This window comes from Python bivittatus, unplaced genomic scaffold (genome assembly GCF_059951505.1).
Source record: "Python bivittatus isolate LINGU-HERP-01145 unplaced genomic scaffold, Pbiv_v1 ctg000960_np1212, whole genome shotgun sequence".
NCBI lineage: Eukaryota > Metazoa > Chordata > Lepidosauria > Squamata > Pythonidae > Python > Python bivittatus.
The window spans coordinates 6,326,124-6,398,212 of NW_028277124.1; the positions used below are offsets into that span (position 1 = coordinate 6,326,124).

The window sequence follows — 72,089 nt, forward strand, 5'->3', positions numbered from 1 at the left end:
TCAAATGCCCATTCCTTTAATAATCTATTAGAGGCTCAATCAGTTTCCACCTTCTAAGTCTCGAGAGCCCCAGCTATGCTCAATCCTACTTAAACTGCTTTTGCAGAAGCCTTTCCTTTTCTTTTTCACTTACATAAAAACAGTAATTCTCTTCCCTCTTTGTGTTAAAGAACTTGAAAACCATGGTGCTGATCCACATGTTCTTTTAACAGTCTCAGGCCTTTTCTTTTCTACTCTGAAATGGCCATTCTAATTTGGATTCCACGTTAACAAAAAACCTCAGAGCTGGTACTTAAGACATCAGCTTGTCCAGTTTTCAAGCATGAATTTCAGACAAATTTTGACTAGACAGATTTTGGAGGAGTAATGCCAGTCTCTTGTTTGTTAAAGCCATGTACTTACAGATTGATAAGAGCTGGAAAAAGATAGCTGGCAAACTGGGTAATAATGGATGCTATAAATGCTTCTCTTAAATATATTTATGTTCCAATTGAATTGAGGAACTTCTGGTCTGCAAGCTAAGTCTGCCCTACCAGTCCAGCTGTCTAGCCTGAGATCAAGTCTCCTTTGTCATTAAAGGAAAAATGCATGGGGGTGGACAAAGCTGGTTCTCATGAAGCTGGTTCTTGAAGGTACCCTGAGATAGAAATACTTTTAGGCTTACTGGTACTTCTCTGTCTCCTTTTTGAGAATGTTACATGACAGATAAGTCAGCTGCCAGGAAGAAACCAGTTCAAGCTTCTCCTGATGTGTTGAAGTGACTTCTCTTGGGAAGGGGAAATGCTGTGTCCACAACTCAATGACTCTAGGGAAGGTGCTCAAGAAGATGGTGACTGCACAGCTTTGAGTGTTCTTGGAAGATATGGATTTTCCTGGATCCCTTCCAATCTAAATTCAGGTTTTGTTATGAGACTGAAACAGCCGTGGGTGTTTGATTATGGGACTGAATCAGCATGCTGTTTGATTACATTTACAAAGAGAAAGACAAGGAAGTGTGATCTGTTATTTCTATTACCTCTGTAAGCTAAGATATCAGATACTGCTTGATACTGTTGACTCTAGTGTCATTTTGTACTGATATTGTGGGTTGAAAGTTAATTTGCTAGTCAGAAAAGGTGCTACAAGACTCCTGATTTTTTTTACCAGCACAGACTAACACAACTCTCCTCCTTACAAAATCTATAATAAGAAGCACCAAGTCCTCATTGGAAAAAGTTGCATTGGTTACCCTTTTGCTACTCAGTTAAGTTCAGGATGCTTGCGATGAAATACAAAAACGATACACTTCAAAATGTCTGATAGAAGACCTCTTTCCTATGTATTTGCCTAAATATTAGCATCCAGCAGCGATGCTTCCTTGAAGATACCACATTTGCCAGTGATTTCTTCTACCACAATATGACGACTGGCATTCACAATAGAACCACCCCAATTGTGGAGTCTCCTTGTTGTGCTATTATATTTCCACTACCTTCTGGATAGTGAGGGTTTGCTTTCAGTTGTTGTCTGGTTTTCACCATCTCTCATTCCTTGTTTTTATTAATGTATTGTTTTATTGTTTTTTGTGTTTTTATTTGTGAAGCACCCAGAGTTGTTGGGAGTTGGGTGGTCTAAGATTTAATAAATAAAATATACTTAGTACTAAAACTTGTAAGTTTTGGGGGCCAGCTGAAGGTGGATCTGTTTACTCACATCTCTGGTTGATTTCTGCTGTTGAAATTCCTTTTTTGTTATTGATATTCTGGTTGAACCATCCTGTGCTATGAGATTTTAAGTTACTCTGTTATTATATATTATATATCATCATTTTTAAGAACTGAACACTTTTTTAAAACTATGTTTTGTAAATGTATTGGAACTATTTTTATTTATCTGTAAAACACAGATAACAACCCACATTTATAAATAACAATACATTATATAATAATGCATAATATTAGTATTATAAAGAATATTAGGAAGGAAGGAAGGAAGGAAGGAAGGAAGGAAGGAAGGAAGGAAGGAAGGAAGGAAGGAAGGAAGGAAGGAAGGAAGGAAGGAAGGAAGGAAGGAAGGAAGGAAGGGGCTTTACACTGTGTTCAGGTAACTAGCCTAGTGTATCTTGATTACAAGATTCCATATGTGCACAATTTAGTAATGTGGGAAACAAATCATTTGGGCTTAAAGTAAATCAGAGGCAGTCCAGTTTAACTTGGAACCCAAGATAGAAGTGAACTTCATACATCCAGACCCTCATGCCTCTCATTAACTAACATGGAAAACCCATACTGGCTGTAACTAATATAATATAGGATGATTTGTACGCACTAGAAACCCTTCTGAGAGAATGAAGACTTTAGAATTTCAGAAAAATAAAGTGTAGGAGTTTAAAACTAGACAACTGTTCATATAATGGGGACAGGTTGTGTGTGGAAATAAGAAAGAAAGAAAATGTACTTTTAATATTCCCACTTTCTGCAGGATTATTGTAGACAAATTTTTCAAGTAACCCTGATTAGAATCCTCTAATTCATTCACTTGCATTCATTTGAGTACAACATACTTACGTGAGTAGAACCAAGCCCATCAAAGGTATCTAAAGATAGATATTTAAAGGCCAAAAGCACATAGAAAGTTTATGCATTCAGGAAGTGATGTGCTCCAAAAGAAAACTTGCATTTCTGAGCATACTGTCCTCGTGGTAGAAGAGAAAAAGAAAAAGGGAAGAAGTGCTCTGTTTTTCCTGTAGGAGTTAAGCTGAAAGAGACAGCCTAATGGCTCTTCATCATGGCTGCCTCCATGTGATACCCCCTAGTCCCTGACTCAGCAGAATTGTGCACTAGGCATAAATGTCCTGATTGCCCAACCCTTATTCTGTGTCAGGAGCAAGTGGAATTTTTATGTGGGATAAGTTAAATAAAATGATTGTTGAATTTCCTGCTATTTTCAAGTTGCCCTAGTGACAGGCTGCAGACATGGAGGCCTGTGACCTGTAAGAAGAGTATTGCTAAACACATGTTTAGCATTCTCTGAAAGAGTGCTAAGCCCATTTTAAAAGGGGGCCTGGCTGACAGATCCCTGGCATGGAAGAAGGGCAGAAGGGAGTTCTCCCAACACACCTGCCTCTCTCTTTTTCTCTCCCACAATCGTTTGTTCTTTCTCTCACACTTTCTCTCTCTCTTGCTCATGTAAGATCTAACAAGTACCTTTGAAAGCTCCAGTCAGACTTTAGTGGGCAGCTACCTCCACAGAAACCAGGCATCTCGTCTCTCCTGCACCTGGAACCAAAATTGTCATGGGGGGCTGTTCCCTGCAATAGGAACAGGGCATATCTTCATCCTTGAGTGCATCTTCAACCACATTGTTGATCAAGCCTCCTAGATCATGTTGATAGTACAGACTGTGATAGGAGAAGAAGGAAAGCACTACTCTAAAACTAATAATGATTAAGCTACCCCCAAGGTGGAAGGAGGTTGAAACAAATGCAATGTCCTGAAGACGTTGCATAAAAACAGTTAATGGGGTATGTCTATGCCATAGTTAGAAGGAACTGAGGTTTAGCCCAAAAAGGAGGAATAAAGAGGTTGGTTGGTTGCTTGCTATCTCTGCTCCTAATGTTCTGGTGGTCAATAGGATAAAAAGCGCAAAAGAGACAATGCTTCTGAAGCTACATATTTAACAAGTACAGTGGTACCTCGGTTCACGAACTTAATTCGTTCCGTGACTCTGGTCGCGAACCAAATTGGTCATGAACCGAATCAAATTTTCCCATAAGGTTCAATGTAAATACGGTTAATCCGTTCTGACCCCTCCGAATTTGGTCACCAACCGATTTTTGATCGTGTCCCGAATCAAATTTCCCCATAAGGTTCAATGTAATTATGGTTAATCCGTTCTGAACCGTATGGTGTTTTTTTTAAACCGCAAAAATATGACACAAAGTACAGCACGAAGAGAGAGAAAGCTAACCTTGCTCGACGTGACTTCTGGCGTGGAGGACAGGAAGGCGGGTGGGGAGGCGGATATTGCTTGGAGGGAGAGTCCCCCTCCCTACAGGAAGCTGCGACCACGTGTCACGGGAGGGAAAATGGCCGTGGATTCTGTTCGTAACCTGATCCGGCGTTCGCGAACGGAGGCAAAATTTTGCGAACGGAGCTGTTCGTGAACCGAATTGTTCGTGAACAGAAGCGTTCGTGAACCGAGGTACCACTGTAACTCACATCTGCGGGCAATATATACCTGGTGACAGGATCGATTTGTAGTTTCCTGATTCAGGAAACTTTACAGCATTCTAAGCTATGCCAAATCTCCAGACTTTATTCAGAACTTCGTTTGCAGCCTATCAAGCTGTAGAATTATTTACACAGGAGTTTGGCTTACAATCAGGTCTCTGTTAACTTATTTTTTCTGTCCAGCCTCATTTCTCTCATTTCAGGGAACAAGACAAAAAACTGAATGAAAATTGCAGATTGGGGATAATTGTTGGGAGGGGCAACATATAACTGTGGGAGTTGGTGGACTCTTCTTTATTGGAGATATTTGAGAAGATGCTGCAAAACAATCTGTCATGATAGATCATTTTATATTACACGCTCTTCCAGTTCTATGATTCTGTTATCTTCCAAGAGTTTCCTTTCTATCTTGCTCATTTTATGCTTAATTAATTACAGCAGATGACAAGAAACTATTGCTATTATTCCAAAAAGCGGCTGTTACAATTTTATGTTATTTTTACCCAATTTCTGAATGTGATGACACCTTCCCAACATACACAAACACACACACATTCAGAAGTATTTCTGGGAATTATTATCTGCTGAGCATTCTATTAGAATTAAACCTTACCCTGCTCCTCACGGACTTGTAGTTGTAGTTCTCAAAGCTTACTGTTGAAGTAGACAGTATGGTATCTAACAACTCCAATGAGCTTATAAACACCTACCAGGCTAGCTTACCCATCTGACTTTCTAAGAGTCTTTTAATTAAAAATTAAATGGGAAGCTGACATGCTATGTGAAGCAAAGAATCTGCCTCCAGCACCATCTTTATTTTCAAGAATATCTCATGGACCCTCCTAGATTCCATAGGAGCCTGCAGTTTTTCATGTCTGTGTACATTTTTTATTTTTTTATTTTTTTTATCCTGCCTTTATTATTTTTATAAATAACTCAAGGTGGTGAACATACCTAACACTCCTTCCTCCTCCTATTTTGCTTATGTTTAACTGTTATCTTCTCTGAAAGTATTTTTATAGTATATAGAATGTGCAGGATAGATATTAACTGAATTAATATGTTAAATAAGTAGACTAGTCACAAAGCATTTTTTCTTTACCCTATACATGCACTCATGGATTCAGTTTGTTTGGCCTTGGACTTAATAAAAGGAAAATTCTGCAGCTGTGCCTTTAATGATGGCTTGACCTGCAGCACTTAGCAGGCAATGATGTTTATTTCTATGCCATGAAAAGCTTCACCTGCTAATTGCTAAAGATCAAGCCATTGTTAAGTCGGCCAACCTAATCCAAACATTCTTTCATATTTTCATACTTTATGCAATGGTTTTGTTCGTGTCAGAATTCCTTTGGGAAAAATATCTCGTGTTGGACTGAGGTATCTGAGATCTTGTGTCTAAGCAAGGGTTAAAAGAAATGCAAATATTTGCAGGAGAGAAACAATCCCCCTTCCCCACATCATTAAAAGTGTAGAGAAATTAAACTGTAAAGAAGCAGAACATTCATTCACTAGGTTTAAAGCTTACCTTTCCTCCAGGGGCAGAAGGTGGCAAACACAGTTTTCCATGCTACAATTTTCCCCCAAGACAGCACTGTGAGGTATGTCAGGCTAAGAGATTCAGATGGGTCTCTATCACCCAGTCAGTTTCAGAGGTGGAAAGTGGACTTGAACTTGGATCTCTCTGGTCTGGGTCCAGCCCCTTAATTATTTGCTGCATCACACTGCTTAATTGGTAAACATTTCTAGGGATAGTGAATGTGACAGGAAAACTCTGTTTATCACAGATATTACATTTCTAATTCCTGTTCATTTCATAAGATCTTCAGAAAGGGTGTGTCCCTGCCAGTCACATCTATTGTGTATTCCACTGGACCACTTTCACTGGCCCCTAAAATGTATCACTTGAAGAAGTCACCTCCATTTGTCTGAGCTGCCCCTCCCATAGGATGAAAAAGACCTTCCTGTCGCTGCGTTTGTCAGCACCACCACTTTGTACCCTGAGTCTGTTTATTGTTGTCACTAGATTCCACCCGTACATCCAGAATCAGAGTGGAGAAACCTAACATGTGCCCAAATCATTCCATTTTCAGCAATTTATTCTGTCCTTAAAATATTTATAAATTGCTTTTCTGCCTAACTGGGCAACAGAATCAACAGAATCTTTAAAACAAACCACATTTATAATAAAGCAAGCTGTTTTTCCATTCCCACTCAACATAATATTACTTTAAAATTAATGAAAAGCCAGTCAATACAAAGCAGCCTTTATGGCATGACCTAAAGTGGGGAAGATAGCCCATGGTTACATGCAGCAATCCACCCACCTCAAAAAAAAATCTCATTTGCAGCCCTTCAGGGCTTCCCAGGTTATACTGTTGAAATAGCCAATAGCTGTTTGCCTTCCCAGAGCCTCCTGCTTCCATTCTTGCCCTATAATCCCCTCCTCAAGTGTCAAATTTCATTCCAACCTTCCAATGATAGAAAATCAGTACTTTCTGGAACGGCACAGATATTTTTGTGGGCCTCTGGAAGATCAGGATGTTAAGATGTGGCCCCCAACCTTCACTTATGAGAGCCAGTTTGGTGTAGTGGTGAAGATGCTGGCCTAGGAACCAGGAGCCTGAGAGTTCTAGGCCTCCCTTAGGCATGAAAGCCAGCTGGGTGACTTTGGGACAGTCACTCTCCCTCACCCCAACCCACCTCACAGGTTTGTTCTTGTGGGGAAAATAGGAGGCAGGAGTATTAGGTAAGTTCACCAACTTAAGTTATATATATAAAAAAACAGAATAAAAATCTAATGATAATAATAAAGGGAAAGCTAGTTAAAAAATACCTTTGATCAAAAGATGAGCATCTATGGCTATTCTTCAATGGGAGTTTTCTTTATTTTTTGGTCTTCCACCGTAGGAGAAATTTGTAGCATCTAACAAGATTTGAGTGGGCACTTCAGAATCTGCTGCTAGGGTTCTCTGAAACATGGAAGGCTTCTTTGTACCATGGGTCCATGGCACACTCATCCAAAATCAACTGAGACATACTTTTGCATATTATTCATGTGTTGTGAATTACTGAAACCATAATCATGTCAGTTACCAAATATTGCCAAACCTCAGATATCAAATAATGGCATTAAATATAATGTAGTATAACACCTTTGTTATCAGAATGTCATTGTGAGAAGTAAAAAGGATGCTTACAGTTAGAAGGGATTCCAATTCATGATGTTATACTATCTATTAACTAGTATGTTTTGGTAGGCATATAGAATATGAACTAATATAGAATATGAACTACTTTCTGCCACTTGATAGTTCTTCTGTTAGCTTTGCAGGACTCATTGCACAATGTACAGGAAACATGTATATTGTATTGGAAACCTTGGCTTGCTCATTGTGTGCTGCCATTTAGTACAATAACAATGTTAAAATGTTTACTCACTTGACATTCATCACCTCACTTATGTACTTTTCAAAAGAATTTACGAATATATTTAAGGCTTCTCAGTTCAATATTTTTTTAAGAAAAAACAACCTGTTTGTATATGTTAATGAAATACTGCAGTTGCCAGATATTACGACTCCTCCAACACCTTCACTCCTTTATGGATTTACAGACACGCACAGGATTTATTCCCTGTTAGAATAAAAAATTACCCTTGGCTGTCCTTCAGAAAATAACGTAGGGCTTTTGAGTGACAAAAGGAAGTTCAAGGGAACTATCTAAGGTGCCAGGAAATGAGCAAGTAATCAGAGATTTTTCCTAAGTTTTCTTTTCTGCCAGTAATTACATATGTAAATAAACCTATATGGTTGTAATTGTGATTGTGTATCTTCAACAGTGCTAGGAATGAGAAGGCTTCTGCCAGCTTTAGCATCTGCAGATGAGTGAAGACCAATCCACAGCATTTTTTGCAGCAAAGTAAAAAGTTTCAGAACAAAAAAATGAAGAAATAGATATCCATTTCACAGGAAACCTGGCAAGCTGGCCACCACTATCTATTAGAATGATGAGCAACAAGGATGCCTCTGGAAATGAAAGGATGTCAGCAGCTAAGTATACTTCCTTTGCCTGGCCTTCCCCATCTCAATGACTTCCAAAAATGATGGACTACAGTTTCCATCCTCCCTACAGAAAACATTGAGTGATACCTGATTCTGAAAGGGTGCAGTCTATAGGTGGATGTTTCCTCTATGGTCTGCTAGTGAGAGGCAATCTTTCAATACTGGATTTTAATTAGGATCGTAGAATTAATTTACAGTTCTATACCCCAGTGAAGAACTCTGTGACAATGGATGTTCTGAACACCCTGAAATGTTTGGACAGTGGAATATGTTCAAAAAAGGTACTTTAAGGAACAGGATTCCTCCCTCTGGCTTGTTTCTCTGAAATATCTTCCCCAAATTACAGAATTGGTATTGCTATTCCTGGTGATGTCTGGAGTCCTGAAGGTGGCTGTAGAATATCTGAAAACACCATGGACATAATTTGGCCCTTTTGCATTGATGGTGTTCAATGTAGGTAAAGACTATACAGGTAGTCCTTGACTTACGACCTCAACTGGGACTGAAATTTCCATCACTAAGCAATGCGGTTGTAAAGTGCAATGTCACATGACCGCATTGTTTAGCAATGGTAATCCTGGGCAGTCCAGTTGCTGTTGTAACCCCAAAATGCACAGGACATTAAGCCAGAAGAGCTAGGAGTCCCGGGTAAGGAGCACAGGGGTGCCATGCATGAGTTGGGGGATGGGGATGCTGCAGTGCAGCCCAAGCTCAGGAAGGCCGGGGAAAGAATATGCTGCAATTCAGGGGCTTCTTGGTGCACTGCTGCTCTGGGGCTGCAAGTTTTTTGCCATGCTTCAAAAAGCCCCTTTGCGCCATGCTGCAGGGCCTGGCTGAGGCTGGGTTTTGCGCAGCACAAAGGGGCTTCCTGGCACACCACAGCTCTGGGGCCTTTTGCTTTTTGCTGGGGCTGGGCTTCGTGTGGTGCAAAGGGCTTCCTCCCAGGAAGCCCCAACAGTGCAGTGCAAAGCCACTGCACCCCAGGAAGCCCCAGCCACCCCAGCCTAATCCCAGCCACAGTTGCCCTTGCCGCTCTGCATTCTGAGCCCTCTGCCGCCCTGCACTCCACCACCCCAGCTGACCTTCACCATCTTCTTGCTCCTGCTGCTGACAAGGCACGCCTGGCCTGTCCCTTCACAAATTGCTGGCCACCCGAAGCCATCTTCCCCAGGTCTCTCAAGGAAACTGCTCTGCACAACCTGGGGAAGCAAGCCTCATGCGGCCAGCAGCTGCCTCACAAAGGGCCAGGCCAAGCATGCTTGGTCAGCAGTGGGAGCAAGAAGACAGCGAAGGTCAGTTAGGGCAGCAAGGGCGACAGATTGCAGGGGGTCAAAAGGCATAGATGGGAGGAAGATAGGTGTGGGGGAGTTGAAGCACCCCTGCAGTCATATGTGTGGGTGGGCTGCCAAATGCCTAAATTTTGATCATGTGACTGCAGGGGCACTTCAGAGGCCCTAACTTCAGGGATTGGTTGTAAGTCCCTTTGTTCAGCACCGTCATAACTTTGAACAGTCTCTGAAAGAATGTTCATAAGTCAAGGACTACCTGTATCACATAAATGTACAAGATCATATAGCTTTGGATCACTGCCACAAGATAGCAGCCCTATTCTGCTTATCAGGTGTAATATGAAAAAGAGATCAATCTTTGAACAAACTGATTTCATCCCTTGTGAGAACCAGCAGAAAAAAATAAATCAATATCCACAAATACAGAAATGGTCTACTTGGAATGACATTTAAATTATATGAAGGCAACTGGTCAGGGTTACTCAACAGGTTTATACAAATTGATTGACACCCAAGAGGTTTAGCCTTGTACTCTGAGTGTGTTGTGTGTAAATAGTGATTTACACCATAATTAAGGGTCTACAGTTTTCCATTCTAAATAAAATCTAGAGTAATATATAGTTAACTGAATATAATAGAATGGAGCAATCACCCAACTCATAACCCAATAGACTAAGGGTCTCAAGCTCAAATCATTACAAGGGCCACATGAGGACTCATTCATTAGTCTAAGGACCATAAAAGTGAAGCCTTTTCATACATGGATACAAAAGACTTTAATGAGCCCCAAACAAAGAAAATGAAGGGTATCAAAGTATGCCACTAAACATACATTTATTAAATTAAAAGAACACACTTCACTGCAAAACAGAGGTATTTGCAAAGCAGTCCTGTGAAACAGAGCCATTTTGCTTTGGCCACTTAGCTGGCAGCATTTTTTCCTAACTAGAACATCAGGATGTGCTTTTTTCACTGGGTTGATAGGTAATGTTTTTCAAGATTAAATCCAGGATGATATAATCTAGGAAACCTAAGAGAGGCCCAAATCTTTTTTTTCCTCCCTTCTTCCCTTCCTTTCTTGTTCGAGAAACAAGAAAGATCTTGTTTGCTCACTATCTTTCTCACTCCTCCCCCATCAGACAGACATTCATGGCGGGCAACTAGACCTAGCCCTCCTCCTTGACTACCTCCTTTCCTCCCTTGGGCAGCCTCCAGCCCTTCTTCCCTGTTCAGGCCTTACCTTGCCAGCCTTGCAAGATAGTCCAGACAGGAAGCACACCCAGATGAACAAATTGTACTTTATTGTAAGGTTACATTAACAGAATCTTGCAAGTCTGAAAGTACATTCCTCGTCACCCTTATAGCCCAAGAAACTAGAGAGGGTCCCTTCTGAGATGTTTGCCAGAGCCACATTCCAGCTTTGGGCTAAGATGCCTCTTATCTGACTGTTCCCCTGGCTGTGGCTCTTCCCCTGTCTCTCAAGGTCACTCCTATGTACTACTACATACCTTCGCAATGCCCCAACTGGGAGATCCTAAGCAGTATCTGAAAAGCAGCACCCATCAAAGAATGCAAGGGTGGACTGGAGTTCCCAAAGGGTAGTACTGAACAGCACAAGAGGCACTGAAGTACCAAATGGGTGACTCCTGTTGTTGGCAGACCTTCCAGGTTGGGGCCAAGTTGTGAGTGTATCATCACCAGGCCATTCCTCTTCCTGGAGTGTTTCCCATGCCTACATGTCTACATGTATACCCAGCATTCAGAGCTCTGGCCTATTGGGGAGCATCCTAAGTACCCAGAGAATCCTGCTGAAGGCTGCAGAAAATAACTTGGAGGACTACATTTGGCCAACAGACCATACTTTTTAGATCTCTGCTATAGAAAAGACCAAACATGCACCTCAAATTAAGGACTAATAGATAGAAGGCATTAATTTTTAACTGAAGTATCATTTGATTCCTAAATTTTAAAAAAAGTTATTTGGTTTTAGTTTTTGGATTTTATCTGTTTGAAAGAGTAGGAAATACACATCCACATTTCTTGTGGATACCATATGTAATATTCTTATTCCGAATATATATGCTCCATAATGTCAACCCTTTGTTTGATAACCCCAGTGTTGCTGCAGAATAAGTATCCACACCCTTTTTGATAGTTGGGGATCTCATTTCTTATCAAATTTAGAACCTAAATTTGATAAGAGCGAGTTTAAGCAATTCAACGTAATGATTATTCCCCATGTATTTAATAATTTCCCCTTTTTAAGACCTAAAAATTGCAGTTGTTCAACACAGTTGTTGGGCCACACCCAAGGCTTTGGGGTAATGTATGCAACTGGATCCAGCAAGTCATATACAACAAGAAAGCTCCTGACCATTGTCTGCCATTACTGGGGACAGAAGAATGTAGAATGAAGTGACAATTTATGTTATCAACATATTGCCTAATGCCACTGCTAACACAAACATTTCTAGGATGTCAATAACACATTCAGATTACAGTAATCAGGTATTAAGTGCAATCTGAATCAAGTGGATGTGAGTGGGCATGCGGGTGGGTTGATGTGTAGGTAAACCAGCTAGATAATTAAATTGCATAAGATTAGTTATATTAGGATCAGCTTTTAATCTTTTAGAAATAGCTGAATTTCTCTACAGCACCACTAACAAGAAGGGTAGAATAATGCAGTAAGAAGATGCAACATATATAAAAGATGTGCATTTTGGAGAATACTTTCTTTTTCACCAAATACAATTTAACTATCATTATTTATCTGTCCATACCTAAATACTTTCAGATCACAATTATTTCAGCCCTGTATTGTAATTCTTCTTTTGAAATAAAATAGATTTCAAAGTGTTTAACCTGATGAGATTGTGACCTCACTAGGAGCACACTATATTCTTCCATGGAGCACAGTCCATGTGAAGGTTACCTCATTTTCTTCTCACAACAAGCAAACAAAGGAGGAAGGTCAAGAGCCAATATGGCCTCAAGGTCACCCAAGGAAGTTCTTGATTTACCAGAAATCAGAACCTACACTAACACACAACCCTTTCAGAAACAACAATGTTGGCTTCCTCTATTATAATATATTTGCAGTGGTTTAGACTCAAGCTGCCTCTTATCGCCAACGTGTTCCAGTTATGTATCAATATATGTATTTAATATTAATTTGTATGATGTTTAACAGGCTTCCTATACTTTATTCCTTTGCTATACAGTGGAGCAAAAGTAAGAAATTTATTATCAATTTAATTTACAATAACTGTATTTATGTAAGCTATGCTTTTTGCCTGAATGTTAAAATATAAAGATGTCCTTGTTTCCTTATTGATATGATTTACCCCTTCCTCCATTGTCAACATCATTGTTGATCCTGAAATTACAGTGTAAGGAAAGTTATCTGCCAGAGATGTTGCAAATAAGATGAGTTTGAGAAAATAACTCCAACAAAAGCATTCAAATAAACATAGAGATTATAAAGGGAAAAATACAAATAATTTTCAGGGACTCAATTGGCTTCATCTAACTGGAAGAAGTGCAAGAAAAACAAAATCTAAACATCAGAGGTATGATTAGATATTTTTCCACATGCATCTATTCTTCTTCCCCTCCCCCCTCCTTGTCTATTTGCATGGAAACCAGCAGAATTCAGACACTTCACTGTGGTAAAAGCAAAACCTGTTTCTTGCCTTTAATGCTAGGTATCAAGTGTATTGAAAGGGGGTCAGTCCTTACTCCAGGCCTCCTTGCATTAAAACAAAGATGCATGACCACATGCCCCCACAGCTCTCCAAAAGCTATCAAATGTTATTTTTTAAAGGGACAGGAGGAAACAATAAGTAAATGAGGTGTGAGCTGAATATAATTAATTGAAACTAAACTTAATTAAAGCAAATTTATTCCCATCCATTTGGGGTCTGTGGTCTTCGGCTCATCATTCCAAAGCTAAGTATAGCCCTCAGCCTAAAAAAGGGGGTGAGCATCTCAACATTGAAAAGTCCTCCCAACATTTGCTCTTCATTCATTAAGACTGGTGCTTTGATAATGGATTACTATGGTGAGTTGAAATATATGGCTGATCCAGCATTTCCCTCCAATTTCCATGGCTCAACAACTACATGATAAATAGAAATGGAGACTCTAGGGCAGTGTTTTTCAGTCTTGGTAACTTTAAGATGAGTGGGCTTCAACTCCCAGAATAAGTAATATTGTACTACTATATAATATGTTATCTAGTTTATATTATAAATATTAGTAATATTAATAGTATCTTTTTAGCTTTACATGACAATTTTCATATATTTCCTTTCCTTACCATAGTGGGAAACAGCACACCAGAAGGGGAGATATATTGCTTTTTAAAGGTCACAGACCTTCTATATTTGCATCACTGATGGCAGAATCCTCTTGGGTAGCAGCCTTCATCAGCACCATGCCAGCCCAAAGAGAATGGAGCCCCTTCCCAGCATCCAGTTTATTTTTTGCTTTGTTTTGTTACTGACAATATGACTGCTAATGGTGGGTTTAATGTCAGATCTAGTTTAGTCCTCAGAAGCTGGGCAAAGACCTCCCTAGCTACTGCCTCCTTACACTGTTTCAGCAGATCTGTGAATCCAGGAAGGTCTCTAAGCCCTATAAGGTAGACCAGACTAAAAAACCAATGCCATATAGGGGAGGACTACTTTTATTGTAACAACTATAGCAACAGACTCTTGCAAGTCTGAATGTGCTCCCCCCCCCCTCCACACACACAGACTTTATCTTTGGGTGAACTAGGGAGGGGCTTGTCTGAGACATTTACTCAAATTAGTTTCTTGGAACCAGCCCAAGTCCCACTTACCTAACCATTGCCTTGGGTGTGGCTCTTCTTCATATATATATTTATTAAAAGTTTTAAAAAGGAAGACAAAAACTAATACAAACTTACTATAAAGTAAGGAAGAAAAAAGAAAAAGAAAGAAATCAAAGAGAAAGCTAAAAGTGCAAGAAAAGAAAAAAAGAAAAAGAAAAATAGAAAAGAAAGAAAGAAAGAAAGAAAGAAAGAAAGAAAGAAAGAAAGAAAGAAAGAAAGAAGATAGAAGTAGCTTCCAATCTTCTTTACAGCAGATATAAGTACAATTATAAATGTACCTCTTTCTCTAAAGCTACAGTGTGACTCTCTTCTTTCAATAATCTATCCTAATTATCAAAACCATAAATAGGGAACGGCTCTTCCTCCTGTCCTTCAAGGCCATTCCCTATGCCTCTATACCTAGATGTTTACAGACAACCAGCAGTTCCATCTTGCTAGGGTTTAGCTTGAGCTTGTTTCTCCCCATACAGTCCCTTAAAACTTCCAATACTGGTTCATGACTTCAGTAGCATCTTTGGCTCATCCTAGGATGGCAGTGCATACCTGAGTATCACCAGCATGCTGGCTGGGGAATTCTGGGAGTTGAAGTCCACTCATCTTAAAGTTGCCAAGGTTGAGAAACTTTACTTTAAACTAAGAGATTACCTCTCCTTTTCCATGCAGATCTGGTGTTCATCATTAGCAGCCTGAGACCAATGCACCTGATGATTCAGTGACCCAGATTAGGGATGAGTCTGCTGGGTTGGAAGAGATTTCTTCTCCTGTAATAGCCTATCCAGTGACCTCCACCTTCTGCCCCTCACTGTATCAGTGTGCATCCCCATTCTTATGCCCCCACCATATTGACCAGTTCCCCCCCCTAACATCCCATTCATCATCTATAATCGGCTCATTTTGTCAGTTTTCAGATTACAATATGTCAAACTCCTCTGCAAATTTTCTGAATTCAGTGCTTATTTAAACCCACCAATGGTCCTTACTCCCAATCACATATCCATCCTTTCCCACTCTCTAAAGAGATAACAATCCAACAGAACAACCTTCCAGGACACTTCCTCATAGTACCACTACCACTGATAGAATGACATGTTTGTGAATCTTCACTCTGTATGGAATTTTATAAATGCTCTCTGTGTTTATGAGATACCAGGCAAAATGGGAACTACAGATTCTCCTGATAAATTTTACTTTGGTCAGACCACATTTCAAATACTGTGTCCAGTTCTGCACACCACACTTCAAGTAGAATTCAGAGAAATGGAACAGGTTCAAGAAGATAGAGATGACAATGATTGGGTAAATGAGTTATACTGTATTTATTTATTTCTTTGTTAGATTTATGTCCTACCTTTTGTGGTAGTACTCTTCAAATATCAGAAAAGATGTTATCCAGAAGGTCAAGATCTTGTCTCTATCGTTCCAGAGTAAAACTAATGGATTCAAGTTCCCAGAACACAGTTTCTGGTTGAATGTTCACAAAACAACAGAAAACTTCATAAGTGTAAGAGCAGTTTAACAATGAATTAATTACCTAAATAAGTGATGGGCTCTTTTTTACTAGATGTATTCAAACATAGGCTGGACAGTCATCCATTGGAGATGCTTTAATTCGGATTCCTGCACTGAACCAGTATTTGCATGTACTGTCTAGACTATCCATCCCAACTTTATGATTGCATAATTCTATTCTTTGATGGCTATTAAATAAGGCAATTTTTATGCAGTTGGAGAAAAATATGCTTTACAGGGAAGCAGAAATAGATAGCTACTAATTTCTTCACAAGAATCCACTGGATTGCCTTCTTTGATCAGCAATTGTATTTATTTATTTTTATTTATCTATTTAATGTATCTATAGATTAAACTGATGAATCAAAATAATTTTTTTCCTCCAAGATTAGAAGTCTTCATGTTGGCAAAGGCTGCTTATGGAATTTCAGCAAGACAAAATTGGCAGATTGATAATTGAATATCTCAATCAGATCTCTACCTCAAGAATATTCCATTGATTTTGTAGGCAGCTGTACCTTCTAGGTTTAATGGTTAAGCTGGAACAATCCAACATCTGTTTAAGTTGGCTTCCTTAAAGAAAACCTTTGATGCCAAATTTAGGAGAAAGCTAAGGGCTTTCCAAAAGACCTGCATTACCTCACAATTCCCTTTCATAGTGCAGTTGTCCCTGCAGTATTAAAACCACTTAATTTGAACAGTGACTAGTATTTAGATTTCAAAGTCAAAGCATGCATTGATGGACTCTCAGACATGACTACTGCCCATACTAAGGTTTTTTAAGAGCTCTGAATGGTCAGAAAGAAGCATAAAAGAACATAGCTGGACATGTACCAACCAAAGCGCAGCTAAAGCTCAGGAAACAATAGCTTGAAAAAAGTTATAACTCAAAGGACATATTTTACCTCTGTAGAAAGAGGTATGGCTCAAAAGAAAAATTAATGGTTTTTACAATGGCAGACATTTAGAAAGCATGTAGAATTGTTTGCTTCATCATATGGTGGAATTCAAGAAAAAAATACTCTTTTGTTTACAGCAGCCAGAACAATGATCACCTTTTATACTTCCAAATATCTGTTACCTAGAGATGTGACTCTCTTGGCTACCTGCTTCTCTCAAATGCGATCTCTCTGCTTTGTCTGGAACATAGTTACGCTCTGCTATTTCCTCCTACTCTCCCTGACATTTGTTAACCTTCCGGTAATGAAATTCACTTGCATTAATGGCTTACATTTCACTATAGTTGTTGTCCTCCCACTTACTCTGTAGCTTTTGTTATCATTCCTGCAGGCTTCCATCAACAATCACACAATGATTTTCCCAGTTCTGCAGCACTTTTAATAGTACACACAACCTAAATTCCATAATGGATGATGCCTTAATATGTTTCTTGCATTTATTTATTTCCCACTAATTTGCCCTTCTGGTTATTTAGGTTTTTTTTATTACAAGGTTCGCTAACAGTATGCATTTATTTAGGTCCCACTGATTTGTCCTTCTAGTTATATTATTATATTGAAAGACTCATTGACAGTGTACATTTTTTCAGAAGTATTGGATTTGCACATTTTCCCTTTCAGATTTTTAGTAAGCCTTATGATACTTCTTCCAGTGAGGAAAGCATTCCTTGGATATTTCTTTGAGAAAAGATGTCCCCTCAATTCTAATTGTATTTTATATGACAATTAATCACATTCTAACAACTTTCTGTTTACACTGTATTTGCAAGACAGTTGCATTTACTACAGAGTACAGCCACTGAAATTCTGTCTGGGTCTCCTCTTCAGAAACATTTATTTCAGCATTGGTTCCACTGGCTGCCACCCAATTTCTGAATTCATTTCAAGGTGCCAATAATTGTCAGAAAAACCTAACTGAGATTCATATGCTTAAAAAAATGTTTCATTGGCTAGGGTCACACAGTGCAAACCAAAGCCAAAAATTCACATTACAGTATGGCTTAACATAAGAATAAAGCCTTGAATAATATTATTGTCCTATCTTTTTTTCTATCTTCCTCTCTAATAGTAAGGGAGAACAAAATGCTGACAATAAACTTTATCACTCATATTCAGATACATGATCTTGTGTAAGAAGTCTCCTGTCATGTGGTAATTTGACAATTTATTGGATCAAATTATTTCCATTGTGAAATGTGATATCCATTATCTGTTTTCATTTCTAGGTAAATTACTATGGCTGTCATCATCACCATCATCATAATTTTTGTTTGCTTCAAGAAAAACACAGTGTTTGTGTTCTCTAAATTAGTTCTTCTTTCAGGTCTTTTTTCAGACTGTTTTCCATATTGATTAAGTATATTCTTACAAATACACTTACTTATTCAAATAACCTTACAGAAGGCCTTATGTACTGTAGATGGTTCAGTCTGTCCCACTTTTTTGTCCTTTCATCAGCTAGTTACTTTTATCAGAATGAATTAAAACTATTTTAGGTAGCTTTTAGCTATGATTATTTGGGAGGACAGTCCTAGGGCTGTGTCTTTACTTGCAGCGTACTATCGCATCATCATGTCCTGACAACCCCAAACTTCCCTTTTGAATTCATGTTGTCCTCGTCTCATCCCCAGCCCACGAGTTAAGCAATCTTTTGTGACACAGAATAAATATAGTGTTTTGCTTCGGAATCTAACACTAACCCATTACAGCTTCAAGGTCTGTAAAGTCCATAATGGTTCGCTACCATTACAGAAAATAAGGTCTAGTGATCTGTTGTGAGAGTGATCAAAAGAGTGCTTTGAGTGTGCTGGAAGTCATGGGCATACCTCCTCCCCTCAAGCCATGGGATGCTTCTGACGAGGTTGCAGGTGTGATGCTGAATCAATGGAAGGGGGCTCATACAAATAGTCTATCAGTGGAAATCAGAGGTCTCCAAAGATCTGCCTATGGAGAGGAAAGTAATTGGTACTTGCTTTCCCAGCACAGGTCAAGAGGTAAAGAAGCAGGAGAATCCACCAGTCAGAGGCTGTAGTAAGCACAGTCACAGGCCAAAACAGAGAACAGGGTTGAAATCTGGAAAGGGATCTTAAGCTGGCTTCATTTTCTGCTGGTTTATCCACAGAAGCCAACAGAAGTTGAGCAGGTTAAGCTGCAGTACAGAAAAGCCCTTAAAATTAAGAATTCAGCATCACTGATCATCAAAATTACTTCCTTGGCAAAACTGCCACAGCTTTTCACCTGGTCAAGGAAGCAGCACAACTTTAACATCAAAACAACTACATACATCTTTAAGCTGTCTCAGGCATGGGTCAGACATGAGATACAAGACATGACAGGAAAATGAGGTTGCCATAAATCATGGTTAGATACAAGTGGGGAAAATGTCCTAAAAAAGAAGTAAGCAGAGCAACTCAGGAATTTCCTAGAAGGACCGTGAATAATCCCTTACTGTAGAAATCAGGCTAGTTCCAATTAGTACTACTTCATACCACTTTGACAAATCTGCAGGTTTTTTTGGAAAGTATCATATGCATCTTCATCTTGATTGAGTGATTATTGGTGAATACAAACAAGGGTACTGCTCTTATTTCTTGTTCCACTTACTTCAGCTCAGGTGGTCTTAACAGTGCCACAAACTTCATTCCCTTGGACTTTTTTTGTGCAAGTGTAGCTACTTTTAACACTCAGTGCAATTCCTCCTCCATGTTTTTGCTCCTTTTGAATTTGAATCCTTCAGTTGCTATAGATCAGTGTGGGAATCACCCCAACCAATTCTCAGTTAAACCTTTTAATCGCATTTGTCTTTCTCTACTAGGAATTCCAATGTATGATGTTTATTTTATTTTAATTTTTTTGTATACTACAATACACAAAAGAAAGGTCAGACATTTTATGAACCAATATCAGTCTTTTTTTATTGGGCAATTTAATAGGTTTCATGTTTATTAGAGCTCACATCTATATCTGATTCCCTTACATCAGGTCTTATACCGACACTTTCACCATGCTTCAGCCAAACACATTTTTATCAGTTCTTACTCAGTACAACCCCTCTTGTGCAAGCAGTCCATCACTGAATTGCCTCAGACAGTAGTCCCAGCAATTAAATCTCTCCAATCAACCTAGTTTATATAACCAGCCATTTAACCATAGTATTCTGTTTTTCCTTCCCAGTCTCTTTCCATGGACCAGATGAACAGGTAAGAATACCACCTGAACTTCCAATCTAAACATTTCCTTCGGAGATCTCCAACATCTGCAGTCCCATAATTGGAATTGCTCTTGACAATATTATCCTAAGAAGGGGTGATTGTTAGTGGATTTGGTAAGTACTACAGTTGTTCTTTCGTATCATAGATCCTTGATCCTTGCAGATAGCACACTTTATGAACAAGTGGGTTTGATCAGCATGCATTTGTTTCTATACCTCATAATAGTGAACATAGACATCTGTTCCTAACCACACGTATTGTGACATCATAACACAAGCTGTGCCATTTTGTACTTGCATCACACATGCAGGTACATAAGAATGGAGTTTATTTTTTGGTAGGTATTTAAAAATACAATCAAGAAGTAAAAAAAGTAAAAAAAAACTAAATAAAAAGAGATATATGTGCATTATAAGATTAAATAAAAATGTCAAAGTAACATTAGATTAGTGCTGCATATTAAAATATCTTGTATCAATTTAGAAGTTCAGAACATTATTAAAATCAAGTTGATACGCAAAGATTGGCAACAATAGCCAGTATAATATGAATTATAAATCAAAATTTAAAAATGATAAAAATGACTAATCTAAAAGTCTATCCTTTGTTTAGCAAATCAAATAAGAGCTTAGATATTAAAGCCTTATTTTAAAAGAAACCCAAACTTCAGATGCAGTATAAATCCATGTGTTGAATTGCAATCCAGGAATGGTTTCCAAATTGAACTGAATTCTATATCAGATTTGCTTTTCAAATATAAAGGTGTTTTTTTTTTTATGTGTGCTCCCACAGATTAATTTGCCATTCTTCTATAGACTGAATTATATGCAATTTCTAATGAAAAGCTAAAGTGTTCTGACAGCTGTTACCATAAAGCCAACTTGATATACTTTGTGCAAATATAAAGTTTGGTCATGTTTAACAGAAAATGGATGGTTGGAAGGAGAATGCGTTTCATTCTATAACAGATCATCTTCCAGAACTGTTGACCTTTATAACATTGCTACCAAATACGAAATAATGATCTGATCTGATTATTGCATTTCCAATAATTTTTAGAGAATGAGCTGATTTAGCAATCACACTAGTATACCATTGGTAAAACTTCTTGTATTCGTTTTTGAAGGGTCATATTCACAGTAAATTTAATATTTTTCTTCCACTGATAATCTCATTGTCACATGTTAAATTCTGCATCCATTTAATCATACTATCTTTAACTTGTTCAGTTTCTGAATCATTTTTCACCAAGGGCAGAATTTGGGTCACAATGTCACAGTATATGCTTTGTCACTTCCCTCCTCCCCATTCTTCCAGGGGACTCCTCTGGGGATGAGTTATCAACTATAACTGATCTTTATCTTCTTGCAGGACTCAGTTGCATCTCCTCTACCCTCCAGGAACCCACTCTTCTATTTTCTGTTCAGCAATCTCACTTTCTCTGCCTTTGAAACCTTACAGCTTGTCTTTTTGGCAGCAGCAGAATTGTTTCTAAATTCTAGCAGTGCAGAATACCTTCTTCATCTACTGTTTCTGGTTATCACACTTGTCCACTGGGCTTGCTTATTGTTTTGATTCTCTTCCTTATGTAGGGTCGTTTCCTCTGTTAACATCTGTTGTAGCATTTCCATTATTTCATCTTTTAAATCTTCATCCTGTGTTGTGAGCTGAAGTGTGGCCACTAGCTGCTCCAATCCTCATACTTTTCTTCAAGCACTCTTATAAGCCTGCATATTCAGCAAACATATGCTTTGTAGCTTTCAGACAGGAATGAAAACATGCCACAAATATTACAAATCATGACTACAGAGTTTTATCTACAGTATTCATTTTCACTTCTCTTTCTTAAGGCATCATCAGTAGAAAGGTTTTTGTTTCTCCGTGTTGCCTTCTCAGTCTGAACTTCTCTGGCAAGCTCTTATTATTTCTATGTGTTAAAGCACTCACTTTGTTCCCTCCTTGGAAACTGGCTACCTTAAATTCCTCCTACCATCTCTGCAGAAGCCTTTGACTGCTCAGCAGGAAGCAGTCACTCACCCACAATGAGCTATCAGCAACTGTCAGAATACACCCCTTGAAAACAGCAGCTATTTAAAATATGATCTTTTCACCTCTCACAGTAGAGCACAGTTTCTCAAAGCATATAGTTTTTTTTAGTCACTTTCCTCTTTCCTTTCTTGTCTCTTCCTCCTGTTAACAGTGACACTCCTGTTTGCTTGCTCAATATGCTTAGTTTGCTTGCTCAATATGTTCGCTTATCTGTTTGACTCTTTTTTAAGGACTAGATTTCATATTCTATTTGCCTCTAGAGGCGGGCTAGATAATAAAAAATAGTTACAGAAAGTTTTGTGGACCCAGTATCACAGAGGTAATGTGATTTTTTAAAGAAAAATCTAGGCCTCCTATAATTAGCTAAAAAATAAGCAATTGTCTTAGTATAAAAATGTTTCTATACCACAGATGAATCTCTTCTGATTTTCTGTATTTATAATTAACATTGTTCATTCTGAAAATTCTAAGTGAAAAATGGATAAAATGAAGTTTTCACAGTAGGAATTAGAAACTCTTAATTAAAAGATTCTCCCAAAATTGCTATTTACAATGTTAGTTTATTCCTTATGAAACATGTAAGTTTTCTCTCAGTAAAACTAATGGCTGCTTACATCAGCAAAAAGTTATAGGGATAAAAGATTAGATTCTTTCATAATGTCTTGGTTGCAATCCAATCCACCTGCAATTGCTGTTCATTTTGAAAAACTAGGATATTTTATCCTTATTTGTCATATAGCATTCAGTGTGATTCCTAGTCTTGGTTCAAAACTCACTCTAACCATAAACTCAGTGAATAGCTAAAGCCAAAACTGTGCAGCCTCAGTTCCCTACCTGTTATATGATAGTGCTTACTTATCTTGAAAGGTTGTAAAGTTTGCTGAGATATGTATACACACACTTCAGATCTGTGTAAAGTTTCAAAAACAAAACATATAAATAGTACATATTATTATAAGAGTCCAGCCAAGCTTGATTAAAAAGGTCTTCCTTTCTGCATGTCTATATCAAGTGTGAGGTCCTTAATTTTTTGTTATTGACATACTAATGAAAGATAAATGATTCAGGAAGGCCTTTTCTATTAGTGATATTTGTGCAATTCAGCCTCTGCTGTGTCAATATAATGTCTTACGTTCATAAAGATGCCAAGAATATTCTCTGACTAACTCAATGTATTGTGGATCTGAATATTTTGATTATTGACAAATGGCATGTATTTCCGACTTTCCACTTTTCCCTTATAAGATACAGATATTTAGCCAATGTCAACCTCACCAGGGCACAAAATTTGCTGGTGAAAAACAAGGCTGGATTGGTCACCTCCAGAAAAGGAGGGTATGTATAATGAGGTTTCTATGACTCTGATAGTTGCTTAAGAAAGAAAGATCTGGTGCTTGAGAAAACATAAATAAATCTGGGCACTTTCACTGTCCTCTATGGCACCATCCTTTCTCTGCTTGTTTCTACCCATGTGATAAGATCTGGCAGGATTGTCATGTTCCAGTTTCCATCAGCAAAGCAGTACAATCTTGTGGGACTTCAGGTGTTTTGGTGGCTCTCCCTTCCCTCTGGAATAGCATTCCCCCACATCCATATGGCCCCAGCTCTTTTGTTTCAGAAAGCCTTGAAGATTTGGCTTTTATAGCAAGCCCTGGGTCAGGATGGTTGTTTTATGGTGTGTAACTGCTTTTGTTGGTTCCCCATGGGGATTTTAGCAAACATTTTGTTATTTGCTTAATTTTTCTTGCCTTGTTGTTTTAATCCTAATTATTTATGCTTTGTAAGACACATTGGGTTGCTGTTATGATTAAGGCTTCCTGTAAGTTGATTAAATGAACGATTAAATAAAATTCTTCTGCCTTTTTACCCATTTCTCTGCCAACTAATAAGATATTAGAAATTATCTTACCAATCTTAAAATGTAAACCTATACCTCTAGGTGCTGAGTGAGCTTCAGAACTTTACAAGGAGAAAGTAGTGTTTGAGGCTCACACAGCTGGATTGTTCATCACACTAAGAGAGGTGGGAGCTAATCACATAAGTTTATCAGCTCTCTGGAGTTTGGTAGAGATAAATAAACTATTTAAATGGCAGCCACCAAAGCTCTCCCTTTCGATTTTTGGTACTATCTGGGCTAATAGGCTTGCCATTTCCTGAGCTATGAATAGGTTGGTGGTTTGGCCTTTCAGATCAAAATCCAGCTATAGAGAGGTACCACCAGACACTTTAGTAGCTCTACTAGAGCTGGGCTGTAAAAATCTGGGTTGTGATCAAATGGTAGCAAAGAATTACTGAAAACTCTTTGCTGACATCCAGTGGCTATGCTGACTTTTGCAGCCAGTTATGCAATAGCCTTAATTTTAAGTTTAGAGGATCCTAGAAAGAAGGTCCAGTGAAGGCATACATTGGGTCCTCAGTTTCCTGACAAATTTAAAAGTTTGTTTGCCCAGTGATTGAACAGTTGATATGAAATGGCCCTTTTTCAGAGCTGGATACTTTCTGGATTAGTAGCCATATCCAAAATGGACACATTATATGGGGCTTTAACATTTGAGGGTATATGCCTCAAACATAGCAATGCTTTCTTACATTTGTGTCTCTCTAAGACCAATTAGGGAGCCACGGGTATGTCATTGTCAGTACCCACCCCCACGCCATCAAAAGAAAAAGGCTTGGTGGGTTTTCTAAATTTTCAGTGAGTGAAAATAATTCAGTGCCCTGGGCTTCAAGGTAGATAAGATTCAACTGGGGATGGTGAGTTGTGAACAAAATCACAGCAGGGCACTGTTGATGAACGAAAAGAACTGCATATAGATTTTATACAAGTTAAGGCTTTTAAAGGCAGTTTACCTGGGCAGCAGGCTCTTCTCTGTTTGAAGTATCCAGCTGAGTCCTAAATATAATGGAAGAAAATGTATTGAATCACAACTTAAACAGCTATGCCTCAGGATACATCATATGGAAATGGCATATATGTGGCCACTGCCAACACAGAAAATTAGTCTGAATTAATGGGAGAGGGCACGTTGAACCTTGCTGTTAATGGTTCCAGTTTGCTGACTTGCTGTTTCTCTTCCAAACAAAGATGGTTCTCATCTGTAACCTTAGCATGATCAGTCAGAAGGCTTAGAGAACCAGCTAAGGGTTGGATCTCAGTTAAGTGGCATCCATAGAATGATTTTAAAAATGAGTCGTGCCACTGTGCTGTTTCTTGCCTTTGTTGTATGAAGAACTGAGAGTGGTTGTAATGTGGACTTTGTTGCACTAGAGGAATGCAAATAAAGAGTTAACTGGCCACTTCCTTTTACAGAATGGAGAACTAAGAGAGATAAAAGAATCCCTTCTGCCAGTGGGACAAAATAAAAAGAGGAAAAGGGAAGGGAAGGGAAGGACCTTTGTGACAAACTAAACAATATTTTTATATTAAAGTATAAAGAAGAGTTTTGTTTATGTACCTTTGTAAAAAAAAAAAAAAAGAACATATCCTGTACTTTAAGTTATAGTTAAATAAAGTGTTAATGATTCGTAATCACCTGGTCCTCTGAGTAAATGAGAGTTGGATATCTCCTCCATCCTCCCCAGGTGTAAGATACACTGTTACTAAGGCTACCAGATCTGGGCTGCAAAGATCTGGACAAGTTTTCTGAATCTCTTTGCTCTCACCTAGTGGTTGACCAGATATGCGCAGTGCCGATCTGGTAGCTGTAACCTTACCAAGAAAGAATCTATAAAGGAGATACACTCAGTATAAAAGCATTAAGTCTGTAATTTTAGAATGGTGACAGCAGTGTATTTATTCCCAAAATAAGCTTAGAAAAACATATATCTCCTCTGACAAAATAAGGGTTTTCACCATAGATACAATAATTATTACACACTTAGAAGGTAACTGTCTCTGAGTACCCAGAGGTACTGTAAAGCCTTACCTAGTAAGCAAGGGGGATCTGGGCACAATTATATTGCCATCAGAAAGCAGTACACAGGTGGTTTCATTCTAGTTGGACGTCATCAGATATACTAGCCACAGATCTGTTCTATGAGTTCAACTTCTCTATTGGGAATTGAACTCATGGACCATTGAATTTTAGATGACTACACACAGGGCAGTAGTTTTAGGAGCTATCCAGGTCCAGGTGCTCAGCAAGGCTGCAGGAAAGCATATAGAGAGTACAGGATGGTACAGTCCATGTCCCTTTTCTTAAACTCCTGAACCACAGTGGTACAGTTATTATATTATGCCATGCCCTCCTGTTATGACGTTTTACATGACTTCCACCACCACCTTGTGGGGAGGGGGGATTCCTCTATTTTTACAGGGACAGAGTCCTATGTGGTATTTTTACTCACATTGAGAGGCACTAAACAACCAGTTCAATTCTAGCTGGAATCTGCCAGGTGTATATAGCCAATCTTTTCTGTGGCAAGTTCCAACAAGAATGACATCTACACACTGTGAAAAAATGGGATGGGATTGCCACCAAAATGTTTTGATATTGCACTTTGGAGACAGGGATCTTGGTTTACTAAAAGGTAAGACTCTGATTTTACTTACCAAGGAAGATATGCTAAGCATCCAGGTCCAATGACTTAGATACAAAAACTATGGTCAGAGATGCTACACAGTAGAACACGAGTATATAGGGCTAGAAAAGGTGTAAATAGGAAATTTTAGAAGGCCATGTGTTATCAGAAAATTCTGCTTGCCAGACAAAGCCTGAACAGAGGTAAAGGCATTCATATATTGCATGAAAGTAATTAGGACATCTACTTGCATGAACTCTTCCAATGCAGATGGAATAAATATCTTTCTGTGGTATGTAGGAGAGTTGGATGAATACCGAGAGGCATCTTTAAGATGAAAGAAGATTCACTGGAACTGTTGTCTGGGATCATGGGACTGGGGCCAGAGAGAAGAACTTTTGGGGGCCTGAATGGATCACTTATCATCATAGGACTTGAAAGAAGGCAATATAGGAGGATATTCCTCAATATTAAAAGTGGAAGCAGAATTGGTACTGTCCTAAGGATTGTGGCTGGATAATCTAGAGGAGAATCATGGCAAAGAATCTCTGTCCTAATAACCTGTGCAGATATTCCTAGCATTAACACAGTAAAGTTTTCACCAACTTTTAAATTCATACTACATGTCTGCCTCTTGATTCTGGTCTCAATTAATAATTACACTTTAATGTGCATTAGCCAGATCTCACCTTGAATATCGTGTCTAGTTCTGGGCATCCACACTCTAAGAATTCATGTAAACTAAAACGGGCTCAGATAAGGACAGTAAGGACAATGAAGCAGAAAGCTAAATACTTCCATGAGAAATTAGGACAGCTATGTATGTTCAACCTTGAGAAGAAAGACTAAGGGAAGATGTAATAGAACTCCTCAAATATGTGAAGAAGTCTGACAGATAAGAAGGCCAAGACCTATTTTCTATGAATCCAGAGTTCAGGACACAGACTTACATATTTAAGCTACAGGAAAGCAGATTATGCATGAATGTTAGGGAAAGATCTACATACAAGGGCTTTGTGATATCAATTATCCAGAGAGGTGGTAGATTAGCAGTGGCCTATATATCCTTTTCCTATTCTATCAAACAGGGTATGAAAAAAAAAAAAAAAGAAGGCACGTTTAGGCATTTGGGCTTGTTTGGCCGTGTTTGGCAAGCAAACCTCTACAGCACTAGTAGACAATCTTTTTGTGGCTGTTTATTTGTTTAGTAGCCAAGGGCTGCATAGGAATGTGGCAGTCATATGATGTCATCACCAAAAGAGGTAGTGCTGGAATATTCTGTCATTTTGGAAAGTTGGGGGGATGGATTAAAACTATTGTTTTTGGCAGGAAATCAAATTTTATTTGATAAAATAAATAGAAGAGGTGGCATGACCTCTTGACTACAGTACAGAACTCCTAAGTTTGCTTGCTTATTTTGCTTGCTTATTCTCTGTAGATAGAGAGGAAGGGCAGAAAGCTGGTCTACTGTCTATCTGTATTGGATTATGTGGAGAGGCCTTACAGGAATGAAAGATCATTGGGTAGCACTTCTAGATGAAAGAAGGTTTCAGGATCTGGGTTATAGACTTAGGATAGGCAAGAGATTTTGAATGGCTTAGCCAATTATGGTAATGAGACTTAAGAGATGAGTTACAGGAAACACCACTCAACACCTAAAAGAATGGCCAAGAATGGAAATGCTTTTGGAGTTGTCTCTTATTGCTGGGTGAATCTCATTGGACAAATAATAGAACTCCAACTCACAGGTTTCTTTTGCAGCTCTGTTATGCAAGATAACAATAAAGTTGTATCCCAGTTTTAATTCCTATGTGTCTCTCCATTTCTTTATTTCTGAGTCTAATCACAGCATTACAATACTCAGACTATCTTTGTGGGGCATATGTATTTCTTCTAATCAATTGTCATTTGCATGGAAACTTCATGACAAAATCATTTTGCAAGCCTCTTTTGTATAATTTAACAACAGAGCAAACATTACTAACATGATCCAGCCTCACATGGGACTGAGCTAACATAAAAAGCAAAAGCATCTGTGTCACACAAAGCTCTTATTTGTCTCTATTATTGGTTCTTTCTCTGTTATATTTAACTTAAACACATGTTTCCCCTTCAGGAACCATATGCTGTTTGCATATGGGTTCTTAACTTAGCAAACCAGTGCCCCACATCCATGGTACAGATCATACAGGAAGTGTGTCTGCACACTTGCATGCAGGTGTGACTCTATTCAGTTGTAATTGTTAGTTACTGAAGGTTTTAGCATGCCAAGCCAACTCAGGCAATTTTGCTATTAGAAGTAAATAGAATGTTGATGTTTTAAGAGAATCTCCGAGGAATTTCAGAGAAAGAAACAAGTTCTAATGAGACCTACAATGCATCTTAAGGTGGTTCCATGTAGCCCTAAGGAAGCAAAAGAAAAATCCATTAAATAGTTGAAGCGCACCAGATGTTCTTGCTCCTTTGGCCTTGTCAGAACATCTACAGTTATGGATGAAGCAATGACATCTGTTAATCCTTCCTCCATCCCTCGTTTTGGTTTCCTAATCACTGGAATTTCTTTCATGGCTTGTCATGAAGGCTTCTTTCTTTTGAATCACATTTCTCTATTTGTTATCACTATTTCTGAAGAACTTCCCAATCTCAGGTATTGTTATGATGACAATGGTTCTTACTGTTGCACTACTTAATTGTTTTACACTTTAACAATATTAGGTTTCAGTGCAATCTTATATGTGCCTACTCAACTCAAGCACAGAATTACAACTCTGAATAAACAGAGAATCTTTGACTTAAAAAATGTAGCTGGAGGTGTATGTTTTACAACAAAATTGAAAATCAGCTGGAATAAAACTTAAGCAAAAGCTACTGTATCAGGATCAAAATAAACTGTAAAGTGTTAAATATGAAATTAATTTCAGTTTGCCATTGACAGATTGCTATGTGTACTTTTAAAATACACCATAAGCAATGGCCATCTGTTAATCACAGATGTGTATCTGCTCAACGAGGTATGGTTAGGGTTGGTTGCTTAAATATAAAGATAGCCTTCACCAATATGCACATGAAGGTGAAAAGATTGCTTGCTTTGAAGTATTACATAAAGCTGTTTCACAAGAATTTTGTCACTGAAATAAGTGGGAGCAATACTTCTAACCAGAGCTCTTTTATGATACTTATAAATATCGGGTGATACCTTGGCTCTGTTGCACAGATAGTGTCATGTACAACTCAATGGGAGTCAAAGTGGATTTCATTAAACCACATGTGTGCAATTTATATCCATAAAGCCAAACATAGCTTATTTGCCCATAATGGCATTTTAAATATTTGAACCTAATTTCTATAATCAAAGGAGAGGGAAAAAAAATTCTGAGCTGCTGTATGTAATTGATAGGCTATGTTTGGCTAAGTGGCTCATACATTAGATATTTCTGACTGGTAATCTTCATCATATGTATATATACTTGTTGAATGATATTTGTTATTATAGCATACTTGCTGGCTGTCACATGTATGTACATTATTTAATACCTCAACATTAAATTATTCTACCCTTGAGGATTCAGCCATATATATGAACCATCACCATCCAAAATTATTTGCATTTAATTTGATATTATAGTATATGAAATTCTATGGTTAATGGCCAATATACATATACAACTTATCCTTCAGTGCTACTGTCAAGGAGTGAGAAATAAGCTGTTTGTGAGCTAGCAGGAAAAAAATGCTGCTGAAAATTCATCATAATAAACAGTGTTCTGTTTTATTACATAATTTGGATTAGAAGTTCCAGTTCTACTGATAGATAATTTGCAGTAGATCAGTAAGGATTTCTAACTCCCAAATGCCAAAAAATAGCTGCAGCATAATCGTATTTCCACCCTTCTCTCACATTATATTAAAGAAGATTTTAAAAAAACTTGGGATGGTCAAGAATGGGTTTTTGTGTATTAGCACTAGGATCTCAGTTCAGTTATTCTTCCCAGAACAAATCCCTGTGTTCTTACTTCTTTGATTTTGCATGTATGGGTCTTTCTATCCACCCATCCTTGGATCAGCAGAAAATTATACCAGCATGAAATGTTCTGCCCTCATTAGAGATCCCTCTCCTGCCTCTACTGGGTCTGTTCCCAATCACCACCCAATGGGGTTGTCTTGATAAGGCAATGAGGAGGAGGAGGAGGAGGAGGAGGAAGAGGAAACCACTAGTACTGGAACAGCTAGCGGTGATTTGTCTGTCTCACTCATAAATACAGAACAAGATGAAGGCAACATCTGAGGAATGAGATTGGGATAACTGCTGTAGTCACAAAATTATTATGTTATGATTAAATGCAAGCAGGAACATAAACTTTGTATATTGTGTCAGGCTCCACTTGGTGGAGTTCCAAGTAGAACTTTAAAAACAAAGTAGATCCACAAACTATTAGTATATTATCACTTCACTTCTTTGCCCTGCACTCTCAGTTTTAGTAACCTTTAAATATTTGCATACAGATTCACTGGTCTAGGGGTTTCAGTAGCAGGGTTCATGTGGTGTTACTAGTTAAGAGCCCTCTTATGACAGTCAAACCTGGTTATATCCATGTGAAAGTTGATGTAGAATTGTATGATGCATGTTGTTTACTCAAGTCTGCTCATAACACTGAACCCCCTAGATACCCTGGACAGGTTACTATCTATCAGGTTCAGTTACATCCTCTTAAAGCTAAACCACTGGGTTCTGGCCCACACTCCTAGAGCCAGAAAGCTCCAAATTTAGCACCAGACACAGTTTTTAAAAAGAGAAAAGGGCCTGTTGTGCCCTGTCTCCTTCTACTTCTCCTGCTTTCTCCTCTCCTAGGGAGCTTCTGAAGAAATGGAGGTAACTGATACAACTGCAGCATTGCTGTATCATAACCCAAACTCCTTTAATGATGAAGAAATACCAGGCACATGGGGGAGTGAAGGTGGGAAAAAATTGGAGAAGGAATCATTTGGAAAGTAGGAGTGGGAGAGAAACTGGGGCCTGGGATCAGAGCAAATGGGCATCTTGCTTGTGTAGGCCTTCAATTATGGCATCACTGAGTATGCGCTATTATGAAAAACATGTTATCAAATGGATTTAGTACTTACTGCTAGTGTAGCAGTGAATCTAGTGTAGCTGAGGTGGTGATGGTGATGATGTTGGGTCTCTAATGTTGGTAGCCATTCATATCTGGATTCTCAAAGTGTTTGTCCAAATCTCCTCTTGTTATTCATAGAATTAATGAACATAAATTATTGTTTAAAGTTACTAAAATCCCATAAATCTGACGGCTGTTGAAATAATACCTCAGAGTCATTGACGTTCTATTATTTCTTTTAAAAACTCAAGTGTTAAATTTTGGGGTATAAATTTCAGAGTGCAAACTAGTTTCAAACCTCCAGCAAGAATCCTTTTTCTAATTTTATTCCAGTTCCTAGCAATTTGTACTCACACCATTAAACTCAATAATATACAGTAAAAGTAAAATATTGACAACCATATTTTCTAGGAAGCCCTTGTGATTTAACTTAAAGAAACAGAAATAAGTATATGTCAGAAATGCGTTAGACAGATTTCAATCAAATTTAGACCTTTTGAGTGGATTGTGTACCACTAAAGTTCACAAGATAGCAATGTGTTGCCCTAAGGTGCCAGAATACTCTTTGCTGTTTTTACTGTAAAAGACGAAAATGATTACCTCTCTGCAAATGTTTAAATCCCAGATTCAGCAGGAAATAATTAAGCACTTGCTTGAGATTCCCACTGAAATTACTTTACTGTGCTCATCTTCTGCTGAATCCTTGGGGATGTTCATTTCTATATTTCGAAATGGAAATTTCATTTTATTAAAGAATTTATAGTCATAGACACCTCCCCAAACCATTCATTTCAATTATCAGAATTTGTAATCTTACACTATGTGGAGTAATAAAGCTCATGTTAGTATTTGCACTAGCCATAAATATTACTTAATTTATCCCTACCCCAGCATTCATTAGCCACAGCTTATGATACAGATGAGCAGCAAAAAATACAGCTCTCTGGGACAGCCTATAGAACCTGGTATCATCTGTCCAAAGAAGAGAATCCAAATCTAACCTTTACTCACACAGGAAAGATGTTTCCATAAAGAGTGCTCAAGTAAGCTTTTCTTCTTACCTGTGAAACAAAGCTTTTAGTAAAGCTGTATAACCTGTTTTTAACCATAGATAAAGACTTAATTTCCTTGAGGAAGTGTGAAGTACAGTATAGTAACCCCGTCAAGATCAACAGCTACTGCTAGGCATAGCGTGGCTGGAGATTTTACAGCAGTAATTAAAGGTTTCTCAGTGCCTTGGGAAGAGCCAAGAGGTAACTCACAGTTAGAGAGCTATTGTTGGTGTTTAGCACTTCGGGTTAAAAGGTTCATTTTATAGCTCTCTTTACATCTGCTGGATTGTCTCCTTTCTCACATTCAAACTCACCTTTTCTCACTCTTACATGCTGCCTAACTGCAGTTATTCAATAAAGAAGGGATTAAATTGTATTTCTTCTTGCAATTACTGGAAGCAAGAAATAGCTTCCATTTGTGATAGGAAAGATAGGAGACCAGGTCTCTTCTGGTCAGGAAGGGGTTACTGAAGGTGAAGGAACTGGTGAGGTGGAAGAGGCAGACGAAATAGGCCCATTTACAACCTGTTCCTTGACCATTTCATTCCAATGCATTCCATACATGACTTACTTTGAAGTAAATAGATATATGATTGCAATTTACATTTCTGCCTGACACTGCATACCAACTTTGGATTTGAGTGAAATTGTGGGATTTATGCTAAATCTAAAAGTGTACACTCTATTCACTCTCAATCCAGCAAATGTTCCACCTGAAAGGAGCAGGCACATCATTCTTCTCACTGGGAGGTCATGAGAACTGCTTTACTGCTGAGTCAATTCAAGGCTCCCCTAGCTCGGCATTCTGCCCCACAGAAGCTCAAAAAACTTCATAGATTTACCCAGGGTTCTTCCTGGAAATCAAGGGAGGAAGAAACATTTCTCTTTATTCCCCTCACTTCGTGGCCTCTTCCTGGCTCCTTCCAGACCCAAATACTCCACTCTGTTTTGAACAGGGAAAAAGGCCCTTTCTTTGAGAGGCAACTGATCCATCCTTTTGATCATTTTTGTTGCCTTTCTTTCTTCTTCTTTCTGGGGTTTTCTGATGCTTTTCTCAAAATTTATTTATTTTGATGGATCAGCAGAATTATGCAATGTAGTCTATAGATGCAGGGCATGTCATACTTACCATTTTATTTTTAATCCCTTTATTAATAATCTGTAACACTAAGATACTTTTTTATTCAATGAGATCTGAGCATTCTGTCCCATCAGCATATGCATAGTGATGGAGATAGACATGAAGCTGCACTGACAAAGATGAACTCAGGCTGCTGATCGGTTTTTAATGGGAAGGAGAGTGCACTTAAAGACACATCATCACAATCCCTGTTAACCTCACAATGACAAGGCAGGAGTTGGGAAGCCCCTTTACATGGATTAGTTATCCTTTATACACCTGCTGGACTTGAAATGGGACTCGTTATAGAGTTAAGGAGTGTTGAAATGGGACTCGTTATAGAGTTAAGGAGTGGTGGCCCCTAAGATTCTAGTGCCAGCCTATGTAGGGCAGGGAGAGATCAGTTTGGGTTTTGCAATGTGGTATAATTAAGTAGGGATGCTCTTAGTAGCTTTAGATTAGTGGCGCTTCTCTGAGTGCTGCATTTTGCCTCTCATTTAAGGAAGGGGTGGAATAAAATGTCCCACCAGTGTAGTTCTATGAGCAGTGGCTGTGTCTCATAATCTGTTGGTCAGATACAGCAGCCCAAGAAAAGGAGCCATATAATGTGCTGGGGGCAAGGCACTCAATTCCTGGCATCTGGTCCCAGCAGTGAGGGACCAAGGAGAAAGTGTCAACTCACCCCGTCTGAGGCTGGCACTGAAGAACCGAGACTGTCTCTCCTTCCCTCCCCGCGGCTCCCCCCCCCCCCCCCGCATCTCCACGAAGGAGGAGGGAGGAAAAAAGCTGCAGCTGGAACCACCGATGGAAAACCAGCCTTAATCTCTAGCAAGCCCCACTATCAAAGCTTGGATCAGCATATCTAATGTAAACGAGCTTTCGCACACAAATAACGTGCCACATCTGGCCCCTGGGGGTTTTACAGTGTCTTAGCTACAGAGCGATTTATGGGAAGGTGCGCTTCTCAAAAATAGGAGGGGGAGATTTGGATGGTGGGTCAGCAAAGCTGGATAAATCTTCAAGTTTAGGTGGCGGCTATGGGAGAAAGCGAGTCCAGAGCAGGGAAAGAGAGAAAGACACATTACTGTTGGAGACCTGCAGATCAGACGGAGGAAGTGGGGCGGGGGCGGGTTGGGAGTTGTAGGTCCATCTGCTTACTAGGAGCAGAGCCGTGTTGGTAGTAGTTGATAGAGAGAGCCATGCAGGAACAGGCGTGTTTGCGCTTCCAACCAATTTATTACCGATGAACATATGGCCAATATTTTGTCCCACGTCAGAGTAGGAAGCAAAACAAACAAGATCGCGTCGTCGAGAAGAGAGGGAGGCAGGGAGGGAGGGGAAGGGGAAGGGGGAGAGGGAGAGATGCAGCGCAGCAGCCCCTCTCCTCAGCCAGCCCGGCTCGTCAAGAGCCTGCTGACTGATCTGAGACAATGTGAGGGAGCGCAGTGAGAGGAAGGAGTCCAGGCTTCTGGGGTTGCTATATAAAACGCGGCAGAAGCGGCGTACTCTTCCACGCGAACACCAATATACCCACTCATTCCACACGCCCGCCAGCGAAACCCTCAGGCCGGCACTCGCTAGCCCAGCCTCGCCCTGAACTCCCTCATAAACGCAGGCGCTCAGCCGCGCAGGAAGGGAGCCAGGAGACTGGCAAGCAAGACGAGGATACAGCGAAGCAGAGGCGCGCGCCACGAGGCAAAGGGTTCCCCGCCAGGTGAGGCGCTTCTTTCTCGCATTGAGGGGAAGTGGGGGAGGGGTGCGCGCGCGGGTTCTCGTCCCGTGACACACCGACACGGCTGCGATGGTGGAGTATCAGGATGAATCGGGATGGGTTACCACTGCCCGGCCAGAAAAATAACTTTGATGACCGACCGTAAAAAGACGAAGGTGCGCTTAGAGTGCCCCTGAGGAATCTTGCGTCTATGGAGAACGAGAAGGATGCGCGGGAGGGGGGGCGGGGGAGCCCTGTGTGCCACTGGCCAGAGTGAGGCGCGCGAAGTTCTTCCGAGGGCTACTGCGTTTGGCGCGCAAAAAGAGGAGGCGGTGGGGTGGTTGAGAGAGGGGAGTTGCCGTTCCCTTCCGGACCTGTGGTGCTGACTAAGTGGGCGCCTCGGTGCTCCCCTTGCACCACCACCGTCCCTTGCTCAGAGGATCCCGGCCGAAGAACGGCAAGATTTCGCCGAAGAAAGTGGCAGCGCTCACCTGGCCAGGTGGAGAGGGAACTACCCAGCAGCGAGGTTGCTGAAGGGACCGAGGGAGGGTCGAAAGAAGGCGCACAGCCTGAAGGGAGGACAGTCGACCAGCCAGATGCCTGCACGCAGGTCTCAGCCCGCATTCCCCGCCCCACCTTCTGTCCGCGAAGGTAAATTGCTGGCCAAGAAGGGGAGAAGTGCCCGCTGTTTGTGAGCCTCAAGTGCAGCGGCGCCTGCTGGACAGCTCGCTCCTAACCCCGCCCCTCCGCATTTACCTGCTTGGGCGGCCCAAGTTCTTCCCGCTGATTGAGCGCGCGCCCTCCCGCGCCAGCTCTGCAGTTCAGTTCAGTTCGCGTTCGTGCTCGGCGCCTGTCTTCCTAAACTTTGAAACACTCCAGGGCGGTTCGGTTCGGTTAGCAGAAGCATCCATTCGTCTTTTTAAGGTGGCTTTTCCTCGAGGGAGGGGAAGGGGTTGATTCTGGGACAGGTCGGTTGCTCCCTTCCCTGAAGCATAGGTTTAACCTTGCTAGGGCTGAGAACCAGTTAGTTGTGTGTGTGAGAGAGAGAGAGAGACACTTCTTGACTGAGTCGGCAGAGTTCGCCATAGGATCAGAAATAATTCAGAATCAGTCTGTTCGAATCAATTGGGCAAATTTCTCTTGCAATTTGATTTTTTCCTTATATTACTGGGGGGAAAAAAACCAGAAGGTCGCCTTTCATTTCGTTCACTTCTGCTCTTGGAGAATGCCTTTCAGTGTCAGAAAGTTGTGACTCAGCTTCTTTGGTAGGATCATTATTTTCATTTTAAAAAAACATTCAGCGTACTCAAGAAATTTGCTTGAAGTATCTAAAATGCATTTTGATCTTATAAATCACTTGAAATATGTGTTAATGATACCCACCGCGCGTTTGTGTGCATGAAGTTAATTTGGATAACCAAGTGCTGTATGAAGAAAGATAAATCTCTTGGTCAAATTGTCTGAATTAAAAGCAAAAAAGCGAGGCAAAGGGTCCTTTCTTTGGACAGGAGAACAGTTCTGAAGGGAAGCTGACAATGTTTAATCCCATTGACGCACGTTTAATCATTGGAGGGAAGCAAACGAATAAAGCTGAAGAATTGGCTGGAGGGAAGGAAGCTTTTAGTCTTACATATTAAATGGCCATAATAGATTGGAACCAAAAGGATAACCGGAGGTTAGATCCTACTTTTGCAGAAAATAATACTTACAGCTGAAAGGCAGCTCTAAATTCTACAATCTACTTGGCGCTATATGGTAATGTCAAGAGTTTCCTTTGTTTTTATTTTTGTTTAAGTTAGTTGAAAGAACAGCTTATTGCATTTCATAATGTTGCATTAGTATATTTGAGAAAATCTCATAAACGTTGTTTTATCAAAGACTTAACACATGCCCTCTGGCTTTGGCACAGCCCGTAAATAACCGATTAGCCTGCAGAAAGAAAACCGCGATGTCTATTACAATTTATAACCTCAGGAGATTTTCCAAAAGAATTAGAAAAAGCTTGTTATCAAAGCCAGTGCTAGAGGGGGAAAATTAATAATAATCATTATAATAAAAAACTCATTTAGATATAGAGATGATGAACAGGACTTAATTTTTCTACCAATTGCTTCTTGAGAAGGCTGAAAGTCGGAGGTGGAAGAGAGAGATCGCGACCTGACAGTGGCTGATTTCTCATGCTTTCTCTGCTTTTTGTCATTGTGGAGGTATTTATCTCTGTTCCTACAGTTCCTCTCTACTACAGCACAGCTACCACAGAGTTAAATAAGTATTAGAGATAGTTTAGTGGATATCTGTTTTCAGGCAGAGAAGATTCTCCAAGAGTTTTGATCTGCATTTGTTTTTCCAGAACTGCATTTTGTTGGGGAGGGAAGGGGGGGGGGGGAGTCCAGCTTTATTGCTATTACTTTACTTTCTGTCAAATAAAAGTAGAAGGATTGGTTTTGTATCAAGAGATCGAGATCACTGTTGAAATGTTGGGAAGGGTGAAGGCTATGTGGGTTTAATTAAGCAATGATAGTCACAATAAGCTCATATCAATTTTAAGATTAAAATTCTGTACACAATTACAGTTTGTGGCTGCTGGTCCTGCTGAAGTCATTGGGCCTTATATGTTTGTAGATATGTATAGGGTTGTGCTATAAATCTAGTCTTTTCAGATAACCTGTTATTCGAAGCTAGAAGAGAGAGCATCCTTTGGTGATTAAGCATTGTTACCTCCCAGCATTAGAACAAAGGCAGACTGGATTTGCCCTCATTGTTCTAGGTGTGGTTTTTGCTATGTCTTTCTTATAATTATTTGAAGCAGATTTGTATGTGTGTGTGTTATCTGTTCTTATTGATTTCAAGTATACTATCCTGAGATTATAAAACCTGAGATAAAACATGCCGTCCGCACACTAAGGCTTTGTATCTTCTTTCAGCTAATCCTCACTAGGAGCGCTAAAGGTGCAATGTGTTTTTGTAGATGGATGAATGAAAACAATTTACTTGCACCTTTGCTCTAATCAAACAATAAACTAATCCACTTGAAGGCTATTATCTGAGATGGGATGTTGTGGTGGGTGAAAGATCAACCTTATATACTCACTATATAGCATCTTCTTTCCCTCCCTCCATCTCTCAAAAGAAGGAGAAACTCCTGATAAACTCTTTTTTCCTCAGTTTCTCAAACACCAGAAAATGATATTCAGCAATGTATTGCTTCAAAATGAAAAGGGGGACCTTGTCTTTTTTAATGACCTGGAGTGCATCTGTCCAGTAGCAGATAAAGAAAGAAGAGGAAAAAGACAATGAAGTTGGCTGTCTAGCATCAGGGCCAAATGGGAACTTAAACTAGCCGCTGCATCTTTCTTTCACATCTTGCAGTGTGTGCTTATCAGAGTGCAAAGTAATATTGCCTGATATTTTATTGTAGTAATTGCACAAACATATACTAAATAGCAGCACATTGCTGTCACTATAAATCATGCATGGATGTGCACAGAAACTACCATATTCTTTCAGAACTAACCCACAAAATAATTTCTTTTAAGAATGGTACATTATACATTCTTGTCTTTACAATTTCTGTAGTTTTAAATGCTCAGCACAATCAGACCTGCCAGTTTTCAAATCTTGCTTGAGAATTAACAGTCAAGGACTGCTAAGCTCCTCTGGTTCTCCTGGGGCTGGGTATAGTAGTGTTACCTCCAGCAAACCCTTACTTTACTATAGCCTTTCATGGTAGAAGTGCCCCAACAATTTACGTGAGTGTAGCAGCTAAGAGGTCTCTTTCTTTGCTCTTATCCCCTATACATTCTTTTAAATAGAGACCTGGGCGGGGGTTAGGCCCACATTTTGGAAGCTGAGCCCTTCCTTAAAGCGTGAGATGTGGGGAAGAAGTCTGCAAAATCTGTGAAGAGGCAACTGCCCAATGTTTGAGCTACCTGTAAAAGTAAACAGGTAAACACTTCCCCACTCCTAGAGGGCACTTGTGTTGAAGTACAAGCACTTGTGCTGTGTACACGCACCTCTCCTTTTCAGCCTCTTTGTTCAATTGTTCAAATACCACCACCACCACCCCGGCTACTTTAATTCCAGGGCTTAGGATGGCCAACATTCCTGGATTCTTAATCTGTTGGGCAGACATCCTTACTAGACTCACTTCAACACTCCAGAAGCACCAGCCATTTGACTTTTGCACATTCATTCTCAGGTTTATTTATTTATATGTGTGTGAAGAGAAAGAGGGAGGTCAACAAACATTTTCTTTCAACTGCCTCTTAGAAGGCTCCTTAATTCCCAATAAGGATACAATATTCCAATCAGATGTTGATCTTCAATATCCCTTGTAGGTTCTACAAGGACAGAAAAAATGTCCCAACAATCTGAAACTGGCTATTTTTTAGTTGTGCAAAGAGGTGATTTCTGTCAACATCACCACCTTAAACTCCCAGTCCATTGGAGTTCACATATGAAGGGTGACAGGAAAAAAAAACAGGAATGTAACTTGAGAGAAAATGTAGATACACAAGTTCCAGCTCAAAAATCTCTGGAGATTGGCTAGGCAGCATGAATTATTTCATGCTAATCCACAGTCCCAGTTCATAGTCAGATGGGACATCACATTTTGGAATAAATCACCTTATGAAAGGGAAGCTAAAGGAAAATGGCACAGTGGATAGTCTGAGCAAAAGAAAATTTGCATAGTGGATAGTCTGAGCAAAAGAAAATTTGTGTCAAAAAAGAGGCATCTGAGGAATTCTAAAGGGGAGCACAAGAGAAAGCCAGGGTCCCATTTAGGAACAGAAAAAGCATTTCTAGAAGAGAAGTCCAGAATGCTTTAGCATACTGATTAAAAATACATTGTATACATCCATCTAAACTTAGATTTTCTTCAACAAGGGCTTGCCGTTTCCTTGGTCTTCACCAACCTACCTCAGTTTCTCAGACTAGCCTTCCCTTTTACCAGCCAAATTAGGACTTTCTGGTGTATTTCAGTCTGGATGAGGCATTCGTCTCCATCCTTTCCTCACCCACCACATCTCAATAGGGTGGAAATTGTCTTTGTGTGTTTCACCAATCCATAATTAAGACCATGTGGCTTATCCCCTCTACCTCTATTATCACCGGAAGGTATTATAGGTGTTACTAGTGGGTGCTACCCCATGCTTAATACACTAGAGTAATGCTTTGAAATAGATGCTCACTGGAAACATGCAGCAAACCAAAATAGGTAGCGAATGTAACAGGAAATAAAGTGTATGTAGGTTGTGTTGCTGCCTTTCAAACCATTTTTCTGCACTTGTGGGAACTTTCTGTATAAGGTAACCTTGCATGTAAGCCTCATGGATTGATTGGGGATGGGGGTGAAGGCATTAGGGGATGGAATTATGACTTATTGCAGGTCTTTTGTGTACAAAGGAGAATGGCTGGTCACAGTCCAGCTGTGTCGCTCAGTCGGTGTATGTGCTTCTCAATGGCCTATTGTCACCCCCATTCCAAGGGCAGCTGATTAATGTTCTCTAGGAGCCCTGATTTTCCCTTAGGAAAATATTTGCTTATCAGGTGGCCGGTGGGAGCGAATCTGCCTGAGTATATCACATGAGGAGCGTGTGCTCCCAAGTGTAACTCCCCCAGGAGGTCTTTATTGATATAATTCAACAAGTGAGACTCCTCCCCCCCCCCCCCACCGCCCATTGTAAATGCAGTCAAGGGTTCAGGAGCCCAAGCATCAAAAGATCTACCCCATCAAAAGAAGGAGGAGGAGGAGGAGGAGGAGGAGGAAGGAGGAGGAGGAGGAGGAGGAGGAGGAGGAAAGAGAAAGAAAGAAAGAAAGAAAGAAAGAAAGAAAGAAAGAAAGAAAGAAAGAAAGAAAGAAAGAACAATGATCAAAAACCAAACTCCTCCTTCCCAGCCTGTGGAAAGTCCTATGTAAAAAGGCTGCTTCCCTCACCATTCTCTCTTTCTACTGTCTCTGCTCCGCCTCACCTCTCCCCTTCTTGCAACAAGCTTGGTTGAATAGAGAAGGAACCAGAATGCCTTGGGAACATGATTTACTTGTATGCTGTGTCTTTTTTGCTGCCATTTGTAGTTGTGTGCTGCAACTGGCATTTCCTCACTGTTATTCTTTAATTGTGCCTTTTGGAGCCTGGGCCTGGGTCCAAAGTGGAGAAAGGGGTATTCCACTCTTTCCCATCTTAAAATTATATTGCAACATGGAAGAACAATGGATTCTTCCTTTACTTTGCTACTCAACAGCTACAATTATTTATTTGTTACATTTGCTCCTGTTAATCCTGTTGTCATTTAGAGATCCCCTCACAACCGTTGTCTTGGTTCTGCCTCCTGATATTACAGCAAGAGCATTATAGCAAATTATCTCATTTGTTTTAAACTTTGGGATTTCCTCATCCTTATTTTAAAGACATATACATTATTGGCTTGAAGCATTCTTGCCTTGTCAGATTCCCTTCACCCACCCCCTTGGTTCTCACTACACCCAAAGAAAAAGCTGTGTATCAATTGAAAACCTGGTCCTGCCCTGAACCGATTGTTGCTGCCGCTCCCCCTCCCCCATGTGATTTATTTATTTATTATTTTTACTGGAGTGAAAAGAGGAGACCAGCTAGGAAGCATCCACATGAAGGGGTTTTCCTTAATATTGTGGCAAGATTCCGAAATGAATGAAGAGATAGTCCATTGAAAGGCGTTGAATGCCATGACAACTAGGAACAACCTCAGATTTATTCCAAACAGTTAGAACACATTGAAAGAGGGCGTCAATCATGTATTATTTCGCCAGTGAAATAAATGCAAAACCTGGTCTAGGACAAAGGCTTCCAACAGAAGCCGGACATTTGTCTACATTTCGCCCATTGTCCGCAGCTTAGCAATCGGTTTGTATTTGTGTTTGCCCGGGTCCGACCACCCAGGATGCGCTCAGGGACTTGCTTTAAAAGAAGAAGAAAACACCCGAAGCATTGTCATCCGCCTCGCATACTAGATGGGAGGCAGGGGGAGGGGTGGGGTGGGACACGGGGAAATAAACTGATCAACGATCTTTAATTGCTTTGGGGCGATTTCTCAGATCCATCCCCCACCCCCGTCCATCAGAGTCATGCACCCGGTCATTGCCTAATAAAGTCAAGCAGCCATGTCTCTTGGTCACCTCCCAAACTGCTAGAGGACTTTGGGAAGAGAGGCAATCTCCTCTGACTTCCTTTGTAACCTCTCTTCCCCAAAGTAGGCTAAGTCCTAAGTTGCCCTCCGCGTGGCGGCCAGCGGTGCCACAGCGCAGCCCCACCCAGATTCCCTCGGAGATTAACAACTCTGCCTGCCGGACTCTGTCTCCGGCCTCAGAGCAAGAGGCAGCCCGAAAGTTCACTTTAAAGGGGGGGGGGGGAGGGGATCGGACAGAGCAATGGAAGGGACGGAAGGAACGGAAGGAACGGAAGGAAAGCAGGCAGGCAGGAGGCAGAGTTTAGCTCAAGTGAAGACCAAAAATGTCTCGTCCACAAGGTTTATGTTCCTTCCAGTATCCCTAAAATGCTGTCTGAATGAGCAGCAACATCATGGTCTTGGGGAGGGAGGGAGGGGGGCCGGTAATACTTGCTATTATATAAATATGAAAAGTGCAATCCATTTGCAACTTTGTTTAAAAGAATGTCTTTGAAATGATGTAATCGAGAATCTCCCGATGAATTCAGGCATTGACTACTACAGAGCCATTCCCAGATTAATCTCTTAGAAAGCAAAAGGCTGAAACAAATTACCCTTGTGCAAATATTTTTTAAGAACCCACCAAAAATCGTTCGACTCTCCAAAAGCAGAATGATCCTCTTTACTGCTAGTTTAGCTTATTTTGGAGCAAACTGGAATCAATTACTTGCTGTTTAATTTCTAACACTCATCCTTAAGCCTCAACCAAAATATTGACCTACGAGGTTTACATAAATTGGGCTCTTGCCATCCCAACAACATATTTTGGTAATAACCAAGAATTTGAATAGATTTCTCCTTTCCACTCTTCTCTGCTGTCCTTTAAGGTGATGAATTTAGTTCAAGCCATTGCAAAATTGTCAATTTTCCAGTTTGCTTGCAAATAAAGGAGCGGGGGCAGGGGGAAGAGCAGTTATATGTCAGTAATGAAAATGGAAAATGAATGCAAAATTGCGTTCGAAGTGTGCGAGAGAGGGGGGAGGGGATATTTCAGAAGCAATTTGTTAAAACGTATTTTCAAGTATGTGGAATATCTAGCTACTTGGATCGCCTTTGTATGTAAATACCGTGTAGAAAAGGCCCTCCCCATCTTTGTAATTAATTGACACGTTATACCACTCATCATGTGCTACAGCACCAATGGTGGAGGCTCACCTCCCTCCCCAAAAAACCCCGCAATTTCACATCTGCAAACACTGTCTTCATCCACTTGACTCCCAAGACCCGCCCACACGTGGCCAACCTTTTGCGTTTTAATGCATTTTCACACCCCCCCCCCTTCTCCCTCCTCTCAGCAGGTTCATGTACGAAGACCAACCTTATATGGACAGCCCGTCTCAGCAATGGCTTGTTTTTTTCAAGGAGGCACCACCAGCGCACTGGGCTTAAAGCAGACCCTCAAGTAAACGCACGTTGGCATTTTTCCTGGAGTTACAAAGTCTTGAGGAAGCCCCTGTCGCCCCCCTTGGGTTCCCCGGCTCTCAGCCGCCTAGACAGCAGATAGTATATGCCGAAAGACGGCAGCTGATTTTTGTGTCCCCCCCCCTCCGCCCCACACCATCACCACCACCCCAGCCTTTCCGTTCTTTCATCCCCATCCCCCAACCCCCCTTCCTTCTTCTCTCTCCCACCCACCCACCCCCTTTCCCGGTGAATGTTTGGCGAACCAAGAGGATTGACAAACTGGTCCTTCAAAGTTTCCTGCATAAAATTTGACCAGAATATGTCTCTAACCAACACAAAGACCGGCTTTTCTGTAAAGGACATCTTGGACTTGCCTGACACCAATGACGAAGACGGATCCATCGTGGAAGGGGGGGAGGAAGAGACGGAGGGTTCGGAGTCCCCCCAAAAGCCCGGCGTTTTGGGGACAACCGCATTGGACGCTGTTCAGACGCTGCCTCTGAAGAACCCCTTTTATGACAACACTGATAATCCCTACACGCGTTGGCTCGCCACCACTGAGAGCATCCAGTATTCTTGTAAGTAAGCAAACTTACACACTGGGGTTCCCTCTTATTGTGAGCCTGAGCCCCCCCCCCCCGAGACCCGGATGAACCGTGATAGCTCTTATTACTTTTTCTCTGCCAAATTGGTTGTCTTTTAAAGTCCTTTTTGAAATAACTAACTAGGCGTCGCGGGTTTCCTTTTCTAAAGATGCTAATAGGATAAATAATAGGGTTGAATCCTTATTTATTTAGGGGTTTTGAGGGGAGGGGCGAGGAATAAGAACTAAACCCATCCTAAACAGATTTTAAAACTCCCCTTCAACTCAGCTGCTTTCTCCTCTCCTCCCCGGGCCCTTCTCTCTACTTTTCTAACTAACAGAGCATGCTTTGTGGGGAAATTTTGGATGGCCTTGCCTTAGACCCAGGCTCTGCTGGATCAAAGAATGGCTTGTTGAATTGTCCTTTAAAAATCAATCCACGTAGCCCAGAAAGAAGAAATCCGTTCTGTTTGTTTTTAAGGGAATTGTCCAAAGTCCAAATGCTGTTTTAGGCGAAGACGATTCAATCTAGGGAAGTTCTCTTGCACACAACCCCAGTGCGTAGGAGAACTGTGGACTGCGCTCATTATGACTAGTAAAAATAGAGTGGGTTGTTCCAGCCCAAGAGACTCATATTTCTGATGATTCTGTCTTAAACTTCCTGAAAAATTACTAAAATAGGGCTTGTGCTTATGAGTTTTGCCTTTATCTTTCTTTTGTATTTCTGTATGTAGCTTTCCATGTGCACTCTATGTGTACAACACACACCTACAGAAAGAAAAATAAAACACAGAATAATCACAGAGAGGAAGGGAGGGAGAAAGAGTGTGTAAACATGATAAATATCGGATGTCGGTGTTAGGCGCAACATGCCATCCAAATATTCAATGAGGACGCAGGCTTTCCCCTTACAGATCTGTTCGGTAGCAAACAGGCGCCTATCCTACTGAGCCAGGGAACAGGAGCGCGCGCCCGCTAGCAAAGGGCCCCGGGACTTTCCTTTCTCAGGCCGGCCGAGCAGCGGCCCGAGATGCAGCAGCGCCTGGCGGGACCCCGTTGTGGGGAGGGGGGGGGTCTGCTGTTCCACCCGCCCCCCCCCCCCTGAGTTGTTTCCTTTGTGGCTTTCCCCACAGTGCACGGCTTGACATCCAGCAACTCCCAGCAGGACTCGGCGTCCAAATCTCCGGAGCCTTCCGCGGACGAGTCTCCAGACAACGACAAGGAACCTTCGAGCAACGGCGACTCGGGGAAGAAGCGGAAAAGGCGGGTGCTTTTTTCCAAAGCGCAGACTTACGAGCTGGAGAGGCGCTTTAGGCAGCAGCGGTACCTCTCGGCGCCCGAGAGGGAGCACCTGGCCAGCCTCATCCGCCTCACCCCGACGCAGGTGAAGATCTGGTTCCAGAACCACCGCTACAAGATGAAGCGGGCCCGGGCCGAAAAAGGTATGGAAGTGACTCCTCTCCCCTCCCCGCGCCGGGTGGCCGTGCCGGTTTTAGTCAGGGACGGCAAGCCGTGCCACACGCTCAAAGCCCAGGACTTGGCTGCCGCCACCTTCCAGGCGGGCATCCCCTTCTCAGCCTACAGCGCCCAGTCGCTCCAGCATATGCAGTACAATGCCCAGTACAGCTCGGCCAGCACCCCCCAGTACCCCTCAGCGCACCACTTGGTACAAGCCCAGCAGTGGACTTGGTGAACGCTCGGGAGGCCCAGGACTCGCAGGAGGAACGAGGGCCGGTCCGACTTTGGGGTGGGCGGGTGGAGGGCCAGGACTGAGGTCGGAGGCTGGAACGGGGAGGGGGCTCGCTTCTTCCTTCTTTGGGGCGGGGGTCAGTTTCCATTCTTGGGGGTGTTTTGTGCGCCATGTTTACAAGAAGAAAATGCGACGTTGCTAGTGGTCTTGTCTACCTACAACGACAAATTTTAAATAATTATAATAAGAATAAAAAGAATAAAAACGTAATGCTCTCGTGATTTTTGTAAAGCATGCTTTGTGCGATACTGAAGCTGTGGTCAGTGATATTATAAACCAAGGAATTAATATTTTAAAATGAAAAGAGAACTTTATTTCTCAAGATGGAAATAAAATTCTGACAATTATTAGCGATTCTAAGCTATCAGTTTGTAAATATATGATGATAGGTTGCCATGTGTTAGGGCGGACTTTATATTTGGTTTGTTTCTCATTGGGCAGACTTTCCCCTCAAAACTACAACTCTACAGAGCCAAACCTGATAGAACGCACACGTCTACCGCACATGTGTTTTATATATATATGCACGTGTGTTTTTCTGCATACATAAACGCGCGCGCGTACGCATGCATATAGGAGCCGTTTTCATGGAAATATTGCGGAAGAGCAATATCAGATATATATTGTTTTCATAGATGCTTTAATAGTGGTGCACATTTGTTTCGGTTTTGCTTGGGCTTTTTAAACTCACATTAACGACTTCCTTGTTTCGGAAACAAAATAGTGTCTTTTTCCTTTCTTCCCTTTCGTGAAAGCACTCCATCAGTTCGGGTTTGGGCAGGCTGGTCATTAGGGAGCTTCCTAGGAATTAGCGGTAATTAAATTCGATCTCTAAAGTTTGGCTCAGTTTGGGTAACTCATTGCAGGAGAACGAGGTGTGCCTCTTCAGGCGAAGTTTGCTCTGAGCCTGGCTAGGTAGCCAGAAGTCCTGAAGCTCGGAATCGTAAAACATTGGAGGCAGAACGCGCGGGGGGAGGATTCCTTTCCCAAACGCAGTCTTTCTTCCACCACCTAGCTGAGCCTTGCCCTGACCTCCCTTCATAAACGCAGGCGCCCCCTACCCACCCCACCCCGCAGGAGATAGGATCTGTTCTTGTCCTTTTTTCCCACCTTCCACCTGTTCAGGTTTATTTACTAAAGTTAACAGATTAGAAAGAGAAAAAAAAATCAGATCCCATCCCCGCCGCCTCGGCCTGAAAGGTAGAGGGGCAAGGTTCTGATTCTCAAAATAGTTCCATGTTTTTATTTTCTCGGTGGGTGATTTGTGGGGTTCGAAACTGGGAATCGTCATTCTGGCGCTTGTAGCCCGCTTATGGACTTCGGTGAGAGAAGCCAAAAAGGTACAGGAGACCTATTTAACAGCGATCTCTCTTTTGGCGTTTGAGCCCCAGCCACGCCTCCTCAAGACAAGGCATTTTAGGCTACAATTTTCTGCACATTGATTCAGCCATCAGCAAGACGGAGCGGTGCAGAACCTACGTTTGAGCAAAATGGCCCAGGATTGCCTTTTCACGCTGGACTCTTTCCGAACAACTAGGGGAAGACGATGCCGGGCGATAGATACCACGTTTTAAGAGCGCAAAGACAAGGCCTCTCTAGCCGGAGCCTGCGAGATCGCCAGCTGCCGGAAGGCGGGGAGAAGCGCCCGAAGAGGCCACCACGCAATCTGGGTCCTTTCGCCAATAGATCAGAGACGCCGGTGGACCTCTTGCCTGGGGGACGCGGCCAGGACAAGCTCGTCTCTGAACTCTGCCCCGTTCCGGAGACAGTAGCTTTTCCCGCGGCTCAGCAAACAACTGGATCCGCCCAAGGGGCACTCGGAGCTCGGAGCGCGGTCTCAGCGGAGCTTCCTGCCAGTCGCTGGCCGGAATTCAAAGCAAATACTGTAGGCTTATCTGGCGTAGAGATCTAGGCTGCGACGCGGCCCTAATTGGCGCTGAAGGCCTGTGGGCGCTAAGGCCCGGCACCGGGAGGCAAGGGGCCCAGCGCTTCGTTTGCCTTCTGCAGCGCCGCAGCCGCCCGAGGTAGTGGAAGATCGACTCCCTTCTCTGCTGTACTCTCCCCCTCCCACCGAAAAGACCCCGCGGGTGCTTCTATCCCAGGGAAGGGGCGCTCGAGCATTCGACTTGCTTCCCCGCGAACGAGGGCCCGCAACCTCTTTGGCGCTTTGCGTGGGGCGCGACAGGGAAACGGGGAGGGTTTCCCAAATCGTGCTTTAGCTGAGTCCCGAGATCCCTGGGTCTTGCGCGCCAACTCACTGCAGGCTCCTTGCCTTGCCTTGCCTTGCCTTGCCTTGCCTTGACCTTGCCTTGCCTTCCATCCCATCCCATCCCATCCCGTCCCGTCCCGTCCCATCCCATCCCATCCCTTTCCTTTCCTTTCCTTTTTTTTTTTTTTTTTTTTGAGCTGTTCACACTCCGACACAGCGCTCTGCAAACACGAGGCCCTACTGGCAGCGGCCCACCCCACCCTACCGCTACCGCGGGGCTCGATTTTTGCGTGCCCCAGGTTCTTCCCTCTATAGCGAGGGGCGGGGAGATCCTCCCGCTTCTGTTTCTGCTAAGTCTATCAAGCTGGAGGACTGTTGTGTGGCCCTAACCCCCTGTGGCCTTGCACTTCACAGGCCAGGGGCGGCACGGGAGTTGGGGGGAGTCTATCTTTGCACAATATACAGTACCCGTCACAAAACAGCACAATGGGGAAGGCTGGGCTTTGGGGATGTTAGAGGCGTGCATATTAAGTTGAGAGAAGAGAAAGAGCCGCAGAGAGGGGCAGGATGCACGAAAGAGACTCCCAACCCCTCTTCCTCCTCCTCTTCCTTTTTCTTGGTTGACAATCGTCCATTGGCGCATTGGGAAGGGGCAGAGCATTCCGTCCGAGTCCGAGGGAAGTACCTTGGGTTTTGTTCCGCCTGTCAGTCGGTGCCATTGTGCGCCACGTTGTGCAGGCCGTCTTCCATATGGGCAGCTGGGCCGGGAGAGGGCAGAAAGAGACATTCACAAAACCCAAATTGTGTCCGCTTTTCAAAACCAGCATTGTTGTCTGTGAAAGGAAGACAAATTAAAAATTCGTGCTATATCTATTCTGGGGGGGGGGGAGGGAATAAGAAAAGGCAGGGAGAATCTCTTTTCTCCTTTAAGAAAGCAAACAAGGCCTCTTTTTCTCCAGAGTCCCCTGAAAACACGTGTGTAGTTTCACAGGCAAGTTGGCGCCTGCATCTCTGCAGAACCTAAAATAAGACCTCAGGCATAACATTCCCCCCCCCCCCCAGTGCCTCTCACGGTCCACCATTGTCCTTGGTTGGTAGCCGGGGTGTCTAAAGGTTTAGCTGTGCGGGGTAGAGAGAAGAACAAGTCATTCAGAGGCTCTTTACATCACAGCTGGATAAGGCTGCAGGGCCGTGGAGGTAGATTGGAGATCAATACGCTATTTTTCCCTGAGAAATTCAGAACCCTCCAAAACATTTCAGAACGATCCTCCAAAGTTCCCTGAATTTATGGGCATGATCTGGTCAAAATGAACCACAGACAACCCAAGTACCGGGGAAGATAAGCCTACCCTTCCAGTCCGCCATACCGCAAAGCCTGGGCTTGCAGAGTGGCTGGCTTTGGAGCCACCTCCCCCTCTCAATGATGACCCTTTGATTTACCTTGCGCATCTTTGCAAAAACATTTTTTTTTAAAAAAAAGAGGACTGGGGATATTAATATTCAACTACTGCCAATCTCTCTCTCTGTCTCTCTATCTCACTCTTTCGAGGAAGCCCCGTGTTTCTTTTTTTAAGGCCGTCTCTCATTCGTATACCTGTAGATGATCCTGCATGTCCATTCATGGGACAAAATTCCCATAGACAACCAAATTGCCCATCCCCCAACTAGGGTCCCTGGACTTTGAGGACGGCAACTTTAGAGACGGCAACTCCTGCCATTCCAAGCCAGCTTGACCATAGTTTTCTGGGAAGATGGGAGTCGTCCGTCAACAGATCTGCAGACCCCAGGCAGAAGAAGAAGGCAGATGAGCAGAATTAAATCCCATGAACGGATGTTGGAAGTAAGTCTCATTGTGTGTAGGCCTTGTTGCCCAGTGAACCCGACTTCATGTGAAAAATTCCAGTTAATTAAAATATTATGTAGAATTAGGAAGATTTCAGTTCATATCCCAACGAAGTGACTTTGAGACAGTCAAGTTATGCCTGGTTAACCTACCTCACAGCATTGTTGTAAGACTCAGGCAGAGGCTGAACTCCACCGCCCACCTTGAATTCCTTGGAAAAAAGTAGACTATAAATGTAGTAAGTATACGCCTAACTTTTGAAGGGAAATTAGGAATAGCCATACAGTGAATTACAGTAACAGTGACATTGAGGCTAATTATGAGCTTGGTGAGCCTCTTTTCCAAACAAACACCAGCAGAATCGGACTCCAGCAGATCCGAAGCGCTTGTGCGCTTAACAGCGTAGTGGGATCGGGGCAGGCGAGGCCAGGTGGAAAGATCTCTTCCAACATTGGAGCTGGAACCCAGAAGCCTGAGCGGCTGTGGGGCTCTATTTGCCTGTTTGTGCTGTGCTAACTGGGTGGCTAATAAATCGGGGGGGGGGCAAAGGGCACTATTCAGAGGTGACCACGAAAAAAGAGTTTGGGAGGGCACTTTCTTAAGCAGCAGACATCGCGCTGAATCCGATTTGGGGGGTGCGCTGAACCCCTCGTCTTTTCCCCTCTTGCAGCCTGTGGCTGACCCCTCCCCGCGCCACTTGCCTCGCCTTCCATAACCCCTCGCTGGAGTGGCTTATTTATCAAGCAGAGCTAACTGATAATGAGGCTGTGGGTGTTTGTGTTGAAAAACAAAACCTTTAAGCTTGGGAAATAAACGACCTATTGACTGTTAGGCTTAGTTTAGACCTGGTGTGAGAGTCATTTATTTATTTTATTTTAAAAGGAGCCTGTTCAAGAGCTTTGGTGGTCAATGAAAAGCTAATCCAATATTTACCAAGGAAAAGGAGGATCCCCGCGCGATTACCGGCGGAGGAAGTATGGAGGGGAACGGAGGAGGGTGGGAGGCGGGAGCGCTCCAGCCTGGGCATCGGCCAGGCTCCCTCTGCCCCCTGGGAGCTTCTCCAGCCCCCGCGCCGCCCCTGGGGCTTCCTGCGCATTGCCCAGCGCCGGCAGCGCCCATGCGGAGCGATGTAGTAGCAGATACTCGTGAAGTGCTGGTGTGTATTAGATATTGTATTGAGCAATATTTCAGGAAATATGTACTTGTGGCGTCCTAAGAGCGACACTCTTGCTCTGTCGATAAATCAACCCGCTTTATCCTAACATCTGCAAATAAACTCTCTCTGATCTCCCCCATCAAAAGAAAACAATTTAGTTTTATTGCTTCATTTCTCTCTCCTTCCCTCCCTCCCTTCCTTCCCTCCTCTTGGAAGCCTTCTTCGATTATAAGCGCTGTTATTAATAAAGCGAGCTAGGCGAGCCTTAATCGCCTACAATCGGTAGGGGAGGGGCGGCGGAATGGAGAAGCCACCGTCAGCCCTCCCTCCAGGGACAGCCTTTCGCCACAAGGGGGCACTCGAGGCTTTCCTTTCGGCCGGCTCGACGCGAGCGCTCCTTTTTCAGGAAAGACTTTCTCAAGTCGAACCGGACTCCGGTGGCTGCGCGGATACATCCGTGCTGTTTCCTTGGCCGCACTGCGAAAGTGGTTGCTTTGCCCTTGAGGGGAACGTTTGCGATTGCCCGGTCCAGCCTACAACCCCGGGCTTTCCTACTTAGCTTAGGACCTCGGCCAAGATTACCTAGGTGCTGCTGTCAAATGGAAGTCCAGGTCCAGACCCGCCTTCTGCAAGTCAGTCCCCCTTCTCCTTCCCGCTCCCCATCGCACCCAAGACCAGCGCAAATCAACGATACTCTGCAGACGAATCCACAGAAATTCGTAGCCCTCGGAGGGATCCGTGTGCACGCCATTTGACCCCTGGCAAAGCAGTCAGGAACCAGTTCACTTTTAAGGGAGAGGGCCGTGGATAGGAAAACAGTGAATATACTTTTGAAGGCTTTCAGAGGTAGGAGCAAAGATCTTCCTTTTGGGCAATGAGGCAGCTGCGAGCCAGAGCTTGTTAGAGTTCATGAGAACCCGCCTTCAGCTACAAGCCCCGTTGGACAAGACGCTGCCCCCGATGAAAGGTTTGCATCGTGTTTGCCCTTGTTTCCGTGTCTGTGCCGGAAGACAAACAAATGTTGAAATGAGACGCCTTGGCGTGGGATTCATTCCCGGAACAAACCTCATCTCAGTTCTTCAGGTGGTTTAGGGATGGAGCAATTCACTGTTCCTGTAGTTTCCAACGAGTGGGATCTGCCACAACATATTGCAACTTGAAGCATTCCCCTCTTCCTAAGTGTTTCACTCCATTCCTTACCCACTTTTCATTCCTTGCCCAAATAATCTGAATGCTGTTTCCCTGCAAGTAAGGAATACTGTCCCCAGTCCGCTCTGGATGCTTTTTTGAGAGGAAGCTGTTTCCCCTCCCATTACTTTTCTAACATTTTCTTGTACTCATGCAAACCTTGGTTTCTCCCAAGTTGTCTGATACCTCTGTCCACGGATTGGGCTCTTTGGAGATATAGGGAGTATTAGCCTATCTACTTCGCAAGGCTACTGTAATGATTATTATGATAATCTATATGAGGTGTAGAATACACTGTGTAATACCGGGATAGAAAAATACTCCATCCTCTGTCTCATTTACTCTGTGAAATACAGTGGCTTATCTTGCTTTATGCCATTTCTTTCCTGATGTGAATGGCTGAATGTAATGCTTAGATTTGCAGTTTTATTTCTGTGCAGCAAGTACAGTATTTTAAGTATTTTAAGTGGGGGGAGGAGTAGTCCCGCAGCCAACCATGAGGGGGCACTACTGGATAAGAAGAGAGACTCAAAAGCATTAGGTAGTCTAATTTAAGGCAACATAATAAAATGCAATTCAGTCTCTTGATCTTTTACTCTGAAATCGAACTGTGTTTCCCAAAACTGTTTCCCCCTCCTCAGTGAGGTGATGGATGTCCTGAAGTAGGGCACCCGTCCACTTGATCAAACACATGCTTGGGGATTAATTTGCATACAGAACATGTTTGATTAGCACATTTTGTCCAGTCTGCACAATTAATTTTGTAATGCTGGAGCAGAATTAGCTACCCAGATTTTTTTTATGACATGCCTGAACCAAAACCTGAAGATCAAAGATTTTAGAGGGGACCTGCGACATCCAAAGGTCAATTTATAAAACTGAAAGAAACCTTACACATAAACCTCTACTTAGGGTCTATAATGCAGAGTGCAACTACAGCATTCCCCCCCCCCCCCAAATAACCCTATAGGTGCTGCTTACAGTCATCTAGTGACAGGTTATCTTGTGGCATCATGTTCATCAGAAGTCTCTCCTAATATTTAGCCAACATTACTTTCACTGCAAATCCACCCATTAATTTTAGTTCTACCTTCTAGAGGAGCAGAACAGAACAACTCAGCTCTTTCTCGTATACGATAAACTTCAAGATAATTGAATACTATTACCATGCCTCTTCTTGATCTTTTTTTTCTCCCTAGACTAAACATGCCCAGCATTTCAACAGATCCTTACTAAACTTAGTGTATCTTGGTCATATTCCTTTAGATACCTTGTCAATATAGTGTGTCCATTAATTGAGATGCAGCCTGACAAATGCAGAACAGATTTTAATTACTTCTTATGATTGAGAATCTATGCTTCTCTTAAAATAATCTCTGTTTTATTACTTGTTTAAGAGCTACTGTACTTATGTGGCCAACTATCAATGTACCTTTTTTGGCTGTCTTGAATAAGATTCTCCCTCCCTCCCTCCCTCCCTCCCCACTTTCCTTCCTGGTTCCCCCATCCTTTCAGTGGGGGACAGAAAAGACAATCCGTCTTCCCTGTAACAGATGCAGTAGGAATACCATAGATCTCCACAGAAGAATGCAGTTATGTCAAAATGCTGAACACGCATGATGATGTCAAGATGAAAATCCAGTCCTTTTGTACTTATGTTATATATCTGATATAAGTTGATTTTTTAGTCATGCCATCATGACACATGTTTTGTTGCTGCTCCCACCCATGGATGCCTGTGATGGATACCCTGGAATATGACCCCAGCTGAAGATACTCAGTATAGGAGCTGCTCATACATTAGGTTTTTCCTGCAAAATTGTCTCAGTAGTATGATTAATATCAAAATACTAGGCAAGGATGGAAACAAAATTGAATTCTAGATGCAAACTTTTAAAAGGAATGGAAGGGCAATGGTTGGGTGGCTCTTCATTGAAAAGGCCAGAACATCACATATATAAGTGTATACACATATATACTCTGTAAGGGGGTTACTTCTTGAATACTTGTTCTTCGTGGAATAAGGGACGCCATGACTGTATGTTTCAGATCACATGTAATTATTCTTCAAGGGTACTTAAACATCTGTGCTACTTATTTGTCCCATACCTCATTTATAAGCAGATAGCCAATGCAATCCTTCAGAAGTACATTCTGATGAGTTCATTAGGATTTGTTTGTTGGTACATTTGAATATGATTCTTTTACTAATATTCATCTCAAAGATATATATTCCTTCAGTGAAAATAAAATGGGTGACCAATCTGTATTTATAACATTGCTGTAGTTATGAGGTATTAACGTAAAATCACACTAAACACTTATAAATATATCGCTTGTTTGGGATTTTTTTTGTTTTTTTGTTTTGCTTTGATCTTCAATATACCCAAGTATGCATCTCTAGGATAGGTGACAGTCTTGTATTCTTGTAACCACATTTGTTCCTCAGCCCCCTCAATGAAAGCTGAGATCAACTGCGTCCCTTAGATGGAACCAAGAGATACTGCAGGTCCTAATTGTGTAGAAGCACACATTTCCCAGATATCCAAGGATATGGATGAGCGTCTTGGAATACCTGCAGCATTGAGGGGCCTAACACCTTTACCAGCTTTTCAAAAGCTTAAAATACATCTTTTTGTACAGGTGTTAACTGTGGCTTGTAATGATTAGTTTTAAGTATTTTACAGTATTTTACATGTGTGTTTTAATTTCTGTTTTAACTGTTTTATTGTCTCAATGTTGTTTTTGTTTTTTTATTATAATCTGCTGAGAGATGTCAAGATACCAAGTTGGTGGTATACCAGGCTAAATAGCTAATTATAAATAAAGCAGTAAATCTGTGAGCAAGTTTGAGATAGAAAAAGAAAAAAAAGTAATACTCAAATATCAATAAATGAGATAATGTTTTATGATATAGCTGTCCTACCATCCTGAATTCTTCAACGATATTTTGAAAAACAAAGTCATAAGACACATGAAACAGTTTTGATCACATTGTGATATCTGTCTTTCTATCTACTTACCTATCTACCTACAGAATATATTGTATACAGTACTTATATATTTGAGGGCTTTCAAGTAACACCTCATGACCCAGCTCTTATTTATCATAGACACAGCAACTTACAAGGATTGTACATATGTACATTCAAGAAAATTGCTTTTGAAGTTTCACTATAGGCTAGATGTCTTTTAACACAAGGTGCATTTTATATAAAACAGTAATGATATTTAGTATTTTATAATTTTAATAATGAATTGTAGTATTTTATAGAAGTTTATTTCTTCCCCCCACCCCCCATTAAGATTTGTACAGCTTTCATAAACATCAGACAAAAGAACCAATGTGGTGGATCGGTGTTTCTTCTAAATACAGCACAAGACTGAAGATACTAAAACTATCACTGGTGGTAGTTTACTACATACCCACTACTACATACATTACTATTCCATCAAGAATTTCACAGTCCATGTTGAAACAGTCTCTCTTGACAGGGTTTTCTAGAACAAATATAGCTTGTTATTCAACCAACTTTGCAAAACAAGAAAGGGGGGGGGTTGGTCACCTTTAAAATGGAGGATTTCTGTGTCTTCAGCAAATGTGTTATCTCAGCGTACTGTAGGAGAATGCCTTCTCACTTTATTTGTATTTGTTCTAGTCACTGCCTTGTGGCGAGGAATAGCTGTTAACCACCCCCACCCTCCCCATCCCTCCTTTTCTACCGATGAAGGAACTTTGGGAATTACCTTGATAGAATGTTTGGGGAACAGTCGCTTTAACCTTTCCTCCACCCTCATTTTCCACTGTGCAAGTTACATAAAGGTATGGAAGTTCTAAATACTACAAGGCCCCTTTATAGTCTATGACCATAATAAAGACTTGATTTGGTTTGATAGAAGGCCCCTTTCTGATGCTCTGAAAGGCTCTGGCATTAATACCAACCTCCTCGTCAGGCAACTGCCTGGGAGCACCTGGCATATGCAGAGAGGCAGGATTAGAGCCCTGATGTCCAGAAGTGGGCAAATGGAAGCTTGCCTATTCTATATCATCACTAGCAGAGCCTATTTAAAATTTGACAATATTCAACCTTTCTGCTTTTGAAAATGCCTATTTGACACTCGTTAAATCTAAAGTAATTTCACAATGACAAATAACTCTGGTCTTGAAAGAGAATTTCACATTCAGATCTGACTCTGAGGTTTATATCTGACATTCTGCGTTCAGTATTCCATTTGGGAAAAGCAGCAGTTTTAAGTATTTTAAGAATCATCTCTAGATGGAGTGGATTACTGTTGAGCTGCACCAGTGTGTAGATTACAAAAAGGGATATCAAACAAATGCATTCTCTGGCTTCTTCCAAGAATATCAAAGATTTGGCCGCAGACCCACCTGAGTCACGTACAATACCTTCCAGCCATCTCACACAATGCAAACTTTATATTTTTATGTAACCTTTGAAATTATTGAGATATTTGATAGCTTTCATATACTCCTTGAGCAAAAACACAGCTGAAGCAAATTATTGTAAAGATAGAATGCTCTTTTTTGCAAAGCAATACATTTGCACAGAATAATATATTTGGTTAGTTTGCTCCTTTTTTGTTCAGGAATTACTTCTTGTGGAAGGTTAACGGCACTTGTGTTATACAGAGCAAAGTATATATCTGAAATGTATAATTCATTTCATAATGCACTGGCATATTCATAATACGATATATTAGTGTCACACATTCTAGTAAACGACTGATTTTACGGTAACATCAAATGAAATCCTAGAACAAACCATTTCACTAAAATAAGTTAAAAAATAATAGGCAGACAATAATTAATAACGTGGTTGTCACTAAAGGGGTGAGAATCAGCCAAGATCTGAATTGTAATTGTAATTGTAATTGCAATTCAATTCTATTTGTTTTTGTGATTTTATTTGAAGAATTGTTTCCATTTGAAGATTCTGCTCAATCCAATAAAAGTTTGTGTGCATTGAATAGTTGAATCAATTTGAAACCACTTGATTATTTGGTATCTTAATGGTGCAAAATAAGGACCTTCTTTGTTTACAAATCTTTACTTCTAAAATATGGACCCTTGCTCAGAAAATGAAGGATGGAAAATCACAGAGGTTGCCCTACTACTTACACTTATTCTGGTGCTGAATATTCTGTTTAGGGACTTAAATGCCCACAGGTTCTTTTTCTTTTGTCTTTCAGCAGAAAGACAATAATCGCAACATCTCTGGGATGTTGGATTTTGTTTTCAACTTAACTTTGTGCATACAGGATTGTTGAAGACGCAGCTTCCCAACAAGAGTGAGAAAAGCACACATATTCATGGTCAAAGATACAGTCTCTTCATATGCAAAAGATATAGAAAATGTTTGGGTTTTAATTCTACGGCAATATTCTCCATTTCTAAAATCATGCCGTGCTCCACACCAGGATTTCCTATCTTTTCTCATACTCTCTCTTCTTTCCTTTGCCTTTTCACTATGGTTGGAAAAGAGTCATACAGGGCTGCTGCAGGCAGGTGTGCAAGTTGTGCACCACACAAAGGCACCAAGACTCAGGGGGTGCCATATGATGGGAATGGTAGTGGCCCAGTGCCACATTGCAGGGCACCAGCTCGGGGCAAGGAGCCCATACAGATACTGCTCTGTGTGTCTGTGCATACACTGTAGAAGAAAAGGGAGATCGAAGCACCAGGAAGCTTCAGCTGCCATGTGACATGACAACGTTCTGGCAGCAGAAAACATTTTGCACAAAGGCACCTTACAGGTCAGCAGTGGTCCCGGAGCCTAACTTTATTAGCTTGAATGGTAATGAAATTCATCAAGCAATTACTAAACCAAAGGCAAAGTGCAAGCATCCACTATGTAGCTGAGGATTGCATGAAGGTCCTGGGTCATAAGTCTGTAAAAGTGTCCTGAGCATAAACCTTTTTTGATCCTCTTGATACAGCTGGCAATAAGGGTTTGGCTGGGTAGGATATCCCCCTCCCAAATGAGGGTGCTCATTGAGATATGTAATAACTGGGTATCCACTCTTCCTGCCACAGGTAAGTCAGCTTAGGTTTGGCTTGAGGCATCATCTACCTAGCAATAAAAAAAGCTTGTAGAGACTTTACTGTAGCTCTTTATCTGACAGATGAACCCATCATTTCTCTAGAGGTCAGAAGAATCTTGAGAAATGCTGTGGCTAGAAGGATAGCACCTCCAGAGGTATGAGCCAGTTACTGATATCTCTCTGGATTCTTCATTAAGAATTATGAAGAATTATGAAGAATTAAATCCTGATAATTTTGTAGGGTGAAAGGTATCCCTGAGATCCTCCTCTTCAAAGATCAGGCAACCCCACAATTAGTCAGGGGCTAAAACTTATCTTTTGCCTTTCAAAACTCATGTAGCCCATTTCATGCAACTCAATTCCAATCCTCACCTCTGTACTTTCATTTCTGTCCAGACATGAGACCAAGATGTGTGTCGAAACGCCAGAAACAGTTACATCAAGAGTACAGAGCTTCTATCAGTCTTTGTGAGGCATATTGAGGGCCACACACTTCTGTTCTGGGAGAACTTTTCAGAAGCTCTAAGAGGTGTCTCTGTAAACGTCTGCAAGATATAAGGCACCCATTTTGTCTCTTTAAAAAATGAAAACAAGGAGGATCCAAATTTCGGTCTCACTCACTTTGAGAAGATGCTCTGGATATTACAAGAGTTGCTGCTGGGCCTCCTGTGGTCTCTGGTCTTTGGTTTTTCATCCCCTGAGATGGATGAAAGAATGTGAGGTAAAGTTCACCACAAAACATGCTCCTGTAGCCCATTCCTTTAATTTAGCCAATTTTTTTTTTAAAAAAGCGGAGAACTAATGCTTAAACTCTAGGCCTAGCAGTATGTGTAACAGATGGCTGGATGCCCTTGGATGAGAATACTGTATATGCAGATCTCATTCAAAATCCAGAGCTAGCCAGAAGAAAGGAGTAGGTGTTAGAATGGTCACAATGAATATCAGCAGAAATAATATCAGAAGGAACTTAGCCAGTCATATGAGGCCCCTGGTTATTCCACTGTAAACACACTCTTGTCTCCAGCACTCAGTGTACCAATGACTCCTGAACAAATCAGGAGTCCTGGATACTACCTGCTGTTGGCTTCCAACAGGAATTCTTTCTGCCAAAAATCAACAATTAAATAATTTCCTTCATATAAATAGGTCAACCCTTCTCTGCCCTGAAACTTTGATAGAGCATCAGCATTTATATGATGATGAAACTTTCATGTCATTATATAAATGGAATAAACACAAACAATGGTCTTGGCTCGAAGCCAAATTGCCCCTATTACTTCTTGAAGTAGCTTCAGCATAATCTCTGCAAAATACCCACCTGCCTTTGCCCTAGGGAGCCACCTTCTCAAGAGAAAGTCTATGACATTTTAGAAAAGGAAGTGAAAAGTTCTTGAAATTCTGAAAGTTTGGAGAAAGATATTGCATTGCTTCTGCTATCTTCTATAAACATTAGGCAATTTGGAAGCCGTGTGAAATTCTTTTCTTAGCCCTGCAGTCTCTGCTTTCCTAGCGGTATAGGAGGAATATTTTAAAAATGTATTGCAGAAAAATCCTTGAAGGCAACCAGCTGAAACTTAGCTAAATGTCAAGTTAATCCAGCATAAACTTTGTTAGTATCCTCCAAAGGGTCTGCAACCCCTACTGTTTTCATCGCATTTGTCAAAAAATAAAAAGTAAAACAGCTTCTTGTGTTTTTATAGTTTCCCCATCATAGAATATGGACAAATCTCCTTTTGAGCTCAAATCAAATTGGATTGTACTTAAATCACACATTCAGATGAAGCCCATTTTAAATCTCAGATCTCCAGTATGAACTAAATCAAGGCCTAGGTTCCAACTCTTCAGTGGCTCTTAAGTGAATTATTCCTCCCTTGAATGATTCCTCATATAAGAATACAGGCTCTTAATATTCTTACAGGCTCATATAAAGAACACACTGAAAAGAATCCTCCTCTAGATATGAGGAACCCTATATTACAATTACTACAATAATAATAATGCATAATTCTTATTAAGGCAAGAATGTGAGATGGATCTCCTCAACAGTGTGTTTTGTGTCACTTCAAAGCTTGTCCAACAGTAGCTGGAAGAGGCTTCTGCATATGGATTGCATGAGTGCATAACCCTTTTCCATTGTTTTCAGTAGCAGACCAGAAGCGAGTTCTTCTAGCCCTCTGGAACTACCCAAGAAGGCCTTCTAAGCAAGACAAGCAGAGTAACACAGCTGCTTTCTTGTTTCAAGTAGGAGGAATTGCTTCACAGGTCTGAACGGATTCAATCAAATCCTCTTTGAATCTAAGCACGCCACCAGTCCTAATATTGTTGTTCTTAGCGTCTGTCCTGCTTAGCTGCAGCTTCAACTTGCTTTTTCACTGCACTCACCTAGTTCTTACAGCAAGGATATCAATGCACAACACAACAGGAGGTTTTGTTTACAGCCAGCTTGTTGCAGAGCCTGATGCTAATTTGGGCTGAAAGGAGACGATTGGCCCAAGATCACCCAGCTGGTTTCTGCGCCTAAGGGAGGACTAGAACTAGGGTCCCCCCATTCCTAGTCCAGCACCTTAATCACTACACCACACTGGCTCTCTGGCACAGTCTTAGTACATATGTTAAAAGTTGAGATGATTATGTTTAACCTCTATTTTTATACTGTTCCTGATCCTAATTTTCATCTCCTGGCTTGGGTTAACTTTTGATTCCCTGAATAGTACTAGTAATGTGAATACAGGAAAACCTTTATTTACCAGACCACCATGCAATAGACTTCTCATGGAATGGACCAATTTTCTCCACCAATTAATGTCATCTGGGTTAGGGTGTCATTATGCAAACAATGTGAATGTCAAAATTTCAACCGTATACATAATGACATTGTATATCCATGATAGAAATGGATGCAAATGATGTTATTTATGTCATTTGTATAATGATGTCATTACGTAAAGGACGTAAACTGTTGCAAATCAAATGAGGTAATTGGTGTATTGATATCATTATGCAAATCACTGCAGGTGAGTACTCTCCAACTTAACGGACATTCATTAATAGCCAACATGCCCTCCCTCCAGTTGGTCTATTAAAGCAAGGTTCACTGTGCATCAATAGCTTCACACGATACTTGGTTCTGTTCAGCAGCTAAAGGAACGTGATCCTCCATATGGAGGAAGCCATCCCCATAAGAACAATTAGCTTCCAGCTTCAACAGCAATCCAAGGAGAATCAACCTATGTAAGCCAGGTTGCTGCTTGAATGGGGATGGAGAAATAAATCTGTATGCTGCTGGGGTCAAAGGCAACCCACTCTTATAGGAGTCATGAATAGGAGAGGCCCAAGGAGGCATTTGAGGTGGAGATGGTGGGCAGGAAGGCCTTTGCCCAACTTGGGCTGGTTGTCCCTTGTGGACCTACCTAAAACAGGACTCTCTGAAGACAGTTACTTATTACCTTTGTTACCTTGTTACTGGTTTACTGCAGTTAACTCTACATGGGGCTGCCTGTGAAGATCACACAGAAACTTCAATGGATACAAAATGCAACTGTTTGTGTGCTTATTGGACAATCATGGTATTGTTACATAACATTGCTATTGGTCTGTTTCCAAGTGCAATTCAAAGTGTGGCTATTACCAATAAAGCCCAATATGCCTTGGAGCCTGAAAATATTACATACCACCTGCCTCAAGTAAATTCTGCCTGCCCAACTCAGGTGAATAGGGGCACCTGATGAAGTTCCCCTCATATCACGAGGTATAACAGGAAAGAACACAGAGACACACTGTTCTCCTATTTGGAACAGGTTAGCCACAAGGCAAGAATGGCACCCACTCTTATGGTCTTCCAGAGAATAATTAAAACCTGCCTTTTCTGGAAATACTTAATAATTAAACTGCTAGAGGAAGATCTGTGCCATTATTGTTTGCAACTGTTTATATCTTTATAGTTTTATAATTATACTGTCCCTGGCATTGTGTTCTGAATTTGTACATTGCCTACAGCCTCTGGAAGCCTCTTATAACAAATAAATAAATAGATTGTATGTCAGAGTATGAGTTTTAGTGTCACCTAGCTTGCTATGAGTGTGTTTGAAAGTAGGAATCATTAAGCTGGAAATAGTTGCATGCTAGGTTTCAACGTATGGTTATAATGCAAGAACTAAGATGAATTTGAGGAAAAACTGCAGCATTCTGAATTAATGCAATCCAGGAAAAATATTATTCTGCTAGATGGGATGAATGGGTGGGTTAGAACAAGATGAGAGAGTGCAGGAAAGGTGGGTCATTCAGATACCCATGAATGAATGAAAATGTTGATTGATGACTATCTACTTAGAAAATGGTTTGTTTGTTGTAAATAAGTGGTTTAAGCATACGTCTATTTATACATATAGATAGCAAAAGAATCAATATTAATCTAAAAGCATGATTGATTTTATTATTTATTACAAAAGTTCAGGAGAATTAATGAAGGATGTGTTAAATGTGAGTGATCCTTATTTTGCTAGTATCAAGAATGGATTTTGAGAAAATTGGTCATGGAATAAAAAAATAAGAGTGACAGTAGAATGACCACAGGAAGTACAAGTCCTTAATGAGAACATATAAAACAGATTAATCTCCAAACAGAATGAATAGAAAATGGATAGACTGAAAAAAGATCTGGAAGCTGCTTGGAAGAATTATGTTAGAGTATCACAGAGGTAAAGCTACACAAATGAAAAGTATGAGGAAGGATGATCAGTGGAACGATAAAATGAAAGAAGCTGTGGATGAGAAAAAGGGCAGATAGGAGATTTATTTCTGCAAAAATTAAGGATAAAATAAAACTTTTGCATAAGTCCGTCAATGACAACACAGGTGTGTGTGTCAAAATCTGTAAGATGGCGGGTGCAGATTAGCCGTCCAAGTCCTGCTTCTTTTTGGAGGTGCATGGAGCACACATACAAAGGGGTAGAGCTTGGATTGCAAGAGTGCCCCACCATCTTGCAGATTCTGTACCCTCCCACAATAGCCCTGTTGTGTATGTAGATAGTTGCAAGGGTTGGGGTCAAAGAGAGCAAGGAACAGTTAAGATTAAAAGAGGCAGAGAATATGTAGAACAATTTTGGCTGAAATAATTAAAAAAAAAACTTTCCAAATGAATAAAGAGGGCAAAAATGGAACCTCCAGTAAAATGAATTATAAAATAGGATTAAATTATCTGGGATGAAAGTGAAGTAATGGAAGGCTGAAAGTAGTATTTGAGAGATTTGTATGGGAAGGATAATGAAAGTTAAAGTGTGGAATTTACATGAATGATGTAACTCTTCATGTCCAAGAAAAGGGGTGAAAGGGAAGTCATAAATGCTGTTCAAATGTAGAAAAATGGTAAGACTCTAAGAGTAGATGGTATAATCAGAGAAATGTTAAAATATGGATGTGGTTTGCTTATGAAGTTGCTGTGTAAGTTGTTTAAAATGTGTGGGCAGACTGCATCTGTGCCAGAAAACTAGAAGGGTGTGGTTCTTATACTACACAAAGGTAAAGCTAGCAAGAATGAATGCAAAAATGATGGGGGAGTTAATTTGTCAAGTGTGCTTGGGAAGGTGTTTGTCAGAATTATGATTTAAAGGATTTGAGGGGTGATAATGAGCAAAAGAAGTGTAATGGGGCTTTATATGGAGCGGGAATGTGCAGTTCAGATTTTTGCTTTTCAGCAGGTCATTGAGAAATGTAGGAATGTGAGAAAGAAAGTTTATTGTGCAGCTATTGATTTAGAGAAAGCATATGATAAATGAATAGACTTTTAATTATGGAATATTTTGTGTGAATAAGGAGTTGAAGGTTGGTTGCTGAGTGCAATAAAAGGAGTTTATGATGAGAGTAAAGCCTGCATGGGGATACCTGGACTACTCAGTGAACGGTTCAACACTGAACAGGGAGAAAAATAAGGTTGTACTGTATGATGTCCCCTTGGTTAAATGATGCATTTATGGCTAAATGTATAAGGAAGATTATGTTAGAAGTGTGTTGGTGGAGAATGTGAATATGTAAGTATTTCTGCATCCAGACATTCTGTGTTATGGGATGAGACCCTGAATATTTGCATTGAATGCTACATAAATTTTATGATGTAATGAGGAGTATGAACCTGAAAGTTAATTAATGAAGGACCAAGGTTATTGAGTTTGACAGGAAAAATAGAATGAATTATTACAAGTTAAACATAAATGGTGAGAAACCAGAGGCTGAATTAGAGGTATTTAATGAAGATGGGAAAATGGATAGAGAAATTTTAAGACTGCAAAGGCTGACAGTGAGTAATGAGTTATATGTGGTTTTCAGGAATGAATGTTTGTCAAGAGAAGTGTAAATGGATGAGTGTAAGTGAACTTCTTACTTTCTTATATGGAAGTGAAAGTTGGGCATGTCAGAAGAAACATAAAAATAGGTTTTTATTTATTAAAAAATGCAGCAGGAATGATGTGCTTCAGAAGTATGTGCACTAAAACAAAAGGCAGGATCAAGAATGAATGGGTGCTAAATGAATGTGGACTGAATACCAAAGTATAAAAATACAACTGTATGAAAAACACATTGAAATGGTTTGGTCATACAGAGAGAATGAATGAGGATTGAACGGCAAAATATACACACGAGTGAAAAATATCAATATTTAAATGTAAATATATAAACACAAAATATATAAATGAGTGAATGGATCAAGAAAAAAACCTTGCGGTTGATCAAGTTGCTCAGTTTGTGAAAAAGAGAGGTGAGAAGTGTAGACAACAAAAGGCAATGTATTATGTGGAATAGGGAGCAATTGGAAGTAAGGATGGTGTGTCAGGATAGAAAGGAATGGGACCATAGTTTTAGCTAATTTTTTTCTTTATCTCATGCCTTTCATTTCTTTGGTTTATTATTTCTGACTCCTTTTCTGTGTTCTGCATAACATTACTTATCTCAGAAGGAAATAGTGAGATGAATATTATGTATGATTGTATGTACAAATACTATAGTGTAGCAGCTGTTTAGAATAATAAAAATTGTGTCAATACAGATTAGGCAGGGATTGTGACTTCAAAATCCATTACAGAATACCAAGCTCAGTAAACTTTTTAAAGGTTACATTGAGCAGGTATTAAGCACTTAATTTCCAATTTGCTGGTTTTCTGGAGCATGAATGAAAATTGGAATGTGCTTGATACTCTCACCTGAATTTGAAGGACTTCTTTTATTATAGAATTTGCATGCATTTTGTCATGACAGTATTTTATCAATCCAACATGCCAAAAGAATTTGAAATGTTTTTCCTAGATACCAAAACACAGAAGCAACATGAAATTTCACTGAGAATTAGACTTTCCCAATGCAAATATGATCTGATGCTACTCTTATGAATTAATACTGACTAGATCCCAGTGGTATCTGTGGGGGTGGAGTTTAAGCAGGCAAGTGGCTGTCACAGCATCATAATTGAAGCTTTGCTCTTTGCCCACGCCTACAATGTTGAAGAACATACAAAAGAGTTGGGGCTTCAATCTCAGTGCTGTGACCATCATCTTATTTGGTTTGACCCCCCAGTGGATGCTGTTGCTACATCCTTTCACCAGAAGATTCCTGAGCCCACAGTTTGGAGAGGCATTTGGAAAAAGTTCCCACCACGATAACGCTAATAAATTATAGAATGGATTCCTGACTCTATTTTCATTTACAATCCTAAAATAAACCGAGAAGCTAATTCTGCAGTGCTATACACACTTAGCTGAGAGTTATAATTGCCATGGAAAACAGTGCAATTTCCTTCTGAATAGACATGCATTTGTGGTTCACTAAATCTGTTATTTTCCTAGACTATTCAGCAAATACAGGCAGTCCTTGAGTTACAACCAATCATTCAGCGACTGTTCAAAGTTACAATGGTGATGAATGAGTGGTACTTATAACCAGTCCTTGGAGTTCCGGCTGTTGCAGTGCCCCTGCAGTTATGTGATTGCAATTTGAGTGTTTGGCAACCGGTTCACTCACTTACTTACGACAGTTGCAGTGTCCCACAGTCATGTGATCACCATTTGCAACCATCCCTGCTGGCTTCCCACAAGAAAAGTCAAAGTCAATGGGGAAGCCAGCAGGGAAGGTCACAAGTCACTCCTGTAAGTTACTTTTTCTCCCAAGGAGCCCCCAACAAAGTATGAGATCCCGTACTCCATAGCACCCCATGCCTGCCCACACTCTGTAGCATGTGCCCACCCACAGCCCTCACCCACCCACACTCTGTAGCACCCACTTGTGGCCCCTGCCGACCCACCTGTGGCCCCCGCTGACCTGCCCGCGGTCCCTGCCAGCCTGCCCACAGCCCCCATTGGCCTGCCTGTGCTCCATAGCATCTGCCTGTGACCCCACACTCCATAGCACCTGCTCTTAGCACCCCCATGCAGCAACCGCACACATCCCCATGGTCCGTAGCACCTGTCTGCAACACCCCTCATCCCCCGTGGCAATCACGCATCCCCCTGCATTTCTTGCCTGGGATTCCCATCTCTTCCCAGTTAACAATTCACACAGTTCTAGAGTTATGACAACAACTGGGACTGCTGTCACTAAGTGATGCAGTCATGTGACATTGCACTTTAAACTGCATCGCTTAATGATGGAAGTTCCAGTCGCAATTTTAATCAAGAGTCCAAGAGGGCTTGCTTCTAGGTATGCACAGGACTTAGGTACCAAAGCCCATGGACTCTAGTTAGAGTTACTGCTGAGTAAATAGGCTGGAAATCATGTCTCCCAGAGCCTCTCTTCAAATACCTACATCCAAATAAAATGTGAATCAAGACCAGGGGATTTTCCATAAAAAAGTACGTGAAATTGGTAGGCAGTGTAGGGAAGAGAGAAATGCATACATTAGTCCCAAAGAGAATAATCTAGATTTGGCATGAAAAATCCATTCATGATTAACAATATTTTCCAAACACTTTAGTTGTGAACTTCCATACACAATCTCTGCATAGGAGGATTTTCTCTCGACAAGAATTAAAACTCTGTGACTTAAACACTATACTCTATTCCTTACATCTTGAAAACAATGGGACTTTACCTGTATGAGTGTGAGTATGTACAGTATGTGCACATGAATAAGTATGCAGAGTATATGTTAGTATGTATGAATCTGTATGTGGATATGTATGAATGCATATTTGCATCCATGGATGGGGGTGTTTATGGGTATGTTCGTCCTTTACTGTGATTCACTTAAGCATGGAATAGTATCTTCTGTTAACGCAATCACTAACAAATACTTTCCTAGTACCACTTTCACTTTTCAATGAATGGCGATAATTTGGGAGAATGGGGTGCAACATCACCCCCATGAATAAAACTAATAGTTACATTGGAGTTACAGTTGGTCAGGGAATAGATGGATTAAATAGATGAGAGAGAGGTGAGACAAAGAGATAGACAGAGCAGAGATGACTTTACAACTTTATGAAATCAAATTGTTTCAGTGGAAATCAGACATTCAAATTTAAAACCATAATTTTTAATGTGAAGGAAGAATGAGCTTGCTTATTTTTATGTACTTCCTGAAATCCGAGTTGCATTTTTTAGACAGCCCTTCAAATTTCTCATTCCACGTTTATTTTTGACTGATATTTGCTCTTTACAGCAGCGACTGTAGAAAATGTTGAGTCATATAAATAGCATACTGTAAACTTTTATTAGCACTATTGGTGGATTGGCTATCTTTACCTTTTCTTCCAACAAAAACTTTTCTATTTTGAAAGACTAGAAATTTAAAATACAAATTTAAAGGCTAGAATTTTAAAATCATAGATAAAAATACTGAACTTAACTGACCTGTAACCTTGTATACTCTAAAAGGCTTGGGATATAGTACGGTATACCATACTTGTGGAGATGCTCAACGTGAATACTTGCAAGCGAAGCTGAAGAAGACAACGTTCACAGAGTCCTCGTGCTTCTGTTAGGGTCACGAAAGTGGAAAACTATTTTGTAAGCTTAGTAATAAACAAAAGCCCAAGCTCAAAGCCATTCTTTTTTAAAGTGACTCCCCCAGTTGCTTGTAACCCCAGAGAGTGACCCACAATTATAACTGTTTGTACTTCAAAGTCCAAAGTCCCCAAATTTCCATTAAACATGAGTTATTGGCCAGTATTATGTTTTCAATTTTTTTCAGTTTATACCATGCCCAAATGGACATTCAGAACAGCTAACAAAATTTAAAATAAAAAACACAAAAACCTAAACATGAAAAATTAGCACTAAAATCAGTTTAAAAGCCTGATGAAAGAGAAATAGTTTAGAGATTTTCTAAATGCAGAGAACATGAGGGTGAACTGACATTCCATAGTCTAGAACCAACACAGGAAAAGGCAGTATGTTAGATAGATTTTCCTCTGACTGTAGGAGCAACTTCAGAATATTTATTTATTTTATTTATTTATTTAATATTTCAAATTTAGTCACCATCATCTCACTCAAAGGGCAACTCTGGGTGGTTTACAATAAAAACAAGAATAAATACTAATTAAAATACAATAAAACAGTGTTCTTAAATAAATGATGTATTCCAAGGAATAGATGGTAAATGAAAAGTTATTAGTCTGCAGGAACCTCTTCAGGGCGCTGTTTTGCCAATTGTCAAGGCATTGGCCAGGTGCAAGACAAGTGGTTCTTTTAGTTCTTTTAGATCCAGAGACAATGAACATGCCAGTAGGTAAGGAGACTTTAAGCTTTATTGTTAACTCTAGCAAACAGATTTAAACAGGAATACAAGAGCATAAGATAAATGTAAGCTGGAATACATAAGCCTAGGATAAAAGCATAATATACCAAGCAAGATGATAAAACTCTTCCCCTACTGTTGCAAGCTACCATAAGGCAACAGCAGAGACCCAAGATGGTTTAGATAACACAGCTCCTGGTTCCAAGGCCTGTGTCCACGCTCCAAAACTCAAGGAGCAATAACCAGGGCTTTCTATCAAAGTCTGGCACTGCAATCCCATGACTCTGTTTTGGAGTCAGGGGCTTTGAAAGTGACCTTGACCGGATATTATACCTGCTCATCAAAATATTCCAGAGCCTGGGAACTGTATAGATAAGCTAGTGCTTCACCTAAACAATCCTGAGGGTTCCCCCCCCACCACCACACACACAAGTAAAAGTGAAAAACAAGCCAGCCAGACATTATGATTCAAAGTGAGCTTTTTTAATATGTGCAGGAGAAATCAAACTATGTCACCTAAATTCCTCAAAATAATGGTCTTCCACATTGCCACTACAAGTGCTAATCACCCCCAGGGTTGGTTACCTCTCCTCCTGCCCCACACAAGTTGACAGAGCCAGGTCTTCACCCCTTTCCGAAAGGCCAGGAGATATATCCTTCTGCAGATATGAACAGTTAGACAGGTTTGTTATAAGGACCTAAGCTGTTTAGAGCAGTGTTTTTCAAACTTGGCAACTTTAAGATGTGTGGACTTCAACTCCCAGAATTCCCCAGCCAGCATCTTAAAGTTGCCAAGTTTGAAAAACACTAGTTTAGAGCGTTAAAAGTCAGCATCAGCACCTTAAATTGTGTTCAGCAATTGTCAACCAAGTACAGGCATCCTGTCCCTTTAAAAAATCTGCAAATTTCCAGATACTTTTCAAAGCAACTTGACATGGAGTGTATTGCAATAGTCAAGATGGAATGTAATCAAAGCACTCATAACTGTTCTCAGAGATCAACAGTTCAGGTGTTGAACCTAAGTTGCATCGTCCAGCATCACCTTCTGGACACCGCCTGACTGGAAGAACGACTGCGAAATAGCACCTCCAGAAGAATACCATGATCAGTAGTGGTGAAAGGGGCTGTGGGATCTAAGAGAACTAGGAAGGTCACATTTCCTCCAACCAGTTTCAGGCATTAGTTATCCATCAAGATTATTAAAGTTCTCTCAGTACTATATCCCATCCATAAGTTCATTTGAATTGGGTCCAAATAATCAGCGTTATCTGGATGTACTGGATTCATGGAATTCATTATTACACTGGCACCAAGATCAGCTGTTTCAAGTTGAATGAGTGCAATGGAAGAAGCTGATGTTTGCACTATTTTAGTTCCTGGGATGTACTGTACGTATATACTGGTTTTTTTCCAAGCTTCTTAACAGCAAATAGAGTAAAATAAGTTTCTGAATAGAATGTATCTCAATTGCATATTCTCCATGCCTACCTCTGCATCCGTAGTATTTCATAGTACTTTGAGCCATCAAAAATTATAGCACTTGCCAGATAAAGTGCTTTAATTCCAACAGCACTTTCAGAGTCATTCAGCAGTTAATGCTCCTCTTCAGATGTCCTTGTTGCTTTTATGAGTTCTTTCAGTTTCTCAGTTACCAGGAACTGCCTGAAGTACACTTGCTGAGCTTCAGGTTCATGTCCTTTTCACACTGACTTGTGTAATAAGTGCAGGTATGGAGAGCTGGACACTGCTCTTGGAAAGGGTCATACTAGGACATTCTCATCCTGAGGAAACAAGAGTTGAAGGCATTGTCCCCAAACTGGCCCTTTTCTTTCTCTTCCTTGTAAAGTAAAAATTGTAATTTAAATCTTTCTCCTTTTTTTTTAACAAGCAATGTTAATCATAGTACTTATGTGATACAATAGGAAACCAATAGAGGTGAAATACTCAGTATAAGGAAGTTCATATTAATTAATCCATTATTAGGATAGAAAAAGACAACCTTTCTGCTATCTTTGAATTCTCCAGCATACCCAGAGATATCAACTCAACCTGCTTGGGTTCATGCAGCAAAGTAAAAGGTTTCTCTCTCTCTTTTTTTCTCACACATTTCTAATTACTGAAATGATTGGGTTGAATAACCCTATGCAACTGCTTTGAAAGGGGTATGAGGAATCTATTGCCTTCCTGAAAGGGTGGTGACTTCCCCTTGTCTTCTTTTCACACTTCTGGCCCTGGACAGCAGTCTTTGAGGCTGACAGCATAGGGCAACAAGTGTTTTTGACATTATACTCCCCCTCCAAG

General features: G+C 40.9%; 1 protein-coding gene and 1 long non-coding RNA gene across 2 annotated transcripts; one reads left to right on the forward strand and one right to left on the reverse strand.

Moving 5' to 3' along the window:
• Nucleotides 1-19,802: 19,802 nt before the first annotated feature.
• Nucleotides 19,803-36,316, reverse strand: LOC112541569 (uncharacterized). The gene is made up of 3 exons (XR_003085566.2): nucleotides 36,158-36,316; nucleotides 25,002-25,044; nucleotides 19,803-21,829 (listed from the first exon to the last, which is right to left on the reverse strand). It is a non-coding gene; the product is annotated as an uncharacterized LOC112541569 (long non-coding RNA).
• NKX2-2 (NK2 homeobox 2) lies at nucleotides 35,299-46,865 on the forward strand. The gene is made up of 3 exons (XM_007421394.3): nucleotides 35,299-35,669; nucleotides 44,165-44,851; nucleotides 45,990-46,865. Exons 2-3 carry the CDS (start codon nucleotides 44,524-44,526, stop codon nucleotides 46,547-46,549), a joined length of 888 nt encoding a protein of 295 aa, XP_007421456.2. The 5' UTR covers nucleotides 35,299-35,669; nucleotides 44,165-44,523; the 3' UTR covers nucleotides 46,550-46,865.
• The last annotated feature ends 25,224 nt before the right edge of the window (nucleotides 46,866-72,089 follow it).

Coding starts and splice junctions, on each gene's coding strand:
- NKX2-2 (XM_007421394.3), top strand. CDS start 44,524: ATGTTTGGCGAACCAAGAGGATTGACAAACTGGTCCTTCAAAGTTTCC. Junction 44,852..45,989: donor TGAGAGCATCCAGTATTCTT/GTAAGTAAGCAA, acceptor CTTTCCCCACAG/TGCACGGCTTGACATCCAGC.